General features: G+C 46.0%; 1 protein-coding gene across 2 annotated transcripts; it reads right to left on the reverse strand.

Moving 5' to 3' along the window:
* Nucleotides 1-11,144: 11,144 nt before the first annotated feature.
* On the reverse strand, nucleotides 11,145-57,684 carry SPATA20 (spermatogenesis associated 20). 2 transcript variants are annotated; one of them, XM_063120226.1, is made up of 16 exons: nucleotides 57,578-57,684; nucleotides 52,570-52,707; nucleotides 50,487-50,551; nucleotides 48,473-48,627; nucleotides 48,214-48,357; nucleotides 47,284-47,485; nucleotides 47,048-47,181; nucleotides 45,709-45,813; nucleotides 43,473-43,547; nucleotides 40,060-40,272; nucleotides 37,570-37,762; nucleotides 36,320-36,488; nucleotides 32,718-32,926; nucleotides 29,714-29,913; nucleotides 28,492-28,572; nucleotides 11,145-11,417 (listed from the first exon to the last, which is right to left on the reverse strand). In XM_063120226.1, the coding sequence occupies exons 1-16, from the start codon at nucleotides 57,667-57,669 to the stop codon at nucleotides 11,247-11,249; spliced, it is 2,346 nt and encodes a 781-aa protein (XP_062976296.1). In that variant the 5' UTR covers nucleotides 57,670-57,684; the 3' UTR covers nucleotides 11,145-11,246. The 2 variants fall into 2 exon arrangements, with proteins under 2 accessions (XP_062976296.1, XP_062976298.1); XM_063120228.1 differs by lacking the exon at nucleotides 57,578-57,684 and adding an exon at nucleotides 57,333-57,407.
* Between the last annotated feature and the right edge of the window lie 3,033 nt (nucleotides 57,685-60,717).

Genomic DNA, 60,717 nt, shown 5'->3' on the forward strand with positions numbered 1-60,717 from the left:
TAGAAGACACCTCCAAATAGAGGACAGTCCTGTGGTAATCCCTCAGATACAGGACTGACTTCTGTAAAAGAGGACACCTGGTCACCCTGCCTGACGTACCCTGCCACCTGAGGAGATGGCTTGCTCCTAAGGAAGGCTGTACAGTTCCATCCCTGCAAAGAACCACGGAGCCCTGACACGCAGGATAGACCTACAACACTCCTCTCCATGAGGTGCCCTTTTCTGGGCTGATAGGTCCCTATTCTGATTCAGCTTCACTGCACTTGTCTGATGCCCTTTTCCAACTAGCCAGTTTGAACATGGAGAAAAATCTTTTTCCAACTCTGGAGAAGGAATATCAAAGACATTTTAGATTTCCATCCATTGAAAATAAATAAATAAATAAATAAATAAATAAATAAATAAATAGGGTTTATATGGCGCTTTTTCTAAGTGTGCTAAGCAACCCTTACAACAACCCGGTATATTAATCCAGTAATATTATACTTATATTACAGATAATACCCTGAAAGCAAGGTGACTTGCCTATGGCCAAACAGTGATTTCCCCCCCATTTTATTAATCATATTTGTGTTCCATCCAATCTAGCCACGCAGGCTTTCTAGGGAGTTTACATAAAATCCAGATTTAAAAACAAACCATTATTATTTTTAAAAAAAGCAACACACTTCAATATATATATATATATATCACAGCGGATGAACAGATCTGAAGGGACTTTCCTGTCAAGGGTCAATGTTCAGAGTTTGCTTGTAGGGTTAAAAACTGTCCAGCCTTTTTTTCAGGATCAGGCCTAAAAGCATTTTGCTCTAATGAAAATAGTTCTTTGGGCCTAGATTTCAATCAAACCTCCCCACCTTCCTCTGAGTTGCTCTAAGTTGCTTTGATAACTGCTCTCTCACACAAGGAAAGAAACTGGGATCCCAACTGAAACTGATATGTCTCATGTGTGAAGTGCTTCTGAAGTCCATTAAGGGAAGCCAAAGAATCCAAAGTGGGAAGTAAGATTCTTCAGTAATCATCAATACTCTTCCCAATGATTGATACCAACACACTATTCAATAAGCCATCCGGGAGTTTCTTCCAGCCCATCACCATCTGAAAAAACAATGATCAAACCCACAGTCTGGTCCCACAAGAATGAAAGGTTAGGAAGGTGCAATGTCATTGCAAAGGACCATCCTCCCAACCAGCACAAATTTTCCTGTTCCTGCAGGATTCATTTAAAACAAAAAACAAAAAACCCAGACAACTTGGCCTCCTCCTTCCTCCACCCCCAGCTCTCCTCCTCAAGCAGCCAAGAAAATAAGTTCACAAAGATGAGGTGCAAAATTCCTGTCCAACTTCAAAGACAATTCTCCTGGCTGCCTCTCCTTGATTTCTGGAACATCCCCTTGGAAAGCTCTGGACACAACCAGCTGGCAGCACAGCACAGCATTACAAAATGCATTACTGCCCCCCCTCAAGGTACTTGTCCAGATTGCAACAGCCACTCATTAACGTTGGTGTGAGGTGTGTGTGTGAGAGAGAGATGGGGGCGGAGGGGAGGGAGAGAGAGACACACACACACACAGAGAGAGAGAGAGAGAGAGGTGGAGGCAGTGTTTCAAACTGTTTCAAACTTGAATCTGAGAATATCAGAGGTACGAAGGCATCTCAAGTTATAAACAGAACATCTTGGAGAGGATAAGGAAAAATATTTATTTCCTACTATAGGGCTGCGCTGTCTTTGGAAATGCTATTTCAGCTTTTGCCCAGATGGGGAAAAGATGCCATATGAAGTGTAATCATTTTTCTAATCTCCATGTAGTAAAAATAACTGGAATGCCAACACAAGATTGCCATCTCTCTCTCTCTCTCTCTCTCTCTCTCTCTCTCTCTCGTCATGCAAAAAAGTTGCTATTTTCATGGCCTTTCCTTTCTATGCAGTCTCACTAGCCCAGGTTATATGTCAGATCTCTTTGCTGCAATCCTAAGCCTGATTTAGAACATCACAAGCATTTCTAAATTGTGAGGGAAGCCCAGAGGCAGGAATGCTTAGGAGGAAGTACGCAGGCACTTTATTGGGCTGTTGCTTTTTGTCGTAAAGAGAAACATGAGTATCTTTTGAAAAACCGTGTCACTTCTCAACTGCATTGACATATTCTTGTTACAGGCCAGGCCATCTGGTTGCGGAACCAAGGACAACTGGTAATATGTCCTGCGCATGCTGTTCTACAGCACTCCCAGAGATCATTGTGTTACCTGTACTGTCATGTGCCATAGCATCCGCGATTCTCAAGTACCAAGATAGTGTTGCCTCAGTCCCATCTTATGGCAACATCTCTGGCCCATGGAGCCGTGCCATTTCAGCCATAGCCTAAGCAGGTGCTATGCTTACCAGAATGCAGCTTCCCCCAACCTGGGGCCTTCCAGATGTTTTAGACGGCATCTTTCCCAACCTGCATACCCACTGGCCATACCAGCTGGACAAAATGGGAGTTGTAGCCCAACACATCTGGAGTCTCATCAGACGGGTGGGTGGGTGGGTGGTGGCATCGCGTTTCCCTACCATTGCTTTGCCTCCTGCTTCTGTCGCACAACAGGGGCGATCAGCTTCCTCTTTCTTCACACGCCAAGAAATGGCGGCACGTATCATTATAAGGGAGAAAATCGGATATTCTGGGTCTTATTTTTTGACAGAAAAAAGAGCAGAAGCAGCAGGAGATGCACGGGAGGCAGATGGCGGCATCAAAAGGACCTGCAAACATCAGTGAGTGGCCTTTCTCTTCTCCCAGGCATTTAACAGCATTTAACAACATATGCGAAGTTTTTTTTTTTTAATGGACCCCAGAACTGTTGTTTAAAATGGATACTGTTTTATACTGTTGTTTTTATATATATATATTGATGGTTTTAAATTTTGTATACTTTTTTTGATGTCCACTGTTTTTTTGTTTTTTTGTAAACCGCCCAGAGAGCTTCGGCTATGGGGCAGTATATAAATTTAATAAATAAATAAAGAGCGTGCTATGAAATGCTCGTCTGATGATGCTTCTGGAGCACACCAGGTCGAGGGAAGGCTGCCATACTGGCCATCGTGACTGCCTCTTGATTGCACACTGAAGCATCTTATCAAACCCATGCACCAAGTCCAGCCATCTCTTGCTTAAAAATGGGAGCCACTCTCTTTGTATAGCCTGTGTCAGAGGAGGAGAAGCTCTTTCAGCCTGAGGGCCAAATTCCTTTTCAGAGAAGCTCTTGTGGGGCAGATTTTAGGAGCAGGCGAGGCTGAGGGCAAAAGGGGGAGGGGCACGATATCACGAAATGCCAGCATATTTTAGCTTAAAGCTCTTACTGCCAGCAACTAAGAGGCATTTCGATCTTTAAGAATTGGGGAGGTGGGGAAGCCAGGTAGCCACCCAACAATTTAGTTGGGGAAAAGGAGTGTGGCCATCTGGGGATCCATAGAAGATTGGAGGGCTGTCTTGATGGCACCGTGTTGGTGTCACATTCCCCCTAAACCCTACAGTTTCGCTCCTGCGGGGTGGCACTGGGTAATCCCCACACCAGGGGTGTCGGGGGGTTTTCAGTGGTCATCCGGGTACTAGTGCTGCCCCCCACATCCCCCCACCCTCACCCTGGTGATCAATTGGAGGTCATTTTCAGCCAGAGAATGCCTCCTCAACAAAGCTAGAGCTAGGCTAGATGGCGGAAGGGTCGTATTCGCCTTGCTCCAGCCCAAAAAGTCAGGGTAAGTTCCTCACTTTTTTTTATTCGCAGCTCTGTGGGAAAGCCCCATGGTAGCTGTGAAATGGCTGCTGCATTGTATAACCGATGCAGTGCCACTGTAGGGTTTTTAAAGCATATAGACAGCTCCTGGATTGGGACCCCTGGAGAGTCATATTTAGCACCCAGGCCTCTGCACCCGTTCTGTGTATTTGGTAAGCTATGTGTATGAATGTCTCTGCGTGAGTGTGTGTATGTGTGTGTGTGTGTGCGCACATGTAACTTGAAGGACTCCTAGAGCATTTCCCCCTTTCTTTTACAACCAGGAATAGCTCTGCTAAAATTGAAGAGGCACAATTATACACAGGATCATTTCTTTTACTAGTTTACAATTGCTTGTTTCCTCACAAAATGTGCCCACTTCCTATCTGCTCTTCATTATTTCATCATTAAAGCACACATTTGTTATTAATGTAAAAAGAAAGGGAAAAAGCACACTGTTATGGTTTCCAGTGGAGTTCTGCCCACTGAATAAAACTACCATGGCAATGAAGAACATTTAATATTGGGAAGAAAATGGAAGAAAACAGCGGTCTTAAAATTAACCATAGAGACAAATATATTTAATTGCTCTCATATAACTGGACTAAGTGTCTCAGGGAAAAACAAGCTTATTTCTAGTCAAATGGTCCAGCATGCTCTTACTTGAAAACAAGCTGAACCAAACGGGCGAGATCAAAACTTGAGAAGAAATTTGAAACCAAGATGACAGAAACAGAAGACACTCTTCAAGTTCTATGTGGCTGTGAAACTTTAACAAGGCACATACGTAACATTCTTTCTGGTTGTCATGGTCTGGAAAAGGGAGTAAAAATTAAAATAAAAGCATGTCATGATACCTCCATGTGTAACCACAGTTGTAGTCATAAGTGGTTTGAGAGGGCTATGCCAATAAAGCAGCCAATAGAAAATGATCAACGATCTATGTATACACGCACGCACACATTCACATGTCCATATGAGGATTATTCTACATGTGAAGTTGCCTTTTGTAGAACAATCTGTTGGTCCATCTAGCTCAGCGTTGTACATTCTGACTGCTAGTGGCTCACTAAAGGTTCAGTCTTTCCCTGTCCATATACCAAAAAGCCTTTAAATGGTGATGCTGAAACTGAACCGGGAACGTTCAGAATGCAAAGTAGGTGCTGTACTGCTGAGCTACAACCCTTCGACTAACTATGTATTCTCGTCATGATGTACGACAGAGAGTGCACCTTGGAAATATCTTCCATTAGTGTCCTGGGTTAATGGGGTTGCTTTTTGACTCCTTCTGCCTTCTAGGATTGTACTGATTAGCCCAAGAAGGGTGACATACATAGCGATCTGCCTCACAAGTCTCTAAGAGCTAAGCCGTACATTTCCAAGATAGAGAAGCAGAATGGAAGTAGATCTGGATGCGCAGTGGCCCATTCAAGGGATGAATTGTTTTGCACATACAGCTCCGGCTTTAGGTCGATGAAGGCTGCAGTGTCCTATGAACACTCCCATGGGGAGTAAGTGCTATTGAACTCTGTGGGACCTACTTCCAGATAAGCATGCAGAGAGTGTGCACATTCTTAGCACACTCAGGAATGAAAGAAGTGCCCTGCTGGATCAGACCAAGGGTCCATTTAGTCCAGCACTCTGTTCACACAGTGGCCAACCAGCTATCAACCAGGAACCCACAAGCAGGACATGGGTGCAAAAACACCCTCCCACCCATGTTTCCAGCAAGTGGAGTATATAATATCTTCTATCGTGATAGTGTATCTTCTACCATAGTCGCTGACCACCTATCGGCGACTGCTCCAAAGAGCCTGTGACGTGGGGAAAATAAATCCATTAACAATTACCTATCCTCTCTCCGCTGCCTCTGTGCTTGTGTGCTGAATTCTCCTGGGTTTTCTGTACCAGCCACAGAACAGAAACTTTGCACTCCTATTGCAAAGAACGCAGCCACAACTGCAGGACCAGGAGAAAACCTTTCTTATACATGCTCCGTATGGCTTTGGGGGCATTCTGGTGCTAGCGCTGACCCTGCTGATGTGACGGTGCAGGACGGCCCATTCCTCCCCTCCACCATACTGGCACTTCATCAAGCCCCCGCCGCGGTGCAGGTATACACAGACAGGAACCAGTCCAGAGCCTCCGGCTGGGGTTTGATCCCCTTGTCACAAAACAAAACTAATGAGGGAACTAGTACAGCAGAGCACGAAACTGTTCCTATCAGGTCTGGAAGTGCCATTATCTAATTTACTGCTAGGAACAGCAGCAGGGTCAGGAGACCCCATAACTAAATCTATCCATCACTGTCACAGCACAGCCAGCGCTTCTGCTCCACAGAATCATATGCGCCTTGTTCCCAGGGACCTTTCTGTCCCGTGCAAAAGCTTCTCTGGCGCTTCTTGGCTGGGAGCCCAGTACCTGCCGATATTGGCAGAGTTCAGAGTACCAGGAGGGATTACAGGACTGGCAGAACTCCAGCTGGACACATACCAGATATCCACCACTTCAGAAGAAACAAACTCTCCCCAAATTTGATGGGGTTGCAGGAACAAGACAGATTCACTAATCTCGATAAAGCTAAATTTAGCAACCAAATTGCTTCTGCCCTACCCCCCCACCTCCTCCACCCTAGATCTAGTTTGACCCCTGTATTTTTTATTATTTTTATTAAGTATTTTATTTTGCTGTAGGCCCATAACAATCCCATGCCAATCGTCTGTAAAACAGAATCCCAAACAGAACTGCATTAGGTGCTCAGTCCCAGAGGGGAATCTAACCTTTCCATCCTTGTTTAAGTCCAGTGGCCAATTTTAAAGTGCAGGCACTCATCATGACAGTCCCCATAGCCACACACCCCAAGAGAGTCCAAAAATTCAGTTGTGTTGTTGTTGATCCATAGCAACAAAGCAGTGGTAGCAGTTTTCATCTCCACCAGGTCTTTAGTCAAGGTCATGGGTTTTAATTGCTCATATAGGGCCAAGCCAGCCCAGCGTACTATGCATGACAACAAGGAACTGTATACTGTGGCTGGGAAAAGCCATTTCTCCCCAACTACAGTGAGGACTGCAGCTAAGCTCAGAAGGAGCAGGAAAGTCTGAAGGGTGGGTGGGCAGATGACATCAGCATCCCTGCCAATGAAAAAAAAAGGGCCAGTGCTGCATCTTTGTGAGAACCAATAATTATATTTCCATACCACCTCATAGTTCTCTCATTTGAGAACTACAAGTTCAATCGCAGCTTTTAAAGCTCAACTAAAAACTTTTCTTTTTCCTAAAGCTTTTAAAACTTGATGTTGTGCGGACTTTATACTGTTAGTTTTACCCTACCCAGTGCCTGTTTACCCTACCCAGTGCCTGTTTGCATTCTCTTCCCCTCCTTATTGTTTTATTATGATTTTATTAGATTGTAAGCCTATGCGGCAGGGTCTTGCTATTTACTGTTTTACTCTGTACAGCACCATGTACATTGATGGTGCTATATAAATAAATAAATAAATAAATAATAATAATAATAATCATAGCTGAAAAACCATTACAACACATTATATAACATATAAAAACCATTAACGCAAAGACACAAAACAGATAGCACACAACAACATCAATCTAAAACATTGAGCAGGGGGTTGGACTTGATGGCCTTATAGGCCCCTTCCAACTCTACTATTCTATGATTCTATGAAACAATCAGCCAGAGACGACCCAAGACCTGACCAAATGACTCATTACATGCTACCAAATGCTTGAGAGAAGAGGGCAATTTTAACCTGGCGCTGAAAAGAGAACAATGTTGGCGTCAAGCAGGCTGCGCCGGGGGATCATTCCATAAAAGGGGGGCCCACCACTGAGAAGGCCCTCTCCCTTGTTGCTGCCCTCCAAGCCTCCCTCAGAGGGGGCAACCAGAGGAGAGCTTTGGATGTAAAGCATAGTGTATGGGACGGTTAATGCCAGGAGAGGCCCTCCATCGGGTACTGTGGTCCAAAGTTATGTAAGGCTTTATAGGTCAAAACCAGCACCTTGAATTGGGCTTGGAAACATAGAGGCAGCCAGTGCAAGCTGGCCGGAAAGAATCAGAGTTATATGGTCAGACCATCCTGTCCCCGTTATCAAGTCTGACCACCACATTTCACACAAACTACTTTTCTCAACTGTCTTCAAAGACAGCCTGACACAGAGTGCATTGCAGTAATCTAACTTGGAGGTTACCAGAGTATAAACAACTGAAGCCTGATTATCCTTGTCTAGAGAGGGGCAGAGCTGGGCTATCAACTGAAGTTGGTAGTCGGTATTCTGTACCACTGAGTCCACCTGAAGCTCAAGTGACAAAGATGGCTCCAAAAGGAAGCCCCAAGCTACCAGCCTGCTCCTTCAGGGGGAGTGCAACCCCATCCAAGATAAGTTGAGCACTCTCCATCCAGACAGGAGAACCACCTAGCAGCATCTCAGCATTGTCTGGATTGAGTTTCAGTTTATAAGCCCTCATCCAGTCCATTGTCGCAGCCAGGCACCATTTTAGCATATCCACCACCTCACCTGAAGATGTAAAGGAGAAGTAAAGGTGTCATCAACATACTGATGACAGCCCACTCCGAAATTCCGGATGACCACACTCAACGGTTTCTTCTTGTTGTTGAATAACATGGGGGACAAAACTGACCTCTGCAGAACCCCATATTGAGAAACCATATGGCAGAGCAATATCCCCAAGTACAATTTTCTGGAGTTGATAATCCAAGTAGGAGTGAAACCACCACAATGCAGTGCCTCCCATGCCCAACTCAAAAGGATACCATGGCCAATGGTATCAAAGCCACTGAGATTATGGAGAAACAACAAGGTCACACTCCCGCTGTGTCTCTCCTAACACAGGGCAGCCAAGGCTGCTTCCATGCTGAAACCTGTCCTGAACCCTGACTGAAATGGTTTCACCATAATCCAGGGACCACAGGCATCTGCAACACCCCAATCTACAGAAGGTTCATCAAGCCAAGTCCAATGTCACAACCAGATATTGCTCCTTTCTGATGGCAATTGGCTCAGTATAGCTATTGCTGGTTTCCGCATGGAGCTTACGGGTTTGGGATAGTCAGTTCTTCAAAAGGCAGGGGCAATGTCAAATTAACCCTGCTAGCTAAGCAGCTATAAGAAAAATGCACAAACTGTAGGAAATCAACTCAGATGAACTCTTGTGTTTACAAGAAGAGTAGCTAACGGGGAGCAGTTTTGCTTGGCTTGAAAGCATCCTAAAATAGCCCTTCTCCCCCTCCAGAAAGTGACATTGAGGTCCCCCATTCCCTCATGCACCCGCTTTTATTTGGCACAGGCAGAGAGGTTGATGCCTGGCAACTCCCGCATACTTGCTATAGGAAAATTAAAGGGAACACAAGCACTGCTTGGATGAAGGGCAGATCCAGCCCCACAATAGGTGAGTGCTGAATAATTCAGCTTGGGTGGCCCTGATGTGGCCCACAGGGAGCAGCAGAGAGCAGAAGCAAATGCTGCTCTGCCTGGCTTCACATGGCAGCCAGTTCTGGCTCTGTTTTCTAGGATTCTTGGTTGAAAACATCTCTGTTGTCAGCACTGGGGAGCTGGCAACTTGCGACGGCCTCCGTGCCACTTTGTAGAATCGCTCGTCCAAAAGGTCTAATGACTTGGCTTTCAATTAGAGCCAATTATCTTGTTATGCTAAAAGCGACATCAACACTCCCCACCTCTCCAGAAAGCCCAGACGGAGGCACCTTCTTGAATTGTATAAGTGATCCCACGTTGAACTATCAGAGACAGGGAGGTTCACGGTTTAAACCAGAGGAAAGGAACTGCGAAAAGGGAAAATGTTTAACTTCCCAGGAGAAAGAGAGGAGTATTAATGATGCTATTTGAAGATCGCCACTTCCTGGATGCATGAAGACAGCTGCTGGCCCCAATCATTGGTGCTCGTCACCAGCTACGATTGATCGTGTAGTACTAAATTGCACAGAGCAGCAACCCCCAAATTTTAGAGTACTGCATCCTTTAAAGTGTATAAAAACCCAGGGGAGTTAGAGTGATAACACTACCAAATTTTGTGAATTATATATAAAAATACTTACTCAAAATATTACTAATCTGTATAAATATTTCTTCCTCCTAATTGATTATATTTGTAAAATATATTTACAGTGAACGTGGGAGATTTGTTAGGAGGTCCTAGATTCGTGTAGGATTGGCAGGCTGGGAAAAGAATGCAGGACATATGGGTTTATGAGGAAGGCAGCAGTGCAACTAACTGTGGTTTTGATTTGTTTTTATGTGATCTTTTAATTAAGGTTTTGATCCTGTTGAGATGACATGCTAAACCATGGTGGTTAAGCACTTTGAGCAAAACAACAGCCTTGTTCAGAAGACACCTTAAATCCCGGTGGTTAAGGCTTCTTTTGTTAACTAAAAAGGTCTTAACCACCGTAGTTTAAGGTGTCTTCTGAACAGGGACGTTATGGCTTAGCGTGTCGTGTGAACCATTCCTAACCATGGTGGCTTCATAACCACAGTTTAAACACACTCATTAACCATTTGCTGCAAAATGCTTAGTGGCCTAACCACGGCTAAGGCCACAGCTAGACCTAAGGTTTATCCTGAGATCATCCAGGGTTCGCCCCTGCCTGAGCACTGGATCCCCTGTGTGTCACCTAGATGAACAGGTTTGACCCCTGGACGATCCAGGGATAACCCTTAGGTCTAGCTATGGCCTTAATGTGTTGTTGTTTGAACAGGCTCTTTGTTTTTAATCTGGAATTTATTATTAGTTGCTGTGAGGAACCCCCCTCCTTTTGGGGAAGGGGCATAATGGTAGGATATAAATAAATAATTTAAAAAATGCCCAATGAAAGTGTTGCTGGATTCTCAGATGGTCTCCCCTCCAAGCACTGGCCAGGGCCAGACCTGCTTAACTTCAGCAAGGTGGCTGCCTCATGTCCTTCAGACCATGCTCTGAGACCATTACACCTGAGCTAGGCAGAAAGTAAAGGCCCTAGCTTAATTTCCTCTGCTAAACCTATAGGCACCAAGGTAGAAGGAAACCTGACCCTTGACTTAGAAGGTCATGGGGCCTGAGGTACTGGACTAAAGCACATAATATCTGCAAAATGAAAGAATGAGCATCTCTCTCAGGGCTGTAGCAAGAACCAAAAATATACAGAAGCCAAGCACCTGTTAGATGATACTACCTTAGATGAAAATGTCAGTGCTTGGGGTTCTGAAGATGGGGTTAAAATTTACTCTTTATGTGTTGGTAGCCAGTCCTCTTAGTAACATCCTTTATCCCCAATAAGTGAAGAAACATGAGGACTCCTGAACATGCATCTTCCCGGCATGGGGGATGGGGAAGAAGGTAGACTGAAGTGGCCACAGCCAGGCTATTCTGAAGGGGACTTTATTGTGAGGTCCAAGCGGCTAGTACGGTCTCATTAAATTTGGGGCGCTCTCTTCTCATGCCCACTGAAGCAACGGCTACCAGGCTCAGGGCAACAGCATGCGGCGGAGCTCCTGGCTGGAGGTGACAGGCAAGGAGCAGGCAAAGTTTTCACACAGATAAGCAGTGGCTTTTCCGTCTTTCTTCTCCAGAGAGGAGAGGAAGCCCAGGTGATGGTACAGGAATCCATTCATATCCCCATCAGCAAGAATCAGCACCTGAGATGGAGAGAAACAAGAACATTTGTCTTGGAAATAACAAACTGGAGAATGACATAAATAATAATAATAATAATAATAATAATAATAATAATAATAATAATAATAATAATAATAATACAAGATCACAGGTGAAGATGATGGTTAGGGCACAACCTGCTCCCCCCCTAAGCACCACCAGTCTGACTAATATCCCCTGAAATCTCAGAGATGCAATGTCAGATTAGCTGTCAGATTAGCAGATCATCTCACACTATTAGCAGATCATCTCACACTATTGCCCCGCTCGTGCTCTTCGCTCCTCTGATGCCATGCTTCTTGCCTGCCCAAGGGTCTCTACTTCCCTTGCTCGGCTTCGCCCATTTTCCTCTGCTGCCCCTCATGCCTGGAATGCTCTTCCAGAACACCTGAGAACTACCAACTCAATCACAGCTTTTAAAACACAGCTAAAAACTTTTCTTTTCCCTATAGCTTTTAAACTTTGAGTTTGTTCTGACTCTATACTGTTAGCTTCACCCTTCCCGGTGCCTGTTTACACTTCCCTGTGCCTGTTTGCATTCTCCTTCCCTTCTTATTGTTTACTACAACTTTATTAGATTGTAAGCCTATGCGGCAGGGTCTTGCTATTTACTGTGTTATCTGTACAGCACCATGTACATCGATGGTGCTATATAAATAAATAATAATAATAATAAGCTGTGGATTCCCTCCCTCCCATTTTCTCCACTGTATGGAACCCAAGATGCTTCTATGAGCCACCTGGGTTAGCTCTCGGAGGCTTTTTCGTGTGGCTCCATTGGCACCTTGAAAATGGCTCACCTTGGCCTCGCCTGTTCTCTGCTTCTGATACACTGTAATCTTCGTTGTATCAGTTAGCCTGGGTTGTTTCCATAAGAGTACCTCTTTAGCACTGCTGAAATCCCACAATCAGCAGGAAGCAGGATTAAACTGGCAGTACCACACAGCACTTTTTATTTATTTATTTATAATTTTATTTATTTATGACATTTATATCCCACTTTTTTCCTCCAAGGAACTCAAGGCAGCGTACATAATCCTCCTCCTCTCCACTTTATCCTCACAACAACCATCCTGTGAGGTAGGTTGGGCTGAGAGTCTGTGACTGGCCCAAAGTCACCCGGTGAACTTCCATGGCCGAATGAGGACTACAAACCAGATCTCCTGACTCCCAGTCTATTAATGCTAAAATCTCACCATAATGTTTACTCAGAAGTAAGTCCTATTCAACAAAAATCTTCTGCAACTTTAATCAGAAGCTTTCTTTTCATAACATTGGCTACTAAGTGCTTTCTGTTCAGAGTACCGGCAACATTACTGATTCATTCTTCATTAGTTAGTAGGTTAGGTTGACCATATGAAAAGGAGGACACAGCTCCTGTATCTTCAACAGTTGCATAGAAAAGGGAATTTCAGCAGGTGTCATTTGTACATATGGAGAACCTGGTGAAATTTCCTCTTTATCACAACAGTTAAAGCTGCAGGTGCCCTGCCCTCTTTTAAATCTGGTCACTCTAGTATAGCTCCTGCACTTTAACTGTTGTGATGAAGAGGGAATTTCACCAGGTTCCCCATATATATGAATGACACCTGCTGATTTCCCCTTTTCTATGCAACTGTTAAAGATACAGGAGCCCTGTCCTCCTTTTAATATGGTCACCCTATAGTAGGTACCTTTAAAAAATAATATTACAATATATATAAACCACATTTATAAATGACTGGTTTCCTTTCATTATTTTTTTATTACAAAACAGTGCTTTTCCACAATAAAAATTAAAGAAAAAAATAAGAGAATGACAGTAATTAAAGCCCACCTCCCCCTGCAGGGAACAGGAATTGACTATCAGGCAATCCATCAGTGATAAAGTGATGTGATGAACAGAAAGCAATTAGAGACAACAGGTACAAGGAGGAAGCTTCTAATTAAAGGCTCAGTATCCCTGGAAAAACTCAGTAGCACTTTGGCTGCCCACAATGAACAAGCTGCAATGGCATTTTAAGTGGGGAAAAAATCACCACAAATCATGTCTGAAAACAGTCAGGAACACAACACAGAAAACAGTGGAATGCAATGGCTTGGCAACAACATATGGAGTCTCCATAAGAAGCATATGAACAAATATGGTAATTTCAGATTAAATGGCTAGTGTGGAAGCAACCTTGTTAAGAATTATTGGAATGGATGACCCTGCCTTCTGTGCAGGCTTTCCAACTAGATGACTTCCAGATCCATTTCTTAGAACAATCGGCATCTTCTTCCTTTGTTCTGTTGTCATCTCAAGGGAGCATGCAGTGTAAGCAATAACAGGGTCTCTATCAGCATGCTGGGCAAAAAGGGGAGAAGTGGAACATGTGCCACTCGTCCCTTGCCTAAGGTGCTGGGCGTCTCCAGAGCTGTCAAGCCCGGGTCCGAGGTGACAAACTCAATACACGAGAAGAAGCCTGAGGAGATGATTACTCAGGATAAGAAACTGGAAACGACCACAGTAGCCCGACTGTGTAAGCAAGCCCACGGTATTCTCCTGCTTCAACATTCGCTTGGGGGAGATTCTGGACATGAGGCGATGTGGAGATGTGACTCATGCAAGCATGTCTCTATTTGTCCATGCCCTGCCACTCGCGATCTGGGGCCGCGTGCGGCGCTGTGAAGCAATTTGGGGAAGGGAGTCTGTGTTCCCCCCCTCCCATCTGCCTGCCGCCCTCTCCCCTTCAGCCCCATCTGTGCCACCACAATGAAGCTGTGATCAACAGAATCATGCTGTTGCCACCCCCGCTTGCCCAACAGGCTTCAAACACGCCGCTCTAATTGAACTCAAACTGCATTAATTACTTTTACAGCATGGCAGCTTCCCGCACGTAGGCCTAGCCCAAGTTCTAGCCAGCACTGCTCCCCTGGCGTCAGATTGCTCCCAGATCACACAAGGAGCTGAATGTCAAGCTGGCATCGGAAGCTAAATAGCTCATCACTTGGACCTTCTGCTTGCCCAAAAGATGAATCTGACACACAAACTAGCTTCATCGTGCATGCTACAGACACCAAAAGGATGTTCGTACAACCCCCATCATGTGTTCAATGAACTTTGGCTAACGAGTCCCTCCCACACGAATGCAAACACTGGCCATGTTCCCCAGTGGCTGCACGTTCAGCAAGAGTGAGAAATGAGCTGTATGCACCAATCAGGGTTCCCAAATTGGGTGGAGGAGCTGTACATGTGCAAGTACCTTTTCCCACTAAAACTAAACACTCAGCGGGTGTGGCTATTCACCAACTGCGTGAAGGGGGTTGTAAGACAGACAGAAAGACTCTACTGTGGAATGGAGGTGGGAGCGGACTAGAGGGCAGAGGTTCCCTCCCTCTCAGTTTTGAACCAACCCAGCCCCACCTTCAGCCAGCCAAGAACTGGTTGGCCAGGGAGAACAAAGTGTGCCAAGATAGAGCAAGAAGTGGGCAGACCAGTTGCCACCAGCCAGCCACATCAAGCGCACCAGTCCCCTCCCTCTGGCACACTAAGAGCTCTCCCCCTCCAAGCAGGGACCCAAATTCCTCGATGCTCTATGCTGCAATCTCCTGCTCCCAGCATTTCAGGCCATGGCAGGGCCACTGGTACAAACGCACAGGTGTCCCAACTACATCCACCCCACTATAACTATAACAGTGTGCCAAGACGAATCAGCAGGGCAGGAGGGCTCCACAACCCACCCATGACTGTTTAAAGAAACAGTGACGCTCTGCCACTGTGCTGCTCCTTTTGTGGCAGCGGCATGGGGCGGGGCCTCAGAGCTCCCGCTCTGCCTGACCTTTAGAACAGAACCAGCCAGCTCCCTTCCTGAGGTTTGGCTGGGGAGGCACAGATTTTATTCAATCCATTCCATCTGGGTTTCGTGGATTGTCAGGCATCTCTTGTTCCATGGTCCACTCCTTGAGGGAATTGGATACTTTTAGGGATCTATGGCGGGATCTACACAACTGCTTTTAAAGCGCTTTAAAGCACTTTGAAAACGTTTTGAAAACTGTATATGCAGTGTGTCCTGGGCCCCAACAGTTGTCAAAACTGTTATAAAGCGCTTTAAAGCAGTAGTGTAGATCCCCCCAATGAGAACTTCATTCCACTCGTGCTAATGCATATTAGCTCTAATTAGCACTTGTGCTAATTTGTAAGCATTAGTGTGCACACACGCACAGCAAATTAAAAAAAAAATCTGTTCCGCAAGTCTGCGGAATCCACATGACTCTGAAAACGCCAATCTGCTGTGGAAACTGCAGGTCACGTTCATAGAAATCTGATCTTATTTGAATCCATTGCGGATGTCTGCTGCATCCCTATATTCGACTCCATCTGCTTGAGGTCCACGTGCATCATTACGTTTGGCTCTCCAATGGCTCTTCCTTGAGCATCCTATCCCTACACACGCTCCCAGCCTGCTCCACGGCTGCATCTCCCTCCACAGGCCCTTTTCAGTTCTAAATGCCTGTGTGCTTCCTTTCCTTCCACATCTTCTCCCTTTAATTATATGTGCTCTTTAATTGAACTACACCTCACTGCTTCTCTAAATACCCTTTCCCTTGTGCAAACCTATCCCCTGCTTGGCAGCCTCCCTTCTCACAGGGGCCTCCTTTCCACTGTATTCCCAGTTTCAATGCACCCTGGAAAATACCCCTACGCCCTTCTCCCCCACTCTGCTCTTTCTCTCCACAGGCATTTCGAATTGGGGCCGCCGGGGTGGTTTCTAGGCCAGATCAAAGCTGCAGTGGCTCCTGCCGCAGAGCCATTGGGTCACCCCTGCCAGAAATGCTCTAATCATGCCTGAGAAAGGAACGGCCGCAGCGCTAATTAATTTTTACAATACAGAAAATTATTATTAGCTCCCCTGGGTCCTGGGCATTAATGGAAAGTGCATTGGGATGAAACTTGTCAGGAGCGAGGAGCATCCACGTCTGTTCAAGGTGTAAAACAGGCCAGGCCATGCTGAAATCAAAGAGTTTGGAAGATACACGAAGTACTTCTGTCATTACAGGACAAACGACCTCTCTCTCTCTCTCTCTCTCTCTCTCTCTCTCTCTCTCTCTCACGCACGCGCGCACACACACACACACACACACACACACACACACAGCGGCTGGTTTATAAGGGAAGAAGGAAATGAACAGCAAAGGGGATCACAAGCGGTGAATGCATCACACTGTTTCCTCCCATGAAAACAAAGAAGACAGCTCTGCAGTGTGTGTGTGTGTGTGTGTGTGTGCGCGCGCGCACATGCAAAAGAGGGAGAGAGAGAGAGAGCATGCACTCCCAGACATGTTTACTCACACATATGTAATGTACCGTATTTCTTCAATTCTAAGACGCACTTTTTTCCCCATATAAACATCTCTAAAAACAGGGTGCATCTTAGAATCGCGGGTGTGTCTTGGGGTTGTTTTTTTCCTGTTGGTGGTACTGAAATTAGTGTGCGTCTTACAATCGATGGCGTCTTACAATTGAAGAAATGCGGTATTAAAGGAACAGAGGGCACTCAGCACTACTCAACTACCCTTTGGGATGGTGGTAGGGAAGCGAACAGGTAATTTCTGTGAAGCACTGCGAAACCTGAACTGGCAGCATTTCCCTACTAGACCCCAGCTCCCTGTGCCACTAGGGATGCTAGTCAGAGGAGGCCCCTATGGACTATTTCAGCTAGGGCATTCCTACCACAGTCAATAATCCTCCAGGCACGGGACATCAGGTGATCGCAGAGGGCCAATTTGGTGCCCCTGGTTGATAGACAGCTCCCAGGGCTGCTACCTTCCCTCATTTTGATCCGCTTGTCACTAAGAGAGGTCACCAAACTGTTGGCCTTGACTCAATCTTAACCCTGCCTGCCTGCCTCTTGTCCAAAGTACTTACGCCTGCTTGGGCCTGAACACCCAACAATTTCTAGATATTCTTGTGTGTCAGATGGGCAATCGATAATGACACTCTTTGCAAAATGGTACCTCACAAAGATTGTGGTAGGTGGTACACTGACCTCAAGCTATAGCAAGTGCTTGTTACTGTTTCCCCAGCAAGCACAAAGTGTAAAAGTGACAGGAAGTCAGTTGTACTCTTGTGTGTTTATTGCGCTGCGCTTGAACACACACACACAAATGGGCACACAAACTGATCTGGAGAGAGATCCTCAGGCACCACCACCACATCATACAGGCCTCACCAACAGAGGCAGCCTCTGTGTCCATCTGCCTAGCCACAATTAATAATACAAAACCACTTCCCATTTGGTTATAGCACGTGGCATGTAGTGTGCTACATCTGTTCACAGATAGAGTGTAATGTTGCCTGCCTTCCCACTCTTCCCTTCCAAAGTCAGCCACTGCGTAAGTTGCTTCAACCCACACTTACAAAAAGCTTTCACCCTCTTCTAGAAAGCAGTGGCTGCATAGATCAAAACACCTCCCTACACACAGCTTGATTCAGCTTTTGAGTAAGGCAAAATCACAGCTTTCATCAGCCAGTCAAGGACATATCTAAATATTTACTACATACACACATACATACTCCCTGTCCCCCAAAGATTCCCTTGATTCGCTCTGCTGCTTTAGTCTCCCCCCAATGGAGTCCCTACTACTCACTCTTTGCTTTCCCGCCATTTTTTCATCAAATCTGTTATCAAACACTTAACTCAAGACAACTGTTAGTATCATTCACCCCTTTTTTTGGGGGGGGGGTTAAGTTCCCTTGATCCCACCTCAAAGGACCCTCATCCTCCCCATAAAACCCACCAGTTTCACTTTGCTCTACCTGAGTCAGGGCCAGGAGTGTTCCTATAAGCCATCCGTTTTGCCCACAAAACCTCTCTGGTGTATTCAAACCAGATAACAGAGCCCCCACCCAACCCCTCCGTCTACACCATATTTTCTTTCTTACTTTATTGTGTCTGTCATTCTCTTTCGTTGGCTTTATCTTGAATTCCAGGAGTGATTAATTACCAATTCATGTCCAACCTGAAATTCATTAATTCGTTTTTTTGCAGCCTCCCCGAGGTCCTCTTGCTCAGGCAGGATAAAGGAAAGCCAGAGCATTAGCACTCAGTGGACAAAGGAGATAATGAAATCCTTCATAATTACCCTTAGGCCATTAGCAGGGCAGGGAATAATAAACCAGAATGCAAACTCCGGCCCAAATCCACCCCGTCTACCCACACTGCTCTTTGATTCTGTGCCAGAATGGGATGTGACCCTGCTTTCTCTTTCCCTCCATGACACTCCTCAGGTTTGTGGTTGTGATCTAGATGAGACTGATGCGGAATCCTCTCCAGTTTCAAGATTCACTTTTGACGGAGCACCTTCAATACAGCAAAACACCCCTCACGCAGCCTATTTACATTGCTGCTTTGACACCGTTCGCCACTTTTTGGTATCCTAGACTGCTGCTGCTTCTTAGTGCCATTTGCCTCCTTCTTTGCCCTCACTGTCCTCAGCCTCATTTGCTGTCATGCTGTCATTTAACCTGATCAGCTGTGGGAAGCCCAGGGATTTTGTTTACCAGTGTTCATGGGCATCATCATGACAGAGAGCACTGCGGCTTCATTGACTTGGGCCGCCACAGCCAACAGTGAAAGCAAATGAGGCCATGGACTGCGAGGGAAGAGGGCACTGACAGCAAAGACACAATGTGAAATTGTTTTGCATAGAGTGCTGAAAATTGCCCCAAATGGGAGGCAGATTTCAACAAAAACAAGATATGCAGATTTGTGTCAAGACTGAGCCATAAGCAGCTGTCAGAAGGGAACTAGGAACCAGGAGATATGACATATTCTTTGGCCTTGACCCTCCATCTGACTCAGAGGAAGTCTCTGAGGTGGAGGAAGAATTGTCCAGTGAACTAGCATCTCTTATTCCCAGGACTTTCAAGCCAGACTTTACCAGCTTCTTTGGACCACAAGGGACACCCACCTCCCAATGCAGTCTTCATTACCCCATGCTGGAGGAGCCAACAGCTTGAGAATTCAGCAATGGCCCTTTAAAAGACAGAAAGCTTCTTAGTGGGGATGGAGTTAACAGCAGGCCCAGATCAGCCAGCTTAATAAAGCCTCAGAAGACCTTTGCATGTTGCTGAGACAACAGCTCTTCCTGAGTGAGTTCCAGCCAGCATAGATCTGTCCAGAGTTCTCACAGACCCTGCCTGTTCTGAACTTGCCTTGCCATTCTGAATAGCTGGCCTTGACTCTGCATAACCTGACTAGATTCTGCCTTGCCCTTCCAGTAAGTGCAACTGCTTCAGATCAGCAACCCTGAAAACCTCGATCTGAACTAGACAGGCCAAGAGGACCTAGAGAGTCAGAGCTAAAGGATGCAGAGAAATGAGCCAAAGCCAAGAGGACCTTATTTCTCAGGCTAGGCAGCGGCCCAAACAGGAAACCAGTTAAAGTTCTTCAGGAGTATCCAATGGCCAGCCTAAGTGGACATGGCAAGCCCACAGCATTACATCAACTGTTAGGAAGACACAGTTCTCAGAGCTCACCACATGAGGGTACTGCGCACAATCAAAGGTTCGAAGCTCTAGTCCTGGTGGCTCAGAAAAGTTAAACGCTGTTACACTTTCCCTTCTGGCCTTGCAAGTCTTCTTGGTTCCTATACTTGGAAAAGAAAATGGAGGATGCCTAGCACAATAAAGGACACTTGAGAAAAGTCCCTCACACCCTTTCCAGACTTCACCCTACATTCCTTAAGCTATTGACCAACTGGGACATGTCGACCCAACTGATTAGAAGGCAGTTCTGGTCCAACGTGAAAATGAAAGATGTGGTGGACTAACACAGGATGTTTTGCCTGAATTGATACCGAGTAGTCATGCAAACAAATTTTGGTATTTTAGTTTTCATGGATCTTGAATTTTCTCAGGTCGCCTATGTCAACAATTTCATTCCAAAATATTTTTGCATGGAATATACAAACCTTGATCACCTACGCTCAGCACATCAGAAGGTAGGCCAGCTGCACTTTTAGCCTGCACCTCTGGTGGTCCCATGAGGATGAAATTACATATTCAGGTTTCTGCCTTCACAGTTTGTGGCTGCTGCTTCTCAGCTGCCAGTTAGGGCCAGTGGAGTGCAATTTGCTGTGAAGGGGAGGATGGAAGTTGCCGGGTGGGGAAAGGCCTAAGCCCACAGCACTTCACCAGAGGAATTCATGCCCTCCTGGCCCCAATTTACAGAGCAGAAGCAGCAGCTGGGCTCTAAGGAGAGATGTGACATACAGTTCTGTCCTCACATGCTGCCTCAGCATGGAAAAATAGCTGTCCTTCCAATGCAGACTCTCCATATTTTCTGCGTAAAGTAAAGCTGCCTTCTCTTTCAACTTTAAAACGGGTTCCGTTGTTGTTATTTCCTTCTCTTCACTCCAAGCAAAATGTTCCTCTGTTGTTTTGCGAAGAATTAATTACTGGAATGACCAAATTAATTAGGTTCACCCTGGTAGGTTTTGCTACCAGCACCTTCCCGCCACTGTGCAAAGAAGGATGTCAAGTGACGTGTTGATGTTTCCTTTAAAGAGCCCTCGCTGCACAGCAAGCCCATCTCCAGGGGAAGTGAGTCAGAGCTGTTTCATCACCTACAGGAAGGAAGATCAATGGATGGGAAACAGGAGTTGCAAAGAGAAAATGAAGACGTTGCCTTTTCGGCACAGCAGGCCATGGTGCCGTTTAGGAGGATGGGCTTTTCCAAGGCTAGGCAACCGGTGCCACCACGTCAACCAGTGCAAATTGCCACTGCCTGGGCTTCATTAGTATGCACTTAACTACCTAACCCACAGTGGAGAATGTCTTGCATGCCCCAAATAATTTCAATTGCCCATCTTGATTTCTGACACGCTCTGGCATTTTTCCTCAATTCCATCACATTTTCCAACATCTTTGTTTCTCTTTTTATTTCTGTTGTTCATGCATGAATGCATTAAAATTCAGGCCAAGATGGCTACCAGGTGGCGCATGGGTAGTTAGCGATGTACGATGCCTGAAATAATATAACCACTGACTAACACCCAGCTGGTGTTCTGTGTCTTTCACTTAATGGATTTCCACAAGGCCAGGCGAGGGGCTGAGTTTCTGACGTGCGGAAATATCCTGGGATTCCATTCTGAGCCAAGCCTTTACCCAGATTAGTTAGAACTAGTTTGCTCTTCCCCTGAAGGAATCTGTGGCCTGGTTCTAGTTTTCCTTGTGCTGTACTGAGGAGGATCCCAGTGCCGGCTATTCTTCATCAAGATACTACAGGAAGTGGAGAACGAGTTCACACTGCCCGGGTGGGTTTTCATTGTTGTTGTTGCTGTTGTTCTTGTTAGCTGGTAATAATGACTGGATTATTGAAGCCAATTAGGCCACTTGCAAGGAGGAAGAGGGACAGGCAACAGAAGAGGTTGATGAGGAGCATTCTACTTGATCCTGCTGAGAGAATGTCCTGCTTGCAGGACGCCAAGAGACACTGGATTCAGGTCTGACGATTCCAAGACATGTGGGGTTGAGACCTATATACCTGATGGAATGCCTCTCCCGACATGAACCTACCCATACACTGTGCTCAACATCTAAGGTCCTCCTCCGAGTGCCTACTCCGAGGGAAGCTCAGAAAGTGGCAACAAGGGAGAGGGCCTTCTCAGTGGTTGCCCCCTGACTGTGGAATGATCTTCCCAATGAGGCTCGCCTGGCGCCAACATTGTTATCTTTTCGGCGCCAGGTCAAGACTTTTCTCTTCTCCCAGGCATTTTAACAGCATTTAACAACGTTAAGTTTGTTTTTAATGGACCCCAGAATTGTTGTTTTTAAATGGATACTGTTGTTTTTATACTGTTTTCATGTTTTTTAAAATTATTGTATACTTTTAATGTTTACTATTTTGAATTGTTGTAAACCGCCCAGAGAGCTTCGGCTGTGGGGCGGTATATAAATGTAATTAAATAAAATAAATAAAATAAAATAAATACTGCTCCCATGCTCTTGTCACAAATGGCAAGCCAAATAGCAATCACCAAAGCACCATGTAGAACCATACAATAAGCAGGGGGTTGGACTCGATGGCCTTATAGGCCCCTTCCAACCCTACTATTCTGTGATTCTAACCCATCTGCCCCTTTAAAGCAGGGGTGTGGAACCTCCCTCAGCCAGAAGGGAATACTCTCAGGGGCAGCATTCCAGTAATGGTCGGGGCCAGAGGCAAAAGTGGGAGGGCCACCAATACCAGCATATTGTAGCTGAACGCTCTTCCTGCCAGTCACTAGGCCTTAGAAAAGGCATTTCAACCTTTTACAATGAGGACAAAACTGCACAAAAGCAGTGAAAACACCAAATGACCAGAGGGAAGGGGAAGGGGACGTGGCCATCTGGGGAGCCCCAGAGAGCTGGACTGGGGCCCAAGGAGGGCCAGATTAGCATCCCCCCAAGCTTAGAGATTCTCTCCCCCCACCCCTTTGTAATGGTATGGATTTAAGAGGCACACATATAAGTGATAGGGATGACTTAGGAACATAGGAAGCTGCCTTATACTGAGTCAGACCCTTGGTCCATCTTGCCCAATACTGTCAATGCTGACGGGCAGCAGCTCTCCAGGATTTCAGGCAGTTCTTCCAGGCCTACCTGGAGAAGCCGGGGATCGAACCTGGTACCTTCTTCACACAAAGCAGGTGCTCTACCATTGAGCTGTGGCCCCTTTGATCCACAGTCCAAGCCTTCGAGCTCACTACGGTCACCTTACACACATAACCTTGCAATTTATACAGGGACCCTGCAATGCTACATGGAGTTCGACAGCTCATTATGGATACCGGAAACCACCCAGTGAAATTTCCACTTCATTTTCCTGTTCCTGAGCAGAGCGGCAGACCCTTGGCCTGAGGTTTCTTTCACCGCCCAGCCATTGCCGCTGCTCCTCTAAATGGCCAGCAGGTGGTGGCAACATGTCACGGATGCATTCAGCTAAAAAGGAAGAAGAAACCATGCTGGCGGTGTGAAGTGGGGGGGCCTTTAAAAAGGCACAGGCATTTTCTTCTCACTATTCATTTTATGTAAGATAAATAGGGGAAGACCTGCGGGCATCTACCCATCACTGCCTCCCTGCCCCACAGTCCCAAATTCCTAACCAGTCAAGGTTTCCTCAGGGGGTATCTTCTTTTTTTTCTCCTTTTTTGACAGGCACAGCTTTTCTTCCCAAGCTCTTTGCTGCAGTTAAGAGGAAATTGAATTAAACTGTGAGAATGGAATTTAATTTCCATGCTGTTTGATTTGATCATGCTCCCTTCTCTAGGCTCCCTCCACTGGTTCATCTGGGGGCCCCCTCCCCAGAATGTGTATAGGTTGCGGAGAACAAAAAGCTGATACAGCTGTTGGGAATGGAGTAATTTATTAACGCGGGCACTGGCAGGCGTGGCTCCCTGCTGCCAACACGGCGCTTTCGACAGTGGCAAAGTGGGTCACTGCCTTTAATCCTGCTATGAGAAGGCAGAGGGAGAGATGGAGGCAGAAGAAGAGCAGTGAGAGACGCAGGTAACAGGCTGCAGCAAACGGCTCCGAGTGCAGGACAGGGCACTGCAGGAGCAAGTCTGGAAGATGCCAGGTGCATACCAACAGACGCTTGCAAGCCAAACCTTCACCGTAAGAGCAGTTCCTTCCAGCTGGACAGTTCCTGAGGAGGTCCTGCAGGCCTACAACAGTGAAGCACTCTGAGGGTCTAGCTACACACAATGTCGGTGGAGTCACTTGCCGTCATGTTGCCGGTTTTTCTTTACTTAAATGGGCATGGGAGAGGATATTTATCAGGATCACAGCATGTGGGGAGGGGAGATTCCCATCTCATTCCTCCCCCACTGAAATCATTAAAAAAAATCACCCCTCCCCAAACTGCAGTTAGGTTTAGAAGAAAAGCCATTGTGACACCATTACTGTCGCATTTAGGTAGGCCCTAATTTCCCCTCGCCTCTCAGACACAACACACACACTTACATGTATCCTGCTCCTCCTGTAGAATGCTCGAGGCACATACATGTGACTTATCCCACTTTATCCTCACACCAACCTCATGAGGTAGATTAGGCCGAGAGAGGGTGCAGCTGGCCCAAGAAGCAGCCAGGTCAAGTCCCCCAGCAGAAACTGCTCTGGTTTTTCTATATTAGTAATGAAGCTTGAGGTCAAAGGGAGAGCCACCATGAAGGCCGGTTCTTCACCAACTACAGACACATCTTAAGATCTGTTTGCTGTAAAGCAGTTCAGCAGTCATAGTGCCTTCCTCACATTTTGAGAAGCGCGTGCAAGGAAGCACCAGAGAAAGAGGCAGTCAGAAAACTGTAAATTACTCCACATGGCGATCACAGACAAGTGTTCCTGTGACGCATCCCCAATGCCATGAATAGATTAGTTTGATTGATTTAACAGTTCCAGGGAGGCAGGATCACAAGCTCCTATAGCTTGCTTGTGAGCCCCTGAAGCTTCGGCTGCTTATTCCCATTTTCAGAGAGATTCCAGGTCCAGATGTACACAACCACCAGCCTCCCCTCATTCTTCCTTTTGAGGACCACTTTCATTCAACTTGACATGTTATGCAATAAGCAAGCTGTCAGTCACAAGGCGTGTGGATGCAGCCTAGCAAATATGTCAACCGCTGGGAGAGCCAGCTGTTCCGCTGTGAGTGAGAGCCGCTTTCAGGTGCCGTACTCTGACAGCCCCTCCCTCAACAGCCCCATGGCTGCCCCCGAGCCACCCAGGCAGAGAAACCAAGGAATTGCAATCCTTCCCTCCCCATACCAAATCTGGAGCATGTAATACCCTTTTTACTTACAAAAAAAAAAAGAAGGTGGGGGGGGGAAGGTTGGGGGGGGGAAGTAACAGCCCTAAGCCCCCAAAAGTGGAACTAGAGGGATTAACAAGGAAGAACCCACATGATTGGCACTCATCAGAAGAGAGAAGAAGCAAAACTCAAGGCCCCAAAACTGAAGGAAGTGCTGAGTTCTAGGGCAGGTTTAGGCAACTTGTGGTCCTCCAGATGTTTTGGCCTACAACTTCCATCAGCCCTAGCCAGCCTCGTTAGTGATGGAGGAACATGGGAGTTGAGCCACAAGTTGTCTACTCTTGCTCTGGGAGCCTGCTTCACATTTTCTAAGGGGGCAGGAAAAACTCCCACAGTTAGCAGGAAAACAGCCAAGCAGTACAGGAAAATTGGTGGGTGCATGCCTATAGAAGACACCAGGATGTCTCCAGGAAAATGCATATACATAAGACTCCAAAATATTAAAATTCATTAGTTGCAATTCCACAGGGATACGTGTAGCACAAGAAAAGCATGACACGCAAATGGTTCCAGTTACCAGTTGACAGATTGGTGCCAGTTCCACCCACTGCATCTTGCTAGCCTGCATCAGGAGAGGCGAGTCCTACTCTTGATGCTGTCCAAGAAGCTCCATAAGGGGCCAAACTTCCTAACCTTATAAGCTTCACACAAAACTCCTCATATATATGTGCCAGTCACAAGATTTGCTTGGTGGGTGCAATGTCTAGGCCCTCAAGCTGTAATTTCTCCAGCCACTTCACCACTGTTGAGTCCCAGCCACTTCTAACCCTCTACAGTATACCTTGTTACTCTGCTGAAATCATGGCTCTTTTCTTGAGAATAAATCATAGAAACATAGAAGAGTAGAGTTGGAAGGGGCCTATAGCCATCGAGTTCAACTCCCTGCTCAATGCAGGAATCCACCTCAAAGCATCCCTGACTGATGGCTGTCCAGCTGCCTCTTCAAGGCCTCTAGTGTGGGAGAGCCCACAACCTCCCTAGGTAACTGATTCCATTGTCGTACTGCTCTAAGAGTCAGGAAGTTTTTCCTGATGTCCAGCCGGAATCTAGCTTCTTGCAACTTGAGCCCGTTATTCCGTGTCCTGCATTCTGGGGCGATCAAGAAGAGATCCTGGCCCTTCTCTGTGTGACAACCTTTCAAGTATTTGAAGAGTGCTACCATGTCTCCCCTCAGTCTTCTCTTCTCCAGGCTAAACATCCCCTTTCAGTTCTTTCAGTCTCTCCTCACAGGGCTTTGTTTCCAGATCCCTGATCATCCTCATTTCCGAACCGCAGTAGAAAAAGATTTCAGAAAAATTTGAAGACTCCCATGAAACATGACTTCTGTGTTGAGCTCTGTGCATTTCCGCACATATACAGAATCTGGCACAAGATATGGCTCTTGGAGATGCCAAACTACTCACCCTCTCCTTTTCAAGGACCTCCGTTTCCCTCTACACCCTGCCCCATCCACACCACCTCCATCACCAAAAGCAGTTCATCCCTTACCACCTCCTTTTCCCCTACCAAACATCACTGGCAAAATAAAATGAATGATGAGAAACTCCAGCTAATGCATTCAACGCAAATCAGACATTATACAGAATATACAGAGCAGAGGTTTCTGCAAGCAGAACTTGGACCATTTTTGTTTCTTGGCCACAGAAGAAATCAACACACTGGCAAACTTGGAAGCATGAAGAGACAAACTGACAGTTCCTGGGCCATACGAACTGGGGTTAGATCAAAGCACCTCTGCAATATAAGACCCTGGCCTGATGCATGTAAAGCGCAGCTCTCATCCATCCTCTCTCCAGAAGAGCTAAATAAACTCTGCAGTCAACATTTTCCTTGCTGTCATCCAGACCATTCACTCTGCTAAGAGAACAGAGCATTTCCACATGGAATCTGTGCCAGATGCCTGGGCAATCCAAGGATGACAGCTGGGCAAGGGACATGCTATTGTAACGAGTGCTTCTCCCTGGGGAGGGAGGGAGGGAGGGAGGGAGGGCTGAGAGCCCTGCGTGGAAAGAGACGTGCTCCAGAACGACAACTGGTGGAACAAGCCATTTCAAAAGAGAAAGATGCTGCTGTGGCCTTTGCTAGATGCACAGCCTCAGCCACGGGGATGCTGCAGCCTTCACCTTGGGGGGAAAAATGGAGGAAGCAAGCTAGGAGGGAGTGCCTGAGAAGGGGGACGCCTTCCACAAAAGGGAGGAGAGCCCTTTACTCAGGAAGGGCTTTTCTCCTCCTCCGTGGATCTGCAGGAAGAGCACCAGTGCGCATCGGGGTGAAGAACTAGGGTAAACTACAAGATACAACTACAAGTTAATCTTTTTTTATTTTTACTCTAGAGTAAGTGTCTATGGCCCCAATTCAGAGTGGAACCACCATGCACCAGGAGGATAGGATTAAACTTTCCTTCCCACACCACCATAATTTTCCTTGAAACCCTTCCCACCTGTGCATTGGCTAAGAAAGGAAAAAGTCCCCAATGACATCAATGGAGGCTTTTTCCTCAAACCATGGGAAGGGGATTTCAGGGGGGAAAGGCAGGGAGGTTTAATTCTCCCCTCCTGGCACGCAGTGATCCTGTTCCAAATCAGGGCCATGTAGACTTACTATAGCACTAAAAAGGGGGGATTATCCCCAGCTAAATCTTACACAATTAACGTAATGTGTCATTTGATCCTCGTGTGTTGGCTGTTGATTGCTCTAGTCTTCAACCTAGGGAGCTAGACCTTTTGAGGACCACCCAAGTCACCTCCCCTTTTGAGGACTAGGCAGAAATAACAGTAACCCATCAATATAAATAAGCTTAACAAAAAGCCCACGACTGTGCAAGTAAATACAGGCAGCACCTCACAGCATTTCTAGTATAGATCAGGCTGGTCCTCCTGAATCTCCCAGCTCTTGTTTTGTCCTGGATCTCCTGATTTCTTTGTTCAACTAACTCCCCAAAGGCTGCCCATTTGGAAATGACCCTTGACCAAAAGCCAGCATGTTAATGATCTCCTTCTTCCTTTGGCCAGTCCTCCTGGGTTTGCTTGCATTTCTTAGCATTGCTTTTCTCTAATCGTCATCATACCTGACCTGGCCGGACTCTTGTGATGCCTGCTGTTTGAAGGACCTGGAGCTTCTGGAACCTCCCTTTAGCCAGCCTCAACTTTGTGAAGGTTACCTACGCCCCAGCCCTCAACATACTGCAAATGAAAACACCAGAGGAATCAGATGAAGGAGAAGCCATTGCCATGTGTGTGGTTCTTACCCTGTTAGGCGTGTATGTAGAATAATAACAGTGCAGTAGCTCTTTGGTGTCGTCTCCTGTAGGGTCTCCACAGATAACAACCTGTCCAGAGAATAAAACAGAAGGAGGACATGCTTTGAGTCTTCCCTGAAGAGCAAAATACAACCAGAAAAACCTCCAGTGGAGGCAGACTGGCAAAACACAACTATCCCGGGCTGTTAAAGAGTAGAGAAATGTTCGGGCCAAATTTTCCTTGGATGCACAAAAGAGGATTCCATGTCCATGCAAGGGGGGTCGGTGCTACTTCTGGGCTGAACCTGCTGAAATGTCTCAACTGACGGAACCAGATCTATGAGGGAACCAACCTAGTCTTATTAGAAAAATAAGGCTCACTACTGAAAACACTACAACCCTCTTCAAACATGAACTGAAGGCAATCTTCTCCTCTGCTCAACCTTACAGATGGCCTACAAGTTCCTGCTCCAAGACTATCCACCTTCCAACCAATCTGCAGTTGAGGACAATCCAAAGCATACCAGCAAATTCAGGATCTTGAATGCCAATTCTGGCTCTTTTTAGCAGCTCAAGAAAGAATGGGATGCTGCTGCTATTATGTTCTACATCACAGGTGTTGAACCTCTTTCAGCCCGAGGGCCAATTTCAAGCATCAGAGAAGCTCTCAGGGGCCACATTCCAGTGGTGGGCGGGGCCAAAATCCCAGCCTAGTGTAACTGAAAGCTCTTACTGCCAGCCACTAAGCCTTAAGGGAAGCATTTCAACCTATTGGAATGAGGAGGTGGGGGTTGCAAAAGCCTGAAAACCACCAAACTAGTGGCAGTGGGGAGAAAAAGAGGTTGTCACCTAGAGAAACTTGGAGGGCTTGTCTGGGAGCCTTGGAAGGCCAGATCTGGCCTACAGGCCCAAGGCTCTGCACCCTTGCTCTAGGGTGACAGAAGCAGAGAATGAGAAGGACCAAAGTGTACTATGCCAACGGTGTCAATGGGATGGCAAAAATAATTTAAAATAGTAAATCAAATCAATAAAGCAGATGGGGAGCAAGCTCTGAGAACACAGGAAATTGTCTAAGAACCATTTAACCTAACCGTCTTACAGATGGAAATTCCCATCCTTCCCACTAGTCTTCTTTTAGCTTTCTAAACGTCAACATTTCATACACAGCGCTACAAGCTCTGTCTCTCTCTGTGCTCCGCATTAAGGAAGAGCGCTAAACTCACAACAATACCTGTTTGAGAGTCAGGTGGAAGGCTGCAGTGGCTCGGGCCATCTCTGGGAGGACCACAGGAATTTTCAGCAGCCTCTCTGAGAAGGCAGCCAAGATCTGCCCGGCTTTCTTCACCCATTCCTTGTGGCCAGTGTAGCTGGCCGCCCGGAGCAAGTTAGAGACAGCAATAGAGTTTGGGCTGGGCTCTGCACCATCTTGATCTAAAAGTAAGGAAAACAACAGTCAGTCAATGTCCCATTCTGTGGTCCCTTGAGGATCACAAAGGAAACCGGTAGCAAGCATCCGAAGGCAGTCAGAAAAAAGCAGGAAGAAAATTGGACCTTGGATAGCTCCACATGGGTCCTGCTGGCTAGAACTCTCTTCTGCTAGGACAATAGGAGATTGTTGTCTCAGCAGAGAGCTAAAGCCAAGGAAAGCCTTATGTAGGCTGACAAGTCCTGGAGGAGTTGACAGGAGTATTAAAGGGCCCTCCCCTGATTTTGTTGCCTAACACCTCTGTGAAACTAGAGAAAGGGTGAGTGTCCAGTAGAACCTCCAAGTCAGAGGGTGTTAGCAGGACTGTGTCCTCTGACCAGGAGAGCCCTTAATAAGGCACTGACTGTCCCAGCCTCGAGGAAGTAGTCTGTGTCTCACCCTTATCAGATTCTCTGCTGCACACTGGAAGGTCCAAGGGCTAGGGGTGTCAATGACAGTCAGCCAGCTACCATGGAAGCATACACACCATAAAAAGCAGGGATCACGTGACTATTTGTGGCAAATGGCTTTTTAGCTAAAGGCTCAGAAATCTCTCAATTAGCACCCCACAAATTATGTTTCAAAAACCTATTTATTTATTTAAAACATTTCTTGGCCACCTTTCAGAGCAGAGGCCAAGATAATAATAAGGCTGCAGTCCAATGCACAGGTATTTGGGAGTGAGGCCCTCTAAGCTCAGCATAGCTTACGTCTGAGTAGACGTGAACAGGACAGGAGTCTTACATCATGCTCAAAATTAAAAGGTTGCTTTTGGACCTTAGGATTCAAATCCTATGTTCTTCTGTGTCTCTCTTAATCAACAGCCAATTGCTCTGCAGCTGCCCATCCACCCTCTCTGTGACAAGAGAGCAGCTAAGCCGAAAGCCAGAGAGGCTCTGATCCTCACCGCCACATATGAATACACTGGCCTACTGCAAACCACATCATTCTACTCAGTGTTGAATACTGACAGCCTGTAAACTGTGAACATGCTAATATAACATAAAAGCACCACAGTGTGACAAATGTACAAGTAAAGGCAAGCGTGCTGAAGAATCAGGCCTGTCTGTCTCCTCAGAGTGTGTGTCAGTCTGCTTCAGCCAAGAGAGATGCTTGCCTGATTCATGTCTATACAGTCAGCCCACATACCAGGCTCAAGAAATCCCAGTGCTTGTAGCTGTCAAGGCTGGAAACTGGAGCATGAGCTGGGGCTGTGGACTGAGCAGACATCTCCCTTAGGCCGGATACCACGCATTAGTCTCAAGAGATGGCCCTTGTAGCGATACCAAGTGCAGAAACTGATTTATTACTTTTTTAAGACAGTGGAAACGCTGTGAAAGGGCCTGTCAGCATTTCCATATTGGAAGGGAACTAATGTGACCTGCGCTACTTATACAGACCACGTTTAGGGCCAAGGGTCTTCAACCTTGCCGGGCCCCTGGGCAAATTTGGGAGTTTCAGAAACGGTCCTGGGCATCACCTCAAAATGGCTGCCAAAGGACAAGTAACCTGCCCAAAAGATGGAGTATTAAGGAGAAGTGGGGCATGAACCCTAACACAAAAAACAACTCCTTTGAGTCCATAGTTTTCTGAACTGACAGAAACTTATTTCATAGGAAGATCAGCCTTTTTCTCTCTCCCTGCCTCCACTGTCAGCCAACTGATTCCTCACCCCAATCTCTTTCTCTCTCACACCCCAGAGCACCACCCATATTCTCTGCTTTTCTCTCTCTCTCTCTCTCTCTCTCTCTCTCTCTCTCTCTCTCTCTCTCTCTCACACACACACACACACACACACACACACCCCTCTCTCCTCACTGCAAACACATGAAAAATCACACTCCCTTCAAAATTCCTCCTCTCTCTGGATCACTTCCCATCCCTTTCTCCCCAACCCCGCTCTTTCTCTCTCACACACAGCCCCCATCCATTCAAACATGCAAGCACACAACCCTCCCTAACCCTTAAGGTTGCTCCCAGTGGGCTCCCTGCTGCTCTTCCTAGGCAGGGTGAATAGAAAAAGCTTCCTTCTCCTCCCTCACCAATTTCTGCCTCCCTGAGCTTGAAGCTAAGTAAAGGGAAGGGTGTTTTAGAGGCTGCCAGGGTGGGATGGGTGGGGATTGGGAAGCCTTCTCTGGCCAATATACTGATCCAAGACAAAGAAGGGTCTAGGGTTCTCGAGAGCTTCTTTACACGTGCGATTTATATCTCATTCATGTTTGGCCATTCACGGAAGTTTGTTGGTCCTTTACAAGACATCATCAACTTCCAGGACTTTCCCCCAGTAACTTCGCTTTAAAAAAAAAAAGAGATAATGTAGTATTTAAAATTATCAAGGGACGTCCCCAGTGCAGCACTATAATTCTGTCACTAGATGACACTATTTCATTGAACATAATAGCATTCAAAATCAGGTTGTTGCCTTCTGGAGGAGCCAGTCGTAATTGTGGAAAGGCTCCAGAAGAAGAAACCCTGGTAAGGCAGTGGGGTTTTTTACTTAATGTTGAGACAACCTGAGCCAGGCTCAGGGGAACCCCCGCAGATACTTATCCAGATGTCACAGACCTCTGCAAGCCCTACATATATGAAGAAAACCAGTTCCCGTTGGTTGCTGCTAGGCTTCCCTCAGTCTAATACTTATTTGGTGCAGAATTCTGCTACGGGCCTGACACAGTGTGAAGCCCTGCACAAAAACAAGAGGCTTTGCTAAGGCTCTCTGCTACATCCTGCATTGGATGGCCAACAACTCCAGTTTCCAAGGAACACGTACCATCCTTCATGCGGAGGAGCAAGGAAGGGTCGGCAGCCTCCGTGGAGAAATAAGCAAAGCCCTTTGGGTCCCAGAAGAGCTCGTCCTGCTTGTGCTGCAACTGCACAGCCCACTCCAACCAGCTTGGGTTCAGGGAGGCTTCATAGAGGTCGAAGAGCGCTTGGATTATAAAGACGTAGTCCTCCAGGAAGCCGTGGATGGGAACTGAACTGCAGAAGGCCACAAGAAGGCATCGTCATAAAAGGAGTTCAAGTTCTATGTAAGCTTTCTCCAACCTGGTTCCTTCCAGAGGTGTTGGACTACAACTCCCATCACTCCCAGCCATTCCTTGCTGAGAGTTGCAGACCAACACATCTGGAGGGCACCATTTTGGGGAAGGTGACCTATTCCCTTGGTGTCCAATTAATACTATGTGCATGACAGATGGTAGGTATCTACTCCCATAGGATCTACTATCCAAACAAAAGACCCTCTCTAGCCATTGGTTAAACCCAAAGTCCAGCAACAGAGAACGACACATCCTCCAATATCCAGGCAGAACATCTAACTCCATGGCCCTCAATGATTTTGGTGCTCTCACTCTCTCTTATCAAGGGTGAGAATGAGATTTTATTTATTTATTTATTGCATTTTTATTACCGCCCAATAGCCAAAGCTCTGTGGGCGGTTCACAAAAATTAAAACTAAGAAGACTATTCAAAGTATAAAACAAACAACAGTATAAAAGCACAGTATAAAAGCACAACCAGAATAAAACTGAGCAGCAATGCAGAGATTAATACAGATTTAAAATACAGATTTAAAACAGCAAAGTTAAAAAACTAAGATGACAAACTGTGAAAATACTGTGAAAATAAAAAGGGCTTCACTTCACATCGAAAAGAGTATAATGTGGGTGCCAGGCGAACCTCTCTAGGGAGCTTATTCCACAGCCGGGGTGCACAGCAGAGAAGGCCCTCCTCTGAATAGCAGGGTTTGCTCCGAGAATTTACCACCACCCACACCAGAAACTGCCTCTAAATGTGCAAGCATTTGGAGCTAAATTACTGCTGGACAGCGTAGCCATATTTTACCCACTTTGGATATTTTTTTTTAATAGAAGAGCAATATATAATATTTTAAAAATAGATACCATAAAGGAATCATTTACTGTTGTTTCCCCTAGGGTGCTTGGAAGAGACAGCATGGACAGTTCTAGAATACAATGACCGTGATCAGACGACATGCCAAGCCACGGTGGTTAAGCATTTTGAGCTAAACGTTACAGCTTAGCGTCTCGTGTGAACCATTCCTAACCATGGTGGCTACATGGAGCAAAAACCATTTCAAAAGCAGAGAGCTTCACATACTCTGTCTCGAGGGAAGAAAATAGCCAACATATTCTTTCCAGTATGGGGGCAAAGAGGAACAGCAGCACTTCAAGTTCCATTCAGATATTACAGAAGTGAAGTACTTGACCACTGACGTTAACCTGGGAGCAGAGCACAGCTGCTTGAAAAGGTAGGTGTAAATGTAAAGTTAACTTTAAAAGCCTCTCCTCCTCGTCACCACTTCCATTTCCAGGCTATTTCAGCAAAGTCCAACCCCAACACGCAAGAAGAAGGTACAGCGCTCCTGTTAGCATTCCGTAGCCAGGCAAATCGCCCTCCTTTTCCCAATTGCCTTAATCTCTATTGACGCAAGATTAATTTGTGTTTGTCCAAGAGAAGAGCTGACTTCGGAAAGGAATAAAGTCAAGAATGGGGGTTAGTCTGGGGTCCTGAAGCTCCTGTTGTCACAAGCTTGACATCCATCTACATCTGTCGAACCAGCCGACCCCATTGGGCTGCTGTGGAGAGCCGAAGAGGTCCAGCAGCCTCCCTCAAGCGACTGGCTGCATATCTCAGTGACAGGAACGCTTGGCATCACGGCAGTGCCGGCACACAGTTTCTCCCCTCTGGTGGGTGTCCCCTGTGGCACCTTCAACTGTAACGCAGGGGTGCAGAACCTTGGGTCTGAGGGCCAAATCCAACCCTCCGGGCCTCTCCAGATGACTGCTTTCCCGTCACCTGCCCTCAACCCCCTTTCCCACGACTCTTTGGTGGTTCCCTAGCTTTTGTGCACTCTCCTCCCAATCCCCACCCCATTCTAAAAGGCTGGAAGGGTTGGTGACTGGCAGTAAGAGCTTTAGGCTACAATATACTGGGATTTTTGACCCCATCCTTTCTGACTTTGGCCCTGCTTATCACTGGAACATGGCCCTCAAGAGCTTCTCTGAGATGGACTTCGGCCCTCAGGCTGAGAGAGATTCCCCACCCCTGCCGTAGTGTGTGTGTGTTGTGGGCTCTTCCAATATACACCTGTCCTTACTTTTAACACTAACACACACACACACACACACACACACCCCTCCACGTGGAATTCACTTCTGTGCCTGAATTCAGCTGCTTCTGCCACAGACAGGGTGGTTCTGTGTGGTGCCTGTGAGAGTGAATTGGAAGCCCAAAACTTGGCTTCAGCCATAACCTCATTGGGTGACTTTAAGCAAGCAGCTATATTTCAGCCTTTACCCACTGGGGATATTAATGCTGGCCTGGTTTACAAGGTGGCGGTGAGGCAATGCTGAGATTAATGCACGTGAAGCACTTTGAACGCCATGCAAACACAAAGCCAATGGTTTGGAGCCAGAATCTGCCTTCCGCGAGTGGCCTTCCTCAAGTGAAAAGGAAGGTCCCTCTGTTCAGTTTTGGAGAATCAGCCCTCCCCCCAAAACCATAGGTCACACACAGTCAGCAGGATTTCCTGACTGATTGTGCATTTAGGGGGCTGGAGGGGCTGCTGTGGGAAACAAAGGGGCAGGGAAGTCCCCTTCTGCCAGCACAGTTGATCCAGCATAAAACTGCATCCAACCCTTTGTGTATTACTTCTAAGTGCGTCTTTTATAGTAAGCGTATGTGAATGCCTTTTTTTTAACAGGCTCCTCAGTGGCTCAGGAAGCGGCAATGATACACACTGGTGTGGAAGCAGAAGTCCCCCTTATTATCACTCAGAAGGCCGCACACTCCACTGCTCATCTGGGCTGCAGTCCAGAGCCATTAGTATCAGGGGGAGATTTTGCCACTCCGTTCAATGGAATGTACAGCTAGAGATCATCTGATGATCACCTTTTCAAATTGGAAACTCCCAATGTTCACATGCAGAAAAGGTGGGATATAAATGTAATGAATAAATAAATAAATTGTATGGGGAAGAACATAAATGGATATTTTTGTAAACTGCCCGGAAGAGCTTCGGCTATTTGGTGGCATAGAAATGTAATAAATAAATGGCAAAATAAGATCTTGCCTGCCATCCTGAGGTTCCCCACCTCTCGGCTAGATTCTAACTCAATACTGCTTACTCTGAGTAAGTGCAGCTCTCCAAGGTCTCAGGCACAGAAGGGCCTTTAGTATCGTCTCCTACCTTTTAAGAGGAGATTGAGCCTGAGGCCTTCTGCATGGAAAGCAGGTGCTCTGTCACTGAGCAATGGTCATCTCTCCTTCCGTCCCCCTGCCTCCCCCACCCCACACCGTCCCAGGTTCAGCCCTCTTTTCCCTGCTCACACGGTCTGGCTTGCTACTAACCTCTTGTCCACCGAGTCCTCTTGGCCCCGGTAGCAGCTCCTGAGCAGCTTTCCACTGTCCGCACTAAACATGTGGTCCTGCAAGAAGTGAGCTGCCCGCACAGCCCGGTCAATGTACTCCGCCTTGCCTAAGATGGCTCCGCTCTGAGCAAAGCCAGAGATCATCAGGCCTAAGAGAGGGAAAAGGCAAAGCGCCAGATGGCGCTCAGTTGAAGTCACATCCTCAAAGTATTCAAGGAGAAATTTTGTTCCCTTGACATTCTGCAAAAGGAAGAGACAAGTCAGTTGACGCTCGGATCAGCTGACGTGTTCTGACTGGCCCAAATCAGTTCCTCACTAAAATGGCTGCTTACAGGGTAGCTGTCAAAAATACACTCCAGGCAGGGTGAATAGAGGCAGATGATCCTTTGCCAAGTGGGAACTTACCACCACCGAGTGCATAATCATCTTACCCCTGGTGAGGAGTTCTTTTAACAGGGAAACCGAAGGGGAATACAAAACAATTTCCCTATCGCTTGGGGCAGGGTGAAAGAGGCCGAGTGGGGTACTTCCATGGAAGTTATCGCTTGGCAAGATGTTTGCTTTCAGCCAAAGATAAGCCGCCAACAAGCCTTTATGGCTCCAAATGCTATTTCTCCCACTATGCATCAATGGCGAGCCAACTCTTAGGCTCATTTCTGAAAGCCCTTTCTGAAATTCTGGACCCACTCGCTGACCACTCATGTTCTCAGGAGGGACAGTCGTGTGCATTTGTCTACTGCTCTTCGCATTTAGGTATCTTCACTCCATAATGGGCAGGAGTGTCTTGTGTGTGTTTATATAATGAGAAAAGCCACAGTAACCTAATAGCTGCATGGGTTAAGGAAGATTCTTTTGACGTTTCTGTGAGGAAAACAGGAGAAAGGTGCTGCTGCCCCCTGCTGGCACAATAGGAGAAACGTTTCAGAAAAATAATGCTTTCCTCTAAAGCTATATTAAGGGGGTGGAAAAATATATCAAGGGCAAGAAAATGAGGGGGAAAACAGCAGATGATTTTGGTCATATCAAAGGCTGTTCTTCCTGCATAGGGGAAGTAGATCTGCTCGGCTGTGATATCATTTCCCTTTGATGGAATCTATTTCAGCTAAAGTACGGTCACTGCCTGCCCCACGCCCCCCTCCAGACTTATGTGGGAGCCTTCCCTGTGATTGTGCCCACATGCACTTCACACCACTGAACTCAGCGCAAAAGAACCCGCAAAAGAAGCCTCACCGTTCCAGGACGCCAACATCTTGGTGTCCAGATGGGGCCGGGGCCGATGAGCCCGGGCCTTATACAGCTGCTCCCTGCTGTGAGCAAGCAGCGTCTTCAGCTGCTCCAACTCCAGTCCAAACCGGGCAGCTGTAAGTTCTAGGGAATACTGCATGATCAGGACGTTTTTCCCTTTTAGCTCATTGTGGGGGTCCTGAAACAAAACAAAATAGAAAAGGATCAGATAGCCTCGAAGTCAGACTTGTACTCTCTATCATCTCTCTAGGCCCCTCCTAAGAGCCTCCTATTGGGACTACTCCAGGCTTATTCACTGGTCTAACTGCCTGGGACAACCTAAGGTACAATGCCCTGGTGCCAAACTCAAAACCATTTTTCTGTTCAAATGATCAGAGGTAAGAAGGGGATTTCTCTCCTCACTTCCTCCACAAGCCTGCGCTAGCCTCCAGGCCAAGGGTTGGGGCTTGGGGAGGGGATTGGGCAGGGCTCATGGAGGGAGCCCAAGCTTCTGTGAGCCAATTGGGGAACCTCTGGAGGCCTGATTAGGCCCGCAAGATGGAGGTTTCCCACCACTGGTTTAGGAGAAGGAGACAGAGCAGGAAAGCGGTAACTAAACACAGGGAAAGAACAAAGAAGGATGGCCATATACAGAAAAATGTGGAAGTGGAACCCATGTTGAAGGTTCAAGTTAAAAGGTAGGACCCACAATGGAAAGAGGCAGAGGACTGATGTAACTCATCTATCCCTGGACCTCCTGAATGGAGACTCTTGTTCCTTTGGAGACTTACCTATCCCTGATCTACACCCATAGTTCCTACCTCCTTTGGGGCCATCCAGGTAGTTCTAAAATCCAATCTCAACCTGTTAATCAGCCAGTACCCAGCATCATCGAGGACAAACCATACCTTCTAGGGGTGTGTGGTGGGCGAGCCCCTCCCCCTCTCTCCGCCTCGAAGAACCGTTCAGTATTCAGGTAAGTGGTATTAACAGAAATGCTTACAGCTCCCTCATTTTTAAAGTTACCGAGATAAAACTTGGCACAGTGATAGCTCTTAAGGAGGGCTTTAGCCCCACCAAGTTTGAATCAGATCAGTTCATGCTTTAATTTTTAAAGGAATTTTAAATGCTTACATCTGCGTAACTTTTACAGATAAAGAGATGAAACATGGCAAGATGATAGCTCTTAAGGAGGGCTTTAGCCATGCCAAGTTTGAATCAGATCCATTCATGCCTTGTAAAAAAAAACACCACTCCAGCCTTCTCCAACCTGATGCTCTCCAGATCTATTGGATGGAGCCCCACCCCTGCACTGGAAGCCCAGCCACTTAAATACAGAGCTTGCCTGTGCCTGACTCAGGTGTAGAAGCTTTCTCACTCACCATGCCAGCCAGCAAGCCCAGCAGCACTTTCACACTGTGGAAATGTGGATGGTTGACTTCTATGAGTCCGAGCAGAAACACGCTCCCTGTGGCTATTCCTAATTGGCTAGCCACAGAAGTCAATATCAAAGCTACCCCTCACCCCACTCAGAGTCTTCCAAATATGGAGATATTCAATGTAAACACACACACAGAGAACAGGATAATTCTGGAGACTTTAGAAGCTCCAATGGGGCACATCTCCGCTCTGATATTAATCAATGGGTTTGAAAGCAGCCAATCTCTGCTCTGGAAGATCAAATGCTCCACAGATGTTCGCCATTACCAGATAATTCTAGGGCAGAGTGCACACCCCTAATACCTTCCAGTAACAATACATCGGGGCTGGCTAAGCAGGAAACCCCACCTTCCAGCTAGAAAGCATCTTCTTCCTGTTTCGTTTTCTAGGGCCTGCCGGGAGGTTGGAGCCAAAGAAAGCTGAAAGGCTCAGGTGAGCTTGCATTCCAAGACAGGGCAGGGCTAAAGAGGAGCAATTCCTGACAGGTACGTGTAATTATTGATTACCGTGACTAATGAATGACTTATTCATCTGAAACGGAACTAGTGTTACATACACCACGCCCAGAAACAAAATCAAAGGTTCAAAGATGGAAGCAGGGAAAGGGGGGGGGTGAGAAAAAGAGAAGAATGATCTTAACGGGGGCCTATAAAATCATATTTCTGTGAGTGAAAGTCTCTGCTGTCGCACATAATTAAACAAGCTCCTGCTCCACACGTTCTCAGGTTGTTGCCTGGAGGAAGACGAGTGGCTGTGAATTCTGAGAACCCCCGCCGCTGCCTTCCAGCCCGCTCTCCCAGCACAGCTGCTCTCCCATGGAACAGTGCAGCCTTCCCCAGCCTGGCGCCCACTAGATGCATTGGACTACAACCCCCATCATCCCCCAGCCCACATGGGTACTGAGAGTCGTAGTCCAATGCACCTGGAGGGCACCAGGTTGGGGAAGGCTTATTCCAAGCACAGGTGTTGCAGGCACCCCCCAAATAACACCTGTGACATCGCTGGCGACAAGAGGCACAGCTCTGTCACCCCGGCTGTGTCTCCCTCCCTCTGTACCTTCTGTGGATTCACATTTCCGTCCTCCTTCACCCCAAAGTGATGCATGAAGACATCCGCCGTGGTCTTTTTCTCTGGGATCCCTTCAATGGGGTCTGGCAGCAGCCCCCGGATCTCCTCAGCCGTCCACACACAGAATGCCCCCTCTTGCTTCCCTTCTGACTGGACTGTGGGGTAGGAATCTGCGTCCTCCGCGCTGTAAAACCCCCCGGACTGAAAACAAAAGCAGTGTCATTAGGCCTAGGGACACCGAACCGTTCCCCAAGCATAAACAGCAAGACGGTGAACGCCTGGCTGGGAACTGACTTATCAGAGGGAAACCTAGTCATTTGCCTGGTCCTGCCCCTGCCCCTGCCCCATAGCAAGGAATCTGGCTTGGTAGTTCTTTTTGTCCCCAAGAAACACATCTTTAATTTTTTAAAGAGCAGTGGTGTAGCTTTCAAAATATACAAGAAAAGCTTCAAAGGTTTGCTAAGATTTGGGGCCGCTAAACATATCGCAACCCAAGGAGCAGTGGGTGAAGCTTCCAGTAGGCAGGAAAGGGTTTTTGCTCTCTGTACATTTCTCAGATGTCCCCCAACCTGTCACATAAAAATAAAATAATAGCACTGGGAGGGGCCATTAGCTCATTATTATTTCTCATGACACATGTTAATAATACATGGCCTTATGAAGATGGATTGCCGATCTCTTATGTGGTAACTGTGGTAAGACTTGTTTATGCCAAATGTGGAAGGCAAATGAAAATGCCGACGATTAAAGAAGGGTTGGGTAAGACGTGGCAACAATCATGAACTTTGCACAAGTCAAAGAGAAGTCGGACAAATTTCAGGTAATTAATTCTATTAATGTCTTTCATGCTAGTCATTTACGTAAAAATGGATGCACAGGCATTTATAAACAAATATTCTACCACATTTTCACATGTTAAAATGTTATTTTTACATGCTACGTTTTTAAAAATTGTACTCCTGCCCAGAAAAATCCCTGAAGAAACCTAAAGCATTCATGGAATGCTTGAATCAAGCTGATTCAAGGGCCCAGCTACGCCCCTATCTGGACAGGGATAATCTAGCTTCAGTTGTCCATACCCTGGTAACCTCCAAATTAGATTACTGCAATGCCCTCTATGTGGGGCAACCTTTGAAGACGGTCCGGAAGCTGCAGCTTGTGCAAAATGTGGCGGCCAGATTGATAGCTGGAACAGGGAGGTTTGAGCATATAACACTGATTCTGGCCCGCTTGCATTGGCTGCCTATATGTTTCCGAGCCCAATTCAAGGTGCTGGTTTTAACCTATAAAGCCCTACATGGCTTGGGACCGCAATACCTGATGGAACACCTCTCCCGACATGAACCTACCCGTACACTGCGCTCAACATCTAAGGTCCTCCTCCGAGTGCCTACACGGAGGGAAGCTTGGAGGATGGCAATAAGGGAGAGGGCCTTCTCGGTGGTGGCCCCCCGACTGTGGAATGATCTCCCCGATGAGGTTTGCCTGGCGCCAACATTGTTATCTTTTCGGCACCAGGTCAAGACTTTTCTCTTCTCCCAGGCATTTTAACAGCATTTAACAATGTTAAAAAAAAATTTAATGGAACCCAGAATTGTTATGGATACTGTTGTTTTTATACTGTTGTTTTTATGTTTCTGATGTTTTTTTAAAAATTGTGTATACTTTTAAATGTTTACCATTTTTAACTGTTGTAAACTGGCCAGAGGGCTTTGGTTGTGGGGCGGTATATAAATGTAATAAATAAATAAATAAATAAATAAATAAATAAATTCTTTAGACCAGAAAAGGCCTACACCACTTGTGACTCACGCCAAGTTGAATGCAGTTGAGAGGAATAAGGGGAAGACGCTCCGTGTTGGCTTGGTGGGAGGATGTGCTATGACTGTCATAGAATTATAAAATCGTAGAATAGTCCATTGAGTCCAACCCCCTGCTCAATGCAGGAATCCACCTCAAAGCATCCCTGACAGATGGCTGTCCAGCTGCCTCTTGAAGGCTTCTAGTGTGGGAGAGCCCACAACCTCCCTAGGTCATTGGTTCCATTGTCGTACTTCTCTAAGAGTCAGGAAGGTTTTTCTGATGTCCAGATGAAATCTAGCTTCTTGTAACGTGAGCTCATTATTCTGTGTCCTGCACTCTGGGATGATTGAGAAGAGATCCTGGCCTTCAGCTGTGTGACAACCTTTCAAGTATTTGAAGAGTGCTACCATGTCTCCCCTCAATCTTCTCTTCTCCAGGCTAAACATGCCCAGTTCTTTCAGTCTCTCCACATAGGGCTTTGCTTCCAGACCCCTGATCATCCTCGTTGCCCTCCTCTGAACACGCTCCAGCTTGTCTGCATCCTTCTTGAATTGTGGTGCCCAGAACTGGACACAATACTCAAGATAAGGCCCAACCAGTGCCGAATAGCGGGGAAGCTATATTTCTATTAATGCAGCCCAAAATAGCATTTGCTTTTTTTGCAGCCACATCATACTGTTGGCTCATATTCAACTTGTGATCTACAACAATTCCAAGATCCTTCTCGTTTGTAGTATTGCTGAGTCAACTGTCCCCCATCTTGTAACTGTGCATTTGGTTTCTTTTTCTTAGGAGTAGAACTTGGCATTTATCCCTATTAAATTTCATTCTGTTGTTTTCAGCCCAGCACTCCAGCCTATCAAGATCACTTTGAAGTTTGTTTCTGTCTTCTGGGGAATTAGCTATCCCACCCAATTTTGTGTTGTTTGCAGATTTGATCAGCGTTCCCTGCACCTCCTCGTCCAAATCATTAATAAAAATGTTGAACAGCACTGGGCCCAGCACTGAGCCCTGCGGTACCCTGCACGTTACCTCCCCCCGGTTTGAGAAGGTACCATTGATAAGCACTCTTTGAGTCCGATTCTGTAGCCAACTGTGGATCCACCTAATAGTTGTTCCATCTAGCCCACTTTTAGCTGCATTCTTTCCAATCCAGGTACAATCAAAGATCGATCTGGCTGCATTTGCAACAGTTCCAGGTGAATGCTGACAACTCAAAGGCCAACAAGCGTCTTAACGCAGGCGTGCAGAACCTCTTTCAGTCCTTAGGGCCAAGTTCCAATTTCAGGGGCTGCAGACCAGTCGTCGATGAGGCCAAGAGAAAAAAGGGCTGGACCCAAAAGACCACCCTATCATATCTTAAAGTTCTTGCTGTCAGTAAATAAGCCTTAGGTGAGCTTATTTCATCATTTTTGGATGTGGCAGTGGAGCCTTTACAAAAACTAGGAAACCATCCAATTATTAGTGGTAGGAGAAAAGGTGGTGTGGTCATCTGGGACATCCCAGAGGGCCGGATTAGGGCCCCAAGAGGACCAGATATGGCCCGGGGCCTGAGGTTTCCCAACCCCAAACTAACGGCAGTGAAGATGGTGGCTTACCGTGTCACTCAGATCCCGGGAAACGTAGCGCAGAAGGTCTGCCGCAACGTCTGCAAATAATTCGTCACCAGAAATCTGTTTAAGACACAAGGAGGATTTTACTCCAAAGAAAATGAAATTGGAGAAGAGGAAAAGGGGAACAGGCCAGACTTCTGCAACCTGGTGCCCTCCAGATGTTTTGGATTACAATTCCCATAATTCTTGATTGTTAACCATGCTGGCTGGGGCTGATGGGAGTTGAAGTTCTAAACATCTGGAGGATACCAGGTTGGGGAAGGCTAGAGTAGAGACGTGAAGGCTTGAGAGAGAAAAATCCAGGGGGAAACCAGAAAACTTTGAGTGGATGTTGTCCACCTCCCATGCACATCCCGCCCCTTCTGGCCTTCTTTCCTTCACAAAACAGACCCTGGTAAATCCAATTTTTTCCCAGCGAAATGTGCCGCCATTTCCTGCTGCATGCAGGAAAAGTGGCACGACAAAAATGGCCACTGAATGGGCCACGTGGTCTTTGTTTACTTCTTCTTTCTTCCCCCGTGTGAAGAAAGAGGAAGGACTGTGGGACAGAAGCAGGGGGAAATCGACGGTAAGGAAACATGATTCCCTTCCCCCCCCACCCCGTCTGATGATGCTCGATGATTAAAAGAGCCAATATATGGGGGCAAGGGGGAGGATGGTGCAAGGATGTTAACCCACAGTGTGGGTGGAAGGAGCCTAATACCTAGACCAAGGTATGCAAGGCATGCAACTGCTAGGATCCATTGAAATCCCTTAGATCGACATTGCAACACTATCTGCATGCTCAAAAACCTCCAGGTCGCATGTTGACTGCCAGAAAGGATCACACCCAGGTCACTTAGCCCCCAGCGCATTGTGCAGCTGTTGCCTCCTGAATAAATGATAGGCGCAGGGGACAGGTGCCTTCTTCTTGGCTCTGCGGAATTGGATGGAATCGTATCACCGCTCTAAGCCTAGAAATAAATAGCAGCAAAATGGGTGCAGTTTGTGTTCAAAATGGGTGCAGTTCCCACAGTCTGTGAAATGTTCTCAGGCCCATCGTCTGTGCAACGCAGCATGATGGTGGTCAAAGACGCTCGCGGAACTAGGAAACTTTGTGTGAAAAGTGTGATAGGGAGAGGCAGGCCGTGAAAGCTGCCCTCTCTCTCCAAATTGTCCCACAGGAGGCAGTTCTGGCTGAAGTCCCGAGCAATTCATTCCATCTCGGAGCACGGCCTGCCACACAGGTGGAGTGCAAGAGTCTTTGCTCCAGGGAACCATTTCTTGTTCCTCTCTCCCCTAAAGAATGCTGTGTAAATACTGGCTCCTCTCCGCAACACACACAGTGACAGGCCTACGTGTTGGTCTCGGTTTTCATTACACTCCTGAGGTGCCATGTTGCTGCCAAGAATCATTGCAGGAAGAAAGGGGAGAAGGGAAGCCCTATACACCATGTCACCATCTCCCTCAGCAGCCATAGATGGCCTAGGAGGAACAGGGAAAACAACAAACCATCCCCTTTCCTCTCCTTTGCCTGTATGCATGACTCACTGGATTCAAGAATTGAGCTCAGGAAGCTAAGCGTGCATCTGTAATAACTGCTTCTTCCCTAATCTCACCTCCTTTCACCTAACCATTCACATTTACCTCCGAGTCATCTCAACGACAAGTGGAAAATGTGAGGTTAATGAAGGTTCAAGTACTCTCTCAGCCGGCTGGCAATTACAGGTCCTATCTCAAGCCACAGGCTGAGCTGAGTCCCAAATGGGAATCGAGATACTGAGGAATATAAAGCACTTCTCCTTCCCTCCCCCCGCCTCACCCACGCACTCAACCTTGCCGTGGTCTTCCTACCCTGTTATGGTGACGGCCTGTAGACATACACTCTGAGTCCCCAAATGCTGCCACCCCACACGTGGCTGACTGATTTGAGTCAAAGGATAAATGATGTGGGTTCAGAGAATTCACAGGAAGAGAAAGGACGTATTATATTCCTCGGAGAACCATAGCATATCCTTTCCCCAGTATATCTACAATCAGCCAGACAAAAGCATGGAAAAGTGGTGGTAACATGGCGTTCCACTACCATGGAAATTCACCCAATTTCTCCCCAGGTGTTGCCACCTGATGCCCCGCTTCCAGTCCCATTTTTGGCTGAGGTGAGCGTTGCTCGGTTACCAGTTCTTTCGGGCCCATATGGAGACCACAGGGTATTGCACAGAGAGCCCCTGCCGGGGAATACCTGATAGGCCTTGGCGTAGGCCGCTGCCAGCTGCCCCTGATCATACAGCATCTTTTCAAAGTGAGGGACGTGCCAACGCTGGTCAGTGGAGTAGCGATGGAACCCCTGCATGGGTAGAGGCGGATGAGGGAGAAATACATTTCACATCACTTCTGCGCTTTTGCAACCTGGTTTTTGGCTGAAAGGTTTTTGTGCAATAAGTTACACAAAATAGGTTAAAAAAAGATATTTTATTGGACTAACGGCTTGCACCCCACATGTGGCCTTCAGTCTTTACAAAAAAGCTGTAAAGACTGATCTCTTCCGTCAGGCCTACCCAGTTGAATTTTAAGATGTCTGGCTGCTATTTTAATAATGTATTAGTTTTATAAGTTTTAATCAGTTTTATGTATTTTATAATATTTTTGTATTCTATGTTGTTCCCCATCTCGATCCAGAGGAAGAGGCGGGTAAGAAATTATTATTATTAATAATTATTATTACTCAGTGCAGCCCATGCAGATCCCCAAGCCACCGCCAAATTCCACTACCATGACCCCCAAATCCTGTCACTGCCTCTGCTGAATTTCCTTGCAAATCGCACTCCTAGCAACCACAACTCTGCCACTCAGCTATTTAGCAGGCTGGGAGGAGCATGGTTTTTTTGGAGACGACGCATGCAGGAATGATCCTTCCCGCACACAGCCCTCCACATGAATATTTATTTATTACATTTATATACCGCCCCATAGCCGAAGTTCTCTAGACGGTTTAATTACATTTATATACCGCCCCCAGCCTGCCAATTGTGATGGGGAAGGAGGCACACAGGGAGTGGAGGGTTGACTCCTCCCTCCCCGCATGCCAATCCTGCCTTTGAGTGTGCACAAGAGTGAATATGTGTGTGTGCATGGGGAAGGGTGGGGCTGTGCATGAGTGTGTATTGGGGGTGAGAATTGGGGTCGGGGAAGCTGTGCGGGCCCAAGCCATGCCCACCAGCATACAACCCCAAGCCCACCACCACACACAGCCCTTTGGGGCAAAAAGGTTGCCCACCCCTGAGCTAATCCAATAAAGTGTTGCAAGCTGTTCAGTCCAGGGGTCTCTTCTTCCGGTGTAGATCTGGACTTCTGAAAAATGCAACACTTTTAAACAACTAGCATTTTTCTACTTCCAGAACGACGATATATTGGTTGGCTTTACTTTTACCTACCTTCTGAAAATGGGCTAAAGCTGGGAGCGGGTGGAAAAGGCATGTCAAGGAATAGAGACCAGCCAGCAGTCCCTGAATTTTTGTTATCGGCGAATCTGTTCATGAAATGTTTGGAACCACTCAACTGACACTGTCCTCCCTTCTTACCTGGGCAATGTGATCATGAATCCCACCATACGCCATCATCTTGAGCGTGTGCAGGGCCATCTGAAGCGCTCGAGCTCCCTCAGACGTTGACCGATGATGGAGAGCCCAATAGGAGAAGAGGAAATTAAAGTTGACTGGAAGACAAGAAAACAGGGAAAGAAGGAATCCGGATCAGTTGCTCATGCAGCGCCACACCTTTCTACCGCAACGGCTTGACCAAATGACCTTGGACTAACCTGGAGTAGGGAATTTGGGAGACTCTGAGAATCCACCGTATTCTTCATCGTAGGTCTCTGACAGTTGCTGGAAACATCTGGTCATCACCTCCTTCGAGGACGGGGGGGCTTCCTCCCCTCGGGCACCAATATCGGTCCGGGCTAACAGTGCGGACAAGATTTTCTGGCTGTTTTCCAAAAGGGTAGCTTTGTTCCGTTTCCACTGGCAAGGAGGAAAGACATCCAAGTCACAGTTTTGCTACTATTCACTCGTGCCTTTTGCCACACCCTTTTGCTGATCTTCACGAAAAATAATTTTTAAAAATGCCAATCATTGCCCACCCAGAGATTTAACAGTGCTTTCAGATATCGGAGCATAGCAGGCTAGGATGACTCAGAAAAGGGCAATACTTTGCCATCAAGGATGCTTCTTCCCACATACGAATCCAGAGGTGAGGTTTCAATGTGATAGAAGCAAACCACAGTGGGTGCCTCTCAGATATTCTAGCAGCCGCTGCCACGGAGGGGATGCATTCAGACAAGGCATTTATTTATCCCGCCACTGCCCTGCCTCATTCATGGAATTCTACAGGGGGTCATAACCCTCCCACTGGTCTACTTAAGACCATCCCTTAAGTAGAAAAGGAGAGGAAAGCTACACAATGCCTTCTGAGTACTGGTAGTAGGAGCCCTCTGCCTGGAAGCACCCAGAAGACAGTCCCGACGGCTTTTACACAGCAGCCGCGACATCAGAATTGGCCCTAGAATGGCTAAAGGAAACGTGTACATATTGCTGATTCAAACTAGGGCTCTCGGATGCTTTCAAAGGTGCACATGAGGATGTGCAATTGAGAAAGGTGGCAAGGATTGGCACAAACAGCTTGGTCACTGCTGTATTATTCCAATGGGGACCTCAAGCCATCATACAATCCTGAATATTGAACCCCATACCTGCTCTAGGATGCGGAGCAGAACGGTTCGGAAGCCAACCTGGTAAATCCCATCCTCAGGAGGGAAATAGGTCCCACCTACAAACGGTTTGAGGTCAGGGGTCAGCCATACGCTCATGGGCCAGCCCCCTCCGCTGCTGGTTGCCTGCCGATAAAGTGATGGGATGTGTTAAGATTCCCTTCATCATCCTGACACCAGGAACAACAGAAAGAGTCTTCTCCAAATGATTTGCCTGGAACCCCAAGTTTGAACTCCCCACCTGCACAAAAGTCATGTAAACTTTATCAACATCCGGCCGCTCCTCACGATCCACCTTGATGCACACAAAGTTGTCATTCAGAATCTGACCAATTTCTTCATTCTGGAAGGATTCTTGCTCCATCACATGACACCAGTGGCAGGTCGAGTAGCCAACTGAAAACAAATACTGTCCATTAAAGGCCTAATCTACACCAGGCAGGATATTGCAGTATGAAAGCAGTATATGGTATGTGTCAATGGGCCCCAGCAGTTGTCAGTGCACTTCAATACCACTATAAAGCAGTATTGTGGCTCCTGCCTTTTATATACTTTCATACCGCTTTCATGGTGCAATATCCTGCTTCTAGCTTCATCCCATGTACCTGTTTCCCTCAAATTATCCCCTACAGCACTAAGTTGTCACTATTGTTGTTGTTGCTAGCTAAATCACACCCCGGGCGGCAGCGTTCCTAAGATCCTTTGCATACCAGAAAAAGGGTTTAAGGGGGGGAAGTGTAAAAAAATCATAAAAAATCAACGGATGACCCAACCCGATTCAAATTTGGTATGCTTAAAGCTCTCCTTAACATCTACTACTGTGCCAATTTTGAAGTCTTTATCTTTAAAACTTACGCAGATGTAAGCATTTGTTTAATTTGAACCTTAAGAGTATCAAATCCTGCTCCTGCACCCCCAATGGCTGCTCGGAAAACAACAAATGATTCGCTCCAAAACTAGTAGCAAAATACAGCGAGGCTTTTGCCTTTGAAGCACAATTAAAGCAGGATGCATGGGAGTACTTCACAGTCAAAGCAGATTATAAACTGGAAAACTTCAGAGTCCTTTGCACGCAATTCACAGTGATTGCACAGTATAACGCTGGTGTGATAAAGCTTTTCATGTAGATTAGGCCAAACTCTTTCTCTCTCTCTCTCTCTCTCACACACACCCATGCACCAAACACAAATGGGAAACAAATGGGGAACAGTTCTTCAAGAATTAATGTTGACTGCAAGCCACATAGAAGGTCCTAACCATAAGATAAATAAATTGTGGAATAGTGTGCCAAGAATACTTCTGGGAGCAAAGAACTAACCGTAAAAGTGAGCTGGGGAAATCTAAGAAATGTGACTGAGGACGTTTAATGGTGCTTCTATAGTGAAGTAGTAAAAGTTATAAAAGTTGCTTGAAGAAGAACCATGGGGACTAGAAATCATTTTAGGGTTAAATCCTCCACACATTTACTGCTGGGTAAACATCCATAGGATTGCACTGTTTAAATGTTGTTGTTGTTTTAAATAAAAAGAAATCCCAGACATCCAACATTCTACTAAAGCGTATCTTGATCCAAACTCTAAATTCCTATTGGCTTGAAACAGTAAGCAGGAGCCCTTTCCAGACAGCAGATCTGGAAAGGACCCTCCACTAGCAAATCTCTATAGGACTTCTACAAGGTAAGCTAGATTGCTTGCTCACAAGTTAGCATGTTTCCAGATACAAACTACGCACACACAAAGAGTAGTGTAAGAACGCTCCAGAAGAAGGAGAGACAAGGAGGCGTTGCTTGCCCCTTTCTCCCAGAAACAAGCCAACTGAAAAAATGTTAGTGCCCAGTGAAAGAGGGCCGACTAGGGGCAACATTTATTCCTCCAAGCTCATCCTCTCAGATATCAAGCAACTTTCAAGCAAACGGGGAGCACTGGACTGGATTCAATGGTGCCGTTCAGCTCGGAGAAGGGGAACCGCTGGCACTATGGATTTCTCCTTTCCCCCTCTGCGGCAACCATGTGCACCCCAAGTCTGTTGCAGAGCTTGGGGGACCCTCTAGAACAGATAGGGGTGGAGGCTGCAGGAGGAAAAGAGCAACAGGAAGCCCTGTTACACAAGATGAAGTCCCATTGCACAGGCAGACGTTGGATCCAACCCATTGTCTTGTTCTGTATGTTTTCTACATACACCGTACATGTGTATATGTATAGGAAGTTATAAATGTGCATGTGTAGTAGCATAAAATGGAGCTGTTCCCCAGTTACCTGATAGAAATATCAACTTATCCTCTCTCTTTGCTTTATCAAAGGCTTCCTGACCCCATGGGTACCTGAAGAGAAGACAAATGAAGAAAGCTGCTGGGATTTCTTTCTATAGCTCACCCCGTTTAATATGCCTATACTGAATGCAGGCAGTTGGCTTTAAGCAAACCACTGGTCTTTCTTAATTACATACGAGTCACTTTCAGACAGTACAATACCCACAGAAGATGTGCACGCTGCCCCCAAGCCCGGCTGTGGAGCCCAATATCTCACTCAGAATGTCATCAAAAGGTGGGGAAATCACGGTTACCTACTGTCGCTTCTCTCCCCCCACCCCCTGCTCCTGTCCCACAATACTTCCTCTTTCTTCCCGGCGAAGAAAGAGAAAGTAAACAAAGACCACGTGGCCCCTTCAGGGGCCATTTTTATCGCGCCTCTTTTCCTGCACTCAGTAGGAAATGGCGGCACATTCCATTTCCTAAAAAAAAGGGTCAGATTAAAAGGGGTCCATTTTGTGATGGAAAAAGGCAAGAAGGAGTGGGAGATGCGCGGGGGACAGATGGCACCATCTAAAGGATGCACGAAAAACTGTGAGTGGGCAGTAGCAAGCATGCAATAAAATATTCGTCTGATGAACCCCACAGACAGGAAAGAACTGGTTTATTCCCAAAAGCGCTGCCAGCACAACCTCTCTCGGCTCCACAGGGAGCCACAGATGAGCCTAGCCAAGGCTATTTGCATACGGAAGAGAACACTTTCCAAATGCTGGAACGATGCCAGAGCAACTCGCCTGGGTGATCTACTAGCCTGTGCATGTTCGGGGCGTGTGTGTGTGTGTGTGTGTGTGTTTGTTGCTGTTAAGGACCATTTAGCACAGGCTATGAATAGGCTGTACACTTCATCAGAAGTCAGGTTTCTTACTGTTTAAATCTCTGTGGACCACCAGAAATTAAAAATAGCTTTTCGGTATTGAACAGCAATAAGAAGAATCCTAATCGTGTTCTGCAAGCACTCTTGGAGGATCTGGGTGGGCAACTGCATATTTCAGGACTCTTGTTCCTTAGCCTGCACCCTGTACGTAACCTTCAGGGTGGCCTGTGCAGATCTGAGTGAGCTCCAGTTGTTTGAAACAAACACAGACCTGCTTCTGCTCTTCAGTACTGTCATGGATCTGTGTACCAAGCTCAGGATAGGAAGTGAGTCAATGCCCTTAACTCATCATACCTACTTATTTATAGAATTTTATTTATCCATTCATTTCATTTATAACCCATTTTTCTACAACAGTCATGTAATCAAAGCAGTGTACAATAGCATAAATAATCACAGAAAAATTACTTTAAAGTCCACCAACAATATTAAGCATAACCCAAAATAGCAGGCATCAAGGCCAGCATAAGTGGATACTAAGAGCCTTTGCAGTTGCAAAGAGACTTATACTCCGAGCTTAAAAGGGAAAAACACCCACCACCTATCCTCAATCGAAGGAAGATCTTACTGCTCTTGCTACCTTTATCTCCTACAACTGTCAAAGTCGTATGGATGCTTATTTAGATATATGGACTGCATACATTCACGTATGTATTTGAAATGGAAATAATCCTTCCCCCCTTGCATTTCCTGTTCACACCTTTCTTTTCTTTTCCCTAGTAAAGGCGTTAATGATTATATATGTTTCCTGATAAGATTTCCCCCTTTTCTATTTGTTGTTGTTACTGCTATATTACATAAAATATATTTTTAAAAGACTAAGCAGAATAAAAACAACAATTAAAACAGCAGAAAATTGCAAACTGAGCAGCTATCTAAATAAAAATGTTTTCAGAACCCATCCAAAAGCAGGAAAAGAGGGAGGTTTGGAGGAGGGATATGAAAAATGAGAGACTGCCATGTAGGTATTACAGGAGGGAGCCCCGGGTGCAGAAGGAAGAATGGCTGGAATTGTTTATGAGAACGGGTAACATGAAGTGGGAGAAAAAACCTGTATTTCCTTAAGAAGTGTGTCTACAAACTTCCAGAGCTATTTCCCTCAAAGCCCCGCCATATTGCCCCACTCGACTGCCTTTTAAAAGAAAACCTGTCTTACCAGTCAACAGGGTTGTGGGCATGTTGAAGGAGGTAAGGAGACTTCTCATGAATCAGGCGGTTAGTGTAGAGAGCGTGGTTTGAATGGCTACCTTTCCCTCCTGTGGCCATGGCTAAGGCTGTCCTCAGGAACACGGTTCTGCGACAAGAAACACAGACAGAAGGTTGTTATCTTGGCTAATCTGCTTAGCACTACAATCTGGATTAGTTCCAGTGCCAGACTTCTTGTGAGACCTAAACACATCCTGATGAGATCGGTATCTGGACAGACCGAAATCTGTATTTGGCAGTAAACACTGCAGGCTTGTTTCACGAAAGAAGCAAGCTCAGGATAGCTCAGGACCAATGAAACTGAGTCTTGGGGTAAGCACAGGGGCCTGTTGCCGGGCCTGAGGTATAATATGCATAGTAATTTCAGGATCACTGACTTCCTTGGGATGGAACTCCTGGGTAGGCCTGTAGAAACAAGTCTTGCTTATAATATGCATGAGCTATGTTGCAGCTGAGAGGAGAGTACCTCTCCTAGTCCAAGGGTTCATGGCCTCAGACTCTTGAGATATATACAACATGCTACTCAATGGCTTCCAGACACCTGAGCTTAAATCTGACTTCACTGACTTCCACTCATGTGACAGGATTTCCCCTTGCTCTCCTCCCCTCTGCAGACCCACCCACATGCATCTTCCAAATCTGCTCTGGAAGGAGATAGGGGTGGGCAGGTGGGGACTGCACACACTTTTCCACCAGCGCTTTCTACTCACTGGCAGACAGTCAGGGTTGGATACAAACCTGAATATTTATGTCACACACAAAATACCAAGAAAGGCACAAAGGGTTTTAAACTACAAATGCTATCACCAACATCAGAATCATGAGTCTTCATTTTACGGAACGCTTTTATGATCTGACTGTTTTATTGGAGCCAATTGCTTTTATGTTTCATGTGGTTGCTCTGTTTTTTTTTGTTTGTGTTTTATTATCACGTTTTATCATTTTGCAATAGTTTGTCCAACTTTACTGTAAACTGCTCTGGATGCCTTTTTAACTAGGAAAAGGCATTTAAGGAATAAATAAATAAATATAAAATATGATTGGATAGAAAATTATACTATCATGTCTAAACCACAGGGTATCACTGGAACTAATTTTAAACACCATTATGAAGATAATGTGTTTGCAGCATTCAACTATACTGTATCCTCTCTACTGAATATACATCTATATTATCCACTTTAATTTATTCCGTCATCCACAAATACATTTCTTATCTCCAGTAATGACCTCACCATTCCCAATCCTTCCATTAACATAATCTTAAATCACGATCTGACATATACCTGTCTCTAGAATGTACTTATGTTTATGATCCTACCTAGGATTTGCTTAATCTATAATTATTATTTATGATTGTTTATTAGAGGTGTGAATAACTGGGAAAAACTGGGGGGAAATGGTTCTTCCAAAACCGTTGTTTTTTTCCCCAAAAATTGAAAAAAAAAATGGGAGGGAAATGAAGAAAAAATGACTTATGGAATGTTTTATTTTAGCATGATGAATAAAATGTTTAAGACAAGGTGTTCATACAGTTACTTCTCCAAATGATTTCTAAAAACTATGTACAGTATCAGATTATTACAAATTCTGTGCACGGTTTCTGTGCACTGACGACAAGCAAATCCTAGGCTGCAAACTGAGACTACAACTCTCAAATACAAGAGCAAGATGCATTTCTGCCTCTAGGGGGCACTTCCATTGCACCACTTTCTCAGTTCTTTATATGGGAATGGGTGCTTTATGTCTGCTTTACATTGTGGAGGACTAGCAAAGACATGAAATAATTTTCTTTGTTACTAATGTTGATGGTTTCATCTGTTTTTGTTTTTTTAATTGTTTTTTGCCTGATCCTCATAAACTGGCAAAACCAAAGAAGTTCCTTACAGCTCAGGAACTTGTAGCTCCATTTGTTACAAAAAAAATTAAAAAGTAAATTCAATTTCTAATCATTGTTTGAATACACTGTACTTTTAATATACCAAATGTGATAATTTTATGCCAACCCAACTTGTACATAATTACATTTTATGTTCCTAAAGTAACGAAGTGTCTTTCAAATTTCTGAAAATTTCCATTTCCCCCCACCCCCACAAAAAGGAAAAAATGATTTCCCCCCCCCATGACTTCAAAATTTCTGGAAATTTTATATCTCTATTGTTTATTAAGTGCCTAAAATTTTCTAAACACTATATAGAGAGTGAAAGATAAGACAGCCCCTGTCTTCAGAGCCACCATTTAATATACATATCAAAGTAAAAAGAGAAGCGAAGTGGATGGCAAGCACCGGTTCTTGAAGTTACAGTTGAGACCTAGGAATAAGGGATGTTCTAACTTCTAAGGTCAACCAGTCCCACAAGCAATAGAAAGCCTTCCACAAAATTATATGATAACATCAAGCTGCCTTTTCTTTAAGAGTGCCCAACGTCCATTTTATTCAGATATCCGTTATTTCTAAGCATCACAGCTTCACCGAATGTAAACAGCTCCCCTATTTCAGAACAGCTATAACTCTGCTAAGCACGGCCAAATAGAAAACACCATACAGCTTGCTGGTGTAGTTTCAGTTTAAAACTGGTATCAGGTGGCCTCTCTTGTCTCCTCCTTAAAGCCCCTTGTCTGTTTCTGCCATCACAACGAACCTACATCACGGCTGTGGATTTTCAAAATGGTGTTGACTCCACCTACATTCCAGGACGTGATTTGTGTCTACCAATCAGAAATCACATTTCCTCTGGAGGGTGGAGCAAGTGCTTCCTTTAAAAAAAAAGTGTCAGCTCTAAAATGCAGATAGGGGGACATTTCACAAGCATTTTTGGCTATATTATACTTTACAATATGTCTCCTAAGGCTGCTAGACATGTCACATTTTAGATGTAAAATGTTTTACAGGTACACCAAAAAAGGTACCTGTATTTTCATCTGAATGTATGATAGGAAAACAGGATTGGGGGAAGCTTCCTGTCATGTATTTGTGCACTAAAAAACCCCAAGTATTTCCAATCATAAATAATATGACGGCTATTATATGGGTTTTGTCTTATTTTACATGTTATCAATCTCAAGCCCAGCAGATGGACAGAGAGAAAAAAACTAAATAAATATTTCAGTTTTCATTGGGAGATCTCCTAAAATATCACTGAGATTTCCCCATGGGGCTCAGATCTATAGAAGGCTGTTCCTCACACACTATTCTTTTTACCCCATGACTAGTAACTCCTCACTTTCCTGCACACTAACATCCACTGGAGCTCACTAAGGCTGCTACAAACCTACCGTATATTATTATTTTAATTGTTGTTGGCGATGATGATAATTCATCACCGAAATTCTCAATGGGGAGCGGTATATAAATATTGTAAATAAATAATAAATAAATAATGATAACAATGTATTTAATCAATCACTTGTCCTATCAAAAATATATCTAAGCAGTTTACAAGATCTAAAATTAACATACATCATAATTTGAGTTGGAGATCCCACTGAAGTCAGCAGGGCTTACCCCAGCAAAAATATGTATGGGATATTTTTCTTAATGCAGAAAAAAGAAGATTGGAAACAGAATTTATTTCTTTATTTTATTTACTGTACTTCTAAAACCAATAATTAATGAAGTTCTCTGGGTGGTGTACAATACCTTAAAATATAAAATACAAACATTAGAACAAAAAATAACCCAAAAGAACCATAATGTAGGCGCCTGGTGAGCCTCTCTGGAGAGAATGTTCCACAAATAGGGTGCTATCACTGAAAAGCCTCTCTCTCTCTCTCTCTTTTATCACCTGTTTTGCATTGTTTGGTGGAGGGCCTTCGACAGGACCTCAGGTAATTCTAATGCCCATTCCTTTGAGTAACCTGCCCCCAAATTGTTATGGTTTTAAAAGATAAACTAGCACTTTTGATTGGACCCAGGAATGGACTGGCAGCCAGTGTTGAGAGAGAATCACTGGCATAATGGGATCACAACAGCCAGTCCCAGAGTTAGCGGTTTAGCCACCCTATTTTGGACTAACACTAATGACATGGTCCAATCTAGCAAGGCCAATTGTATGGAACAAGTTGAACCCATCATATGACAGGCACTTTGAGCAGGGGATGGGAAGTTTGTAGTAACAGCGGGAACTGTAAACACAATACTATAAGGATGCAGTGAAACATAAATCAGCAACAGCAGAAAGAACAACCAGTGTTTTCTGTCTAAGGTCTAATAAACTGGAGAGGCCTGAGTTAGAGCAGAGTAAATCGAACTGCACCAGTGACACAGGCAGGGAGATGAACAGCAGAAATACTAAAGCATAGGCAGAAAAGCAAATGTCAACATTTTTTGCTCCTAAAAGGATGACAGCCCATTAGATCAGCCTTCCCCAACCTGGTGCCCTCCAGTTAGGTTGGACTGCAACTCCCATCAACCCCAGTCCAACTCACCTGAAGAGCCCCAGGTTGGGAAAGACTGCTTTAGGGCACAATCCTAGGCATTTTTTGACTGAAAAAACCTCCTTACAATTCCCAGCATTCCCCAGATTAAAGTGAAACTACATCGCCACCGCTTCAGCGTTGGGGACTAGGAACAACCGAATCCAGGCGACGAAGCCGGACCAATATCAGTAGATCCCGTTTGGGCCAGAAGCAGCCAACTCTTTTAGGTTTCCACTATAAGCAAGCAAAGCAAGAGATCTTTTGTTCGGAACCGAACCACCACTAGGCTTTTACCAGTGACTGGCAAGGAAAGAAGCCAAATGAAATCGGAGGAGCGAAGCGGTGTGTGTCTCCCTCGCGAGCAGACGGAATCCCCTCCCCTTTCAGCTACGGCTCTATTACTAGGTTATTATCAGCGTGTAAACACGGCCAGCACGTGACCCGTCTGGTTCCAGAAGTCACCGGGGCGGAGGGATTCCGGGTTCGGGTGGCGGGTGACGTTGTTGCTGCTCAGCCAGCGCCCCTCGCCGCCCCTGTACCTGCGAGCCCAGGAGGTTCGGGTCGGCCCGGGCGGGCGGAACAGCAGGCGGCAGCCAGCGCGGCAGAGGAGCGCGGCGGGGGCGGAGATCATCGCCGCCGTCAACGCTGCAGGGCGACGAAGGGCGGTGCCAAGAGTGGCCCCCGAGTGAACGTTAGGGACGAGAGGCAGCCGCGCAGCTTCATCCGAAAGGAGGAGCCGCCTGCTGTTCTCCCTGGCCGGGCCTGGTGGTGGGAGGGACGCCGCGGTTCAAGCGTCAGCGAGCGCAAGGGTCAGGGGGAAGGGGTGTGACTCTGGTTTGGATAGCGCGAAGAAGGGAGCACGGTCGTCATGATCCCGCGAAACTGAAGAGGGAATCATAGAATAGCAGAGTTGGAAGGGCCTACAAGGCCATCGAGTCCAACCCCATGCTCAATGCAGGAATTATTATTATTATTATTATTTATTTATATAGTACCATCAATGTACATGGTGCGCCTGGAACGCTCTTCCAGAACACTTGAGAACTACCAACTCAATCACAGCTTTTAAAACTCAGCTAAAAACTTTTCTTTTCCCTATAGCTTTTAAATGTTGAGTTTGTTCTGACTCTATACTGTTAGCCTCACCCTACCCAGTGCCTGTTTACACTTCCCTGTGCCTGTTTGCATTCTCTTTCCCTCCTTATTGTTTACTACAACTTTATTAGATTGTAAGCCTATGCGGCAGGGTCTTGCTATTTACTGTGTAATCTGTACAGCACCATGTACATTGATGGTGCTATATAAATAAATAAATAATAATAATAATAATAATAATAATAATAATAATAATAAACAATAACAAGACCCTGCCGCATAGGCTTACATTCTAATAAAATCATAATAAAACAATAAGGAGGGGAAGAGAATGCACCAAACAGGCAGTATAAAAGTCAGAACAAAATCAAGTTTTAAAAGCTTTAGGACTCCACCCTAAAGCATCCCTGACAGATGCTTGTCCAGCTGCCTCTTGAAGGCCTCTAGTGTGGGAGAGCCCACAACCTCCCTAGGTAACTGGTTCCATTGTTGTACTGCTCTAACAGGAGGTTTTTCCTGATGTCCAGCTGGAATCTGGCTTCCTTTAACTTGAGCCTGTTATTCCGTGTCCTGCACTCTGGGAGGATCGAGAAGAGATCCTGGCCCTCCTCTGTGTGACAACCTTTTAAGTATTTGAAGAGCGCTATTATGTCTCCCCTCAGTCTTATCTTCTCCAGGCTAAACAGGCCCAGTTCTTTCAGTCTCTCTTCATAGGGCTTTGTTTCCAGACCCCTGATCATCCTGGTTGCCTCCTCCTCCTCCTCTTCATGCGATGCCCTGAAATAAAATGCATCAGAGAAGGAGGGTTGGGGAGGTGCCCTAGCAACGCATTTTTGTCTCTCTTCTGCCAAGACGCTTGTTCATGCACTGGTTATTTCTCGGTTGGACTACTGCAACCTTCTTCTCTCTGGCCTTCCTTCTTCTCACATCAGTCCGTTGGTTTCTGTTCACCACTCTGCCGCCAAGATCATCTTCTTGGCTCGCCGCTCTGACCATGTTACTCTGCTTCTGAAATCTCTTCATTGGCTTCCAATTCACTTCAGAATCCAATATAAACTTCTCCTGTTAAACTTCAAAGCTTTTCACGGTCTAGCTCCTTCCTATCTCTCCTCTCTCATCTCACACTATTGCCCCGCTCGTGCTCTTCACTCCTCTGATGCCATGTTTCTCGCTTGCCCAAGGGCCTCTACTTCCCTTGCTCGGCTCCGTCCATTTTCTTCTGCTGCCCCTTACGCCTGGAACGCTCTTCCAGAACATTTAAGAACTACAAGTTCAATCGCAGCTTTTAAAGCTCAACTAAAAACTTTTCTTTTTCCTAAAGCTTTTAAAACTTGATATTGTGCGGACTTTATACTGTTAGTTTTACCCTACCCTGTGCCTGCTTACCCTACCCTGTGCCTGTTTGCATTCTCTTCCCCTCCTTATTGTTTTACTATGATTTTATTAGATTGTAAGCCTATGCGGCAGGGTCTTGCTATTTACTGTTTTACTCTGTACAGCACCATGTACATTGATGGTGCTATATAAATAAATAAATAAATAATAATAATAATAATAATAATAATAATAATTGCTTTTTCAAAAACTGGCAACTCGGTCTGAGTTCCTTTTAAGCATCTGAAGCAAGAGTTCCTTTCTTCTCCGGGGAATCGGTGTTCATAACAGGCAAAGATCCTCTGAGAATGTGCAGACTATTTTTCTTCTTGAAGGAGCATTCATTCTTTTGTCTGCCTGGAGACTGCCAGAGTGGGTTGTAGAAACTGATACATGCTTTCCACCGGGTCAGGCTATTTTTTCAGCTATGATTAGGAGCAACTCTGAGGCTGAGAAAAGACGTTCACTTCAGCCCCTACCTGATCTTTTTGATTGGGGATGATTGCCAGGGATTAAAACTGGGACCTGATTTATTTGGTTTATATCCTGTCTTTCTACCAAAAAATGGCACTCAAGGACCTTCTGCATGCAAAGCGGGTGAGCTACCTGTGAGCTCTGGTCCCTCCCCTAATAAATCTCTCTACCCTGCTATTGTGTTCTTCAGAGGTATGGAATCTCTTTCAGTGAGACACTCTGGCAAAATACCCAAAGTACAATCAGACTCAGGGTGCAATCCTATGTGTGTCTGGACAAAAAAAAAAAGTCCTACAAGGATCATCTTGCAGAGGGGTTGCAATGTGTGCTGGCTGGGGCATGCTGGGAGTTATAGTACTTTTTCTGTCTAAACATGCATAGGATTGCACCCTAAAACTGTTACTGTTAGTAGTTAAGCCTTAAGAGAGGCATTTCACACTGAGAATGGGAAGGAAGAAGTACAAAAGCCAAGAAACCAAAGGTTCAGCAGTTGAGGGAATGGGGGGGGGGGGCGCGTCTGGTGGACTCCAGAGGGCTGGATTTGGCCTGCGTGCCTAGTCCTCAAGCACACCTACTCCCCAACATTCTTTCACTGGAGATAATGGGGAGAGGATTCAACCTGGGAACCATAGTGATGGAAAGCATGGGCTCTACTACCGAGCAGTGGGCCCTTCCCTTTAAAGGTTCAAGATACTGGCTGCGTTTGGACAACACAATAATCAACGGGGGTGTGGGG

The sequence above is a fragment of the Elgaria multicarinata genome, chromosome 3 (genome assembly GCF_023053635.1).
Source record: "Elgaria multicarinata webbii isolate HBS135686 ecotype San Diego chromosome 3, rElgMul1.1.pri, whole genome shotgun sequence".
Lineage (NCBI taxonomy): Eukaryota > Metazoa > Chordata > Lepidosauria > Squamata > Anguidae > Elgaria > Elgaria multicarinata.

Coding starts and splice junctions, on each gene's coding strand:
- SPATA20 (XM_063120226.1), bottom strand. CDS start 57,669: ATGATCTCCGCCCCCGCCGCGCTCCTCTGCCGCGCTGGCTGCCGCCTG. Junction 47,486..48,213: donor TGCTCCGCATCCTAGAGCAG/GTATGGGGTTCA, acceptor CCTCCTTGCCAG/TGGAAACGGAACAAAGCTAC. Junction 32,927..36,319: donor GAGGACTCGGTGGACAAGAG/GTTAGTAGCAAG, acceptor GGCCTTCTGCAG/TTCAGTTCCCATCCACGGCT.